General features: G+C 40.8%; 2 protein-coding genes and 1 long non-coding RNA gene across 6 annotated transcripts; 2 read left to right on the plus strand and 1 right to left on the minus strand.

Annotated features, from left to right (window-relative positions):
• Positions 1-14283: 14283 nt before the first annotated feature.
• LOC113835185 lies at positions 14284-30481 on the minus strand. Its single transcript, XR_003484499.2, has 3 exons — positions 29813-30481; positions 16457-16580; positions 14284-14503 (listed from the first exon to the last, which is right to left on the minus strand). It is a non-coding gene; the product is annotated as an uncharacterized LOC113835185 (long non-coding RNA).
• On the plus strand, positions 18818-26445 carry Bcl2a1 (BCL2 related protein A1). Its single transcript, XM_027410979.2, is given in 3 exon segments — positions 18818-19440; positions 26193-26276; positions 26278-26445. Coding segments are annotated over 3 exon segments (660 nt in total). The 5' UTR covers positions 18818-18933; the 3' UTR covers positions 26347-26445.
• Positions 30454-59090, plus strand: Mthfs (methenyltetrahydrofolate synthetase). 4 transcript variants are annotated; one of them, XM_027410977.1, is made up of 4 exons: positions 30469-30606; positions 33846-33916; positions 34643-34904; positions 58757-59090. In XM_027410977.1, the coding sequence occupies exons 3-4, from the start codon at positions 34697-34699 to the stop codon at positions 58987-58989; spliced, it is 441 nt and encodes a 146-aa protein (XP_027266778.1). In that variant the 5' UTR covers positions 30469-30606; positions 33846-33916; positions 34643-34696; the 3' UTR covers positions 58990-59090. The 4 variants fall into 4 exon arrangements, with proteins under 4 accessions (XP_027266776.1, XP_027266778.1, XP_027266779.1 ...); XM_027410978.2 differs by lacking the exon at positions 30469-30606 and adding an exon at positions 30740-30934; XM_027410975.2 differs by lacking the exon at positions 33846-33916 and having other exon boundaries at positions 30454-30606.
• The last annotated feature ends 12999 nt before the right edge of the window (positions 59091-72089 follow it).

A 72089-nucleotide genomic window follows, 5' to 3' on the forward strand; every position in this document is an offset into this window, starting at 1 on the left:
GGCTATCCCAGTCTACACAGAGTTTTAGTCCAGCCAGGGCTAAATAGTGAGATTCTTTTTAAAACAACCAAAACCAGAAAAACCTCATTACTACCTCCAAAACTGCTTTAAATTATCCACCAGGTGGTTTTTTGTTACTGTTATTATTTGCAGTGCTGGGGACTGAACCCAAGGCCACTTAATAGTAGGCAAATGTTCTGCAATAAAGATACACTCTTAGCTCCTGGGCTAGCTCTATCAAGCTGACCATGTGACTGATGTCTAGTAATTTTCCCAATACCCCCACCTGCATTTTGAGCTTTATTTTGGCACCTTAGAGGGTTTCACACATTTGGAGTAATTCACCATCTTTGGGAGACCATGGGTTATGGAAGAAGACACCAGCAAAGAAAACTGCTAGCTCAAACCTTCAAATAGCAACTCACTCAAATGTCAATTATATGTAGGAAATAACTACACAAATTAAGAACTCCCTCAAAGCTCTGTAGCTGGTTATCTTTGGGAAGTTTTAGCACCCTTGGAAATATATATTTTATTTGTGTACTATACCTGTGAGTTTTTTTATTTCTATTTTTTTTGGCCTACCTTCTTGGTCTTGTTCAGGTTATACTTCCAGAACGTTTAAGGAAACATCAGGGGTTGTTACACTCCTCACGTATGGTTATTGTATGACCACCAAAGGAGTCATGGAAAAAACATCAACAGTGACGGAGAAGAAACACAATTCTACCCAAGTTTAGTTTAGTGAATGAGTGAGATTACTGGGGTTATTTATAGGAGCACAGGTGAGGGGTTACTAACAGGAGTGTGGGTAATTCAGAAGCAAGTTCTATCACCAGAAAAACTATCCCAGCATGAGTGACAACTCAAAAAATCTATTCCTGAAGTTCTCCATTCATCTTGCAGGCATCTTGGCTTGTTCAAGTCTCTTCAGGCAACCGTTACTGTTTATATAACTTTCCTGGGAGCTTAGTGACTCATAGGTTTTCAGGAGTTTCCTGGGACTTGCGAGTTTCCTTTACTTCCACAGTCTTGTGAGTCTCCTTTCCAGGCAGGCAGGCTTCATTTTGGAGGATGCAGCTACACAGTACAAGTCACTCTATCCCTTCTCCATGTTTGCTTTTCAACTTCCTTCAAGACTTCAGGGTCATACAAATTTTTGTGACTCTCAATCAGTACCTAAAATATCTTTTCTTGGCTCCATCCCCATAGGACTTTTTCCCCATGACTCTTGCTCTTCTGTAGTCCCACTGAACAACACAAGCTGGCACCTTATGAAGGCCTGTTGACAGTAGTTGTAGACAGCTTTTCTAGATAGGCCCACCCAACCCAGAAGCACAAAGAACCCCAAATTCCAGGAGCAGTGATGAGATTGATCACCAATTTATTTGTTGTGATAAACAGATCTGTCAGATGGCTGTATTCATCTGTGTGAATTAAGAAAAAAATGTGAGTAGTATTTTATCTGTTTATTTTAGAGTAAGAATAGTTCTGGACTTTAATTCTGGTTTGTCTTCTTCATACCTCTATAATCTATCAAGTTCTGGATCATGTATTTCTCTTCTGTGATGGAGTCAGTAATAACTTTCACAAATGTTAAATTGATGGCATTTGCAGAGTTCTTGACTTAAGTCCTTATGTTGATTATAGACTTCAGTGACCACACTGCTTACTGTGCATTACAATAGCTCCTGCCCACAGCTAGTTGCTCATTCTGGTATGACCTCCTGGCATACAGACTTGCCTTTCTGTATCACTCAGCTCAGCAGTTGTGACCTAGCAGCAATGCAGTAGACAAACTTCCAGTTAGATAATGATGAATGAGTACCACTTACATTGGCACTTTCTCCACATTTAATTTCCAAGGCATTTATGACGTGATAGAAAAAGCTGAGTTACCCAGGCCCAAGTGTTACATAACTACTACAGCATTAGCAGGCTTGAAAGACATCATAATTAACAATATTTAAAACCAAGGACTAGAACTACAGTCAATTCATCAATGGTCAAGAAGAATGGGACCTGAGTAATATCTCTGACCCTGCAAGGTACCATGATATCTTGAACTGCTAATAAAATATCTAATTGATAACTGTTAAAACCTGTTTCTGGAGAAACCTGGTAACTGTCAAAACATGATTATGGAGAAAATGACCTTAATAATGATAATAATAATAATAATAATAATAATAATAATAATAATAATAGTAGTAGTAGTAGTAGTAGTAGTAGTAGTAGTAGTAGTAGTAAAATAATAAAAAAGATCTGATCTCATTAGGGAATCTTCCAAAGCATGGTCCTGAAATCTCAAACTATTAGCCACAGACTACCTCAACTTGGTATCACAGAACTGCAGTGTGCTGCCCTGTGACCCATACTTTAACCAGAACCAAACTTTAATCAACCAGGACTGCCCTTATTTGTATGACTCTGATTTGCACAGGCCTCATTGACACGGCCACAGTGCAGCTTACACTGACCTCCAAGACTAGCTAATTTGAACTGCATTTCTTTCCATGGGATGAACTACATGCCAGGAAACTACACACCAGAAAACTCACCCTAACTATAAATGTACTTTGCTCAAATGGAGACATTTCCCCAACACCTGCTTCACAGCCCACTGCCCTGTGCTATGGGTGATACCGTAGTCACTTTCCAGCCTGCTCCTCCACTGTCCTCTTGCAGTCTACTCAATAAATAATTATTCCTGTTCTGGACTACAGAGTCAATTTGTTAACTCTATATTCATACCTTCCCTACTACTGTGGTAGCAGAACACCCAGCCTGCTACAAAAATATTATAAAATTACCATCTAGCAGGAGTCCTTCTGATAATGAACAAGGGATACCATATTCTCTTCCCAAAAGAGTCAATCTTGTCAATGGTCTTGTCAATCACCCACACAGGAAAACACCCCTCAAGGGACTTTGAAAGAAAGCCTGCTTAAAATATAAATTGACGTAAGTATCTTTGGTCAACTTACCCCTATTGAAAGTGTCATACTTTACTCTGTAGTAAGGATTATCCACCTCCTGTACCATACTCTGTGTTTCTGATCAGAATTCTCTGTGATAACAAGGACCAGTGAGAAGAGGCTAAGCCAGGGTGAAGTTTTTCATGTGTCTTTTTTCTTAGAACACAAAAGGGAAGAAAAATCTGGTAAAACTTGGACTGGTCTTTCTGTCCTTTGTGACCCCATAGGTTTGTTTGCCTGCATGTGCCATATAGTGAGTCTGGCTTTAAGTGCAACCATCCTGGCAAGAGTATAGAGTTGTAAAGGTTGATCATATGATTAGAAAAGCAAGCCTCTTGATTAGACTGCCTATGTATTGGAGCTCATCCCCTCTTGTTCCTGGGAGAATAAGCCTGGAATTTTCTCAAGAGGCTTTTTTTTTAAAGCTTGGGTGATCAGCATAGCTCTTTAGAATTGTTAACTGACCCAGGTTATAACAGAAGAGTAGAGTAGATTAAAGAAAGATCTGTTTAGGGCTTCCTCAGCTGTAAACAATTCCCCATGTACAGTTCCTGTACTTGATGTGTAAGTGGTATCTAAGTTAGGGTCCAAACCATGACTCTGAATGCCACTATGGTGGTTCAAATGAGAATTGCTTCCATAAGCTCATGTATTGGAACACTTGGTCTGCAGTTGTTGGAACTGTTTGGGAAGGATTAGGAGGTGTGCCCTTATTGGAGGAGGTGCTGTTACTGGGAGCAAACTTTGAGGTTTCAAAAGATTTTGCCAGTGTGTGTGTGTGTGTGTGTGTGTGTGTGTGTGTGTGTGTGTGTGTGTGTGTGTGTGTGTGTCCTCCAACTTGTGGATTAAAGTGTGAGCTCTCAGCTACTGCTCCAGTGGCATTCCGACCTACCTGTTGCCATGCTTCCCGCCATGATGGTCATGGACTATAACCCTCTGAAGTTGTAAGCACCAAATTAAAGATTTTCTTTTATAAGCTGCCTTGGCCATGATGTTTTACCATAGGAATAGAAAAGTAACTAAGGCACTCCATGACGAATTAAAGACACAATTAGTAGTGAAAAGAAGAAAAGAAAGATTGATAAATTAACTCTCTTCTTTGCTTCAAGCCCACTGAACCACTTTACATGAATGTTGCCCTGAATGCTCTGCTGTAGTCCCACTCACCAACATAAGATGGCACCCTATGAAGGCCTATTGATGTTGGCTATGATAGTACATCAGGAAGAGGAGCAAAGAGGTTTATTGATTCTTCCATCAAGACCATCCTCAGGATACTATCATGAGGGTTAGTTTCAAACAAAGTCAAGATGTATCCATAGTCAGCAGTGCTGGTCAAGGTATTCCCTCCCTCCTGACCCCCATTGCCATTGAGTTTCAGTCTCCTGAAAAGTGATATGGTACATTTTAAGTCTCCTTCCAGAAAAAGTCCTTCTTCTGGCTTACTCAAGGGTCCTAGCTTGTTCCTTCTCCCAATATGAAATTCATCAATGTTATCAGCTATCTAATACCAAAGAGAGGACAAAAAGTGTCTCTTTACATTATTTCATGCCTGCCAGGATGGTTATAGAAGTAAGATGCTTTGTGTCTTGGAACCACTGTTTGGAGCCCCTATACTTCCTCCTTCCTCTATAGTTCCCATGTATGGTAGAATAGAATACACACAATGAAATGACAGATTTTACCACTCATCATTAATTCTTTTACCTCTAACCTAAGATCTGCAAGGGGAACTCAGCTCTAAGGATGGGAATTTGCCCTCGGTGGGAGGTTTGGTCAAATGTTTAAGACTTCTGCTTGATGTCTAACCTTCCCACTTAAAAATATTTATAAGAGCTAAAGTGACTTGAGAAATAGGAAGTTAGAAGAAAAGACTCTGGAAACTCCCCAAGAATTTCTGATCATGGAGACATATGGCTGTTAAAGCTATCTGCAACTAGGGTTGGTGCCTGAGATGTCAAGAATGACAAAGGAAGGGGGTTTCCTTTTGAGTTTACCTTTCACTAGATAGACGACCCCCAACTGTATCAGAAAGAAAAGGCTTTATATGTAACCGTACTTGCAAGAGTAAAAATATTCTAAATAAAACAAATTGTTTTCTTCCCTTTGGCTGTCAAACCATCAAAATAATGGTCCCCTATAAGTTGGAATTTCCTCTGGAATATCATGGCAGGAAGAAATGGCTGAGGCCCTGGTGCCTGTCCATGGGGAATGGTTTCCTATCAGACATATTTTCTCTCCCATTTTTCCAAGCTCAAGCTTTGGGCATCTGGTTGACAGGAAAGAAAGACAAATGTTCTAAATATCTTGGATGCAATGGAGAGTTATGCTTTTCATAAGGTAAGGAATACTATGGGAACAGACAGACAGGAAGTCCAATTTCATTTGGAGCTTGTTAAGTCCGAGATGCCTGTTATATATGTAAGTAGAAAAGCCAGGTAACAAACTGTCTATGAGTCTAGAGTCTGTGAGAAGGAAATACTAGAGAAATGGTGAGGATACCAGCCCCTAGAATTCAGCACATTTTGGACCAAACCTCACCATTCTACACCTGTTACACCTGCATTGCTAGAACTTTCTTTGTTGCCTCTCACTCCACCGTTGGCCAGCCACACCTTCCTGAGTACAGTTTTGATGAGTAGGTGGTTAGAAAGTGCTTTGAAGTATGAACACAAAGAAGTGACTGTGAGGAAATGGGGGCATAAGAATTAAATGATATAGAAAATTATTGTGACAAGTGTGAATATGTAGTAAAGCTATAGGAGGTTACAAATCAAGGGGAATTATTTTTAACATGAGATGAATTACAAAATAGTGATCTTGCTAATGAAGGCATCTCAGTAGTGAGGTAAAAATGTTCAGTTCAATAAATTATGGAAATTACCCAACAAGTCATGGGCAAAAAAAGAAAGGATCCAGTGTCTTCACTTTGTTGGCATAAGGATAAGCAGGAGATTCCAAGGGGAGTTCCACCTAGGCCATAAGGAATTGCAACTCCAGGTACAGTTCAGTTCTATCCAATAGAAGAAAGCAGGGGGGTCGGGATACAGGAAACTGGCAGCTTACTTACTGAAAACCCAACACACCACATCTCATCATGATGTTCCTTAGGGAGCAGTGTCTGTCTTTTTCAGGTTTGTTTCATCTTTCAAGGTTTTTCTCATTAGAGCCAATGCATATTCCCCCAATAGCATCAGTTTGAATCTGTTATATGATTCGAGCTGCTTAGTTAGAAGTAACAAAAGAATTTATTAGAAGTACTCTGAGATGTTCCACTACCTAAATATGGGATGAGACACTTTGAACAACTTCAAAGTAGGACCCATCGACATCTAGGGCTCTCCCCAGAAATATTTTCTCCTTTCTGCACATGAATTTTCTCCCATTTTTAGAGACTTTTAATTTATTTTTTTATTTGCCTGTATATGTATGTATTGCACTGTGTGTGCGTATGTGTGTGTGTGTGTGTGTGTGTGTGTGTGTGTGCCTTGTACCTGTGGAGGTCAGAAGAGGGTGCCATATCCCCTGGAGCTGAAGGATGGATGCAAGACCCCATGTGGGTAGGGGAACAAAAACAGGGTCCTGTGCAAGAATAGGAAAGTGCTCTTAACCACTGAGCTATCTCCCCAGCTCTGGACTTCTTTCACTTTTACCAGCTTTACAAAGTGAGAAACATAGCACTAACAGATCTTGATTACCAGTCCACTACTTATATGGTGAAGACTGAAGGATCCCTATTATATTTCTTAGTACACTTTCTGTTAGGACAGCAAAATTGATGTTGGACAACATGGAAAAAAATGTTACTTGACTCATGATTCTAGTAGCTAGAAAGTATAAAGCTGGCAGATGTTCTAGGAACAGTCCTCTGATTGTGTTATATATTCACAGAATTTCAGAAAGGATACTAGACATGTGCAAAAGGTATGTGAGTTCAGGGCAGGCATGTCTATTTCTAACTACATGATCCAACAGGAATCAACTCCTGCCAGATACAGCCCACTCTCTGAATATGTTGCCGACTGATGTCTTCAGGACTGCTATTGGAACCAGCCAAACAACCCGGGTCTGACCCTGAGTGGGGGAGTGTGGATGAGGGAAGGCTAGCTATCCAACAGCATTAAAGAAAACACAGAGGCATCTGATCATAACAGATGGCCAATCAGTTAATACTGAAAGCCCCCAGTGTATACATGGACCATCTTAAGTAACCATCCAAAGGTGGGGGCAATGGCAGAAGACATCTATTATCATGTATAAAGGGCTGATAGCGATTATTTCCCATAATCCTAAAGACACTCCTTTGCTGCAGTGGGTCTTCAGGCACTCCATCCCAGCATGTATTACGAGCCTTCAGGGTGGGTGTAGTATTTGCCTTAGTCTAAATCTACTGTTATTTAGATAGGACAACCTGCAGCTATTAGCTGATATCTTAAAGACAATAGAAATTGGGGTGGAATACCTTTCCAAATGTACATGCCCCGACTTGTATATAGCATGAATCCATTCCTGAAGTGGAGCCTGCCATGATCTAATTTGCTTGGGGATATCCGGTCACACTGAGAACTCCAATTTGCATTTGCATTGACTAAAATAAAATTAGCCTTGGGTCAGGAGGCTGAGTTAGCCATTAGTTGACAGAATGTAATCACAGTGCATCAACAGGCATCCAGGTGAGATAAAAGATACTGGAGGTAGGATAGATTTGGAGGGGTACAGGTCTTTCTGGTTTGGAAGTGCAGAAGCGGGGACTTCAGCAAGGAAAGAACATTAGCTAGCTTCCTGCTACTCAGCCTCTCTGAGCTCGGTTTTTACCAGACTTTGAATTTCAAGTCTTATTTATAAATAGAATGATAGAGATTTGTAGGGAGCCGTCCCTGCATTCTCCATTACAATGATGGTGCCTGCAGGCACTAAATGTAAATTATTGCACAGGCGCTGGGTAATTTTCCATTTCCTTGATCTCTGTCTATTCCGTGGCTCATATGGCCTGAGGAGCTGAAGCCAATCATAGGGTGACACGTCCCAGGCAGGGCTGCCAGCCTTTATTAGGGGACGGGATTCTTGGCTCGGGGTCTCCGCTCTGGTAAGCTTATGCTCTCCTCTCTCAAGATGCATTAAAGCTTTCCTGCAGAAGGATCCGAATGTCCTGTGTGATTCTTGCCGGCGAGAATATCGCGCGGGACAGAGATTTAGTTAACACTATCTTTAGCGGCAGTGACAGAGCTGGTGCCTGCAGGAAGGGAATTCCCTCCTGGGTTCGGCCTAAGCAGCAGTAGGAAAGCAGCAACTGCAGAGTTGCAATCGCTGGTTGAAATAATAGTAGATTAGGGTGTAGCCACTGTACCTAAGTTAAAACAACACCAATTACTTTCTATTAGCCTCTCAATGCTGCCATACTAGAGACCAAGCTCCCAGCCAATAAATCCTGAGAAACAACCCACATAAAAATCTTGAAGTGAGCCAGGCGTTGGTGGCGCACGCCTTTAATCCCAGCACTCGGGAGGCAGAGGCAGGCGGATCTCTGTGAGTTCGAGGCCATTCTGGTCTCCAGAGTGAGTGCCGGGATAGGCTGCAAAGCTACACAGAGAAACCCTGTCTCGAAAAATGAAAAAAAAAAATCTTGAAGTGAGATTCTCATTGGGTCATATCCTACATGTATGGTCTAGTCAAACAAATATAAACAGGGAATTGTGGGATTGCTATAGCAAATCTGGTATTTCCAGGATATAGGTGGCAGGAGGTTGGCTTAGGCTAGGAACTACTTAAGGAAAGAAACTCGTTTCTGAGGGCCAAGAACAGGCTATCATCTTCAAAATCATGAACCGAGAATTAACCTAGAATTTAGTAACTTTGATCCTTAGGCCAGTAAGCAGATCAAGTTTTAGAGTTATTATCTCAGCTCTTTCTTCCATCCTATAGATTTGTGAGTTTGGTCTATTGACTAGAGCCCAGAGCTCTTGGACATTGCAGTCATACTCAGTTGTTCTCTGTTTTGCTATTGTGATGTAGAGTCTGAGAATTCTGAAGTGTCAGATGTACACACAACACTTACAGTGTCAATCCTCCAGTAGGTTAACACCCAAGAATCTTTGAAAGTACAAACACCAGTTCCCTGTGGTTGCTTTCCATGCTTCCAATGCTCTTGAGGGACAACTTTCAGGTCAAAGCTATCCCAGGAGGTACAATCTCTAAGGAGGGTGAGGGTAAGAGAATCTGTGCAGCCCATTAATGCAGTTAAGTGCTGCCTCCTGAGGGCCCTGACATGAAAAAGGAACAATTCCTACTGTGAAGGCAGCACAAGCAAACATTAGACACTTTTCCAATACAGACTCAGTAACATGAAGAAAGGTGGATGAAATACTAATCGTGAAATATTAATGAAGATAAGAAAACAAATGAGTATGACTGCAATGTCCAAGCGCTATGGGCTCTAGTCAGTAGACCAAACTCACAATTCTATAGGATGGAAGAAAGACCTGAGATAAACATTATGAAGGCACAGAGAACCTATTTCAGAAAACTATAGAAAAAAATTTCCTAAATCTTAGATATCCAAAGGGCCATTTAGAAGATCAAATAGACATGGCCAGACTACTTATCCATAACATAGTATAGTTAACATCTCAAAAATGAAGAACAAAAGAATATTGAAAGCTATAAGCAGAAAACACCAATTCATTTACAAAGGCAGAAAATCTAAACAGTTATCAGCCATCCCCAAAGTCAGGAAATCATGGAATGGTGTATTTCAAGCCCTAAAAGTAAATTACTGCCAATTAGGAGTTTTACATCAAAAGACATATTTTTAAATAGAGAGAAAAAAATAAGGATTTCAAAACAAGCATACACTGAGGCAGTTCATAACCACCAACCTCATCTCTGCAGAAGATACGTAGAGGAATACTATAAAAGGAAGAGGAGGGAAGACAGGCTCAAATAAAGGGCACAGGAAACACATTTTATGGGAGAAATGCCTAAACACTGAAGAGCTGGGAAAGAGTTAATCATGTCCAGAACAGAAAATCAGAAATATAAATATTACAGAGAAAAATCAAACAATAAATAGCTAACAAAATTATCAGACTCAGAAAGTCTAGCTTAGTAATAACCTTAAATACAAAGGATTCAATACACCAATGAAAAGAAAAGACTGAGTTAAAAACAACAACAACAACAAACTAGATCCACCTTTCTGTTACCTCTAAGAAACACAACTTACTAGTGAAGACAACCACAGACTAGTAACCAAAGGATGGGAAACAACCAACTAAATGGAAATGAAAGAATCTGACCTAGCTATTCTTCTACCAAATGAAGTAGATTCAAATCAAAATTAGAAGGGACAAAGAAAACTACTTCATACTGAAAAATGGAACAATTATTAAGAAAATATGGCTCATAAAAAGAGTTTGGCAATGTTCCTTCTGTGTGTGGAACAATTTGAGGAGTATAGGTATTAGTTCTTCTTTGAAGTTCTGGTAGAATTCTGCACTGAAACCATCTGATGCTGGGCTTTTTTGGTTGGGAAACTTTTGATGACTGCTTCTATTTCATTAGGGATTATAGGTCTATTTAAATTGTTTAATCTGGTTTTGTTTTAATTTTGGTATGTGGCATCTATCCAGAAAATTGTCCATTTCTTTTAGATTTTTCCAATGTTGTAGAGTACAGGTTTTCAAAGTATGACCTAAGGATTCTCTGGATTTCCTCAGTATCTGTTGTTATGTCCCCTTTTCATTTCTGATTTTGTTAATTTGCATATTCCCTCTCTGGTTTTGGTTACTTTGGATAAAGGTTTGTCTATCTTGTTGATTTTTCTTGAAGAACCAGCTCTTTGTTTCATTGATTCTTGTATTGTTTTCTTGTTGCTATTATATTGATTTCAGCCCTCAATCTGATTATTTTCTGGTGTCTACTACTCCTGAGTGAATCTGCTTTTTTTTTTTTTTCTAGAGCTTTCAGGTGTGCTGTTAAGTTGCTAGTGTGAGAGTTTCCCACTGTCTTTATGTAGGCACTTAACTGCTATGAACTTTCCTCTTAGTACTGCTTTCTTTGTCTCCCATATGTTTGGGTAACTGATGGAAGCAGATGCAGAGATCCAGAGCTAAGCACTGGGCCGAGCTCCCAGAGTCCAGTTGAACCGAGGGAGAATCGATAACATGAGCAAAGGTGTCAAGACCAGTTTGGGGATACCCACAGGAAACAGCTGACCTGAGTTACTGGGAGCTCACTGAATCAGGACTGACAATGAGGGAACCTGCATAGAACCAAACTAGGCCGTCTGAGTGTGGGTGACAGTAATGTAGCTTGGGAAATCTGTGGGGCCACTGGCAGTGGGACCAGGATTTCTTCCTGGTGCTTGAACTGGCTTTTTGGAGCCCATTCTCTTTGGAGAGATACCGTGCTCAGTCTATTATATAGGTGGGCAGGGCCTTGGTCCTGCTTCAAAATAAGGTGTCAAAGTTCCTTGACTCCCCATGGGAAGTCTTACCCTCTCTGAGAAGTGGATGGGGGTTGAGGTAGGGGGGGAGGAAGAAGGAGGAAGAGAGGGAGTGGGAACTGGGATTGGTATAAAAAATTTAAAGAAAAAATAAATAAAATTAAAATATGGTAATGTGAAAATAAATGAATTAAATATTGGTGTCTCCAATTTCATAGAACAAAATTCAATGGACATAAATGGTCAGGTGGATCCCAATATACTAATATTGGGTAATTTTAATACCCAATCTCATTTCAAGAGAAGTCATCCAAACTAAAAGTAAAACAACAACAATAACAACAACAACAACAACAAAAACAACAACAAAATAATACAGAGTTAAATTATACTACAAAGTAAATGGACTTAACAGATATATACAGAACATTTCATCCAAGAAAAACACTATAAACATCCTTCTCAGGAGCCTATCAACCTTCTCTAACACAGAGCACATTCTAGACCACAAATCAAATCTTAGCAAATACAAAATTACCAAAACAATATCTTGTATCTTACCAGACCACAGTGCAAACAAGAAAAATCTATAATTAAGTAGCAAGGACAACTACAGATATAACAGAAATACACAGAAACTGAACAGCACATTCTTCTTTTTTTGTTTTTTTTGAGACAGAGTTTCTCTGTATTGTTTTGGAGACTGTTCTGGAACTTGCTCTGTAGACCAGGCTGGCCTTGAACTCACAGAGATCAGAAATGGATAAATTACCTACCAAAATCCAAACAAGAAGCTACAGAGAACTAAACAGAACCATAATTATGAATCAATTTCTCTGATGAATATTGATCCAAGTAGTCTCAATAAAATTCTTGCAAGCTGAAATGAAAAACATATTAAGAAAACCATATATGAAAACCAAGTTGGTTTCATACCAGGGATGCCTGAAAGTTTCAACATAAATAAGTGTAATCCAGAACATGAGTAGACTTTTAGATAGAAGCCACATAATCATATTAATCAATGGGGGAATTGGGGTCTTGGATAAAGTTCATCATCCCTTCATGATAAAACCCCAAAGAAACTAGGAACAGAAGAAACGATAATCTCAAGATCATAAAGGGAGTATACAACAAATATTAGTGTTATACTAACTGGGGGAAACTGGGAGCATTTCTTCTGAAATCTACAATGAAACAGGGATGCACATCCCTTACATTGTTATTAAATACAAATTCTTATCTAGAGCATTAAGACAAGAGAATTAGAGAAAGAGAAATCAAACAGAATGGAAAGAAGGTAGATTACTGCTATTTGAAGACAGCACAACCTTATATATAATAGACCCTAACAATTCCACAAGCAAACTATTAGATCTGAGAAACACTTTCAGCAGAGTAGCAGGATATAAAAATTAACACAATTTACTCTGATATAATGTAGTTTCATTTTCATTTGGTTTGAGGGATTTTAATTTCTTCAACTCACTGGGAATGAAGTCAGGGGGAAATCCCATTCATAATAGCTTTTAAAAAATAGTTGGGAATAAGCCTAATCATGAGATTAAAAGACCTATAATGAAAATTTAAGAAACTAAAGAAAGAAATTGAGGAAGACACTAGAAGATGGAACTACCTCTTGTTCTTTTGGATAGGCAGAATATTGGGCAGCTATGTTACTGAAAGCAATGTACATATTCAAAGCAACTCCTGTCAAAAACGACAATGGCATTCTTCACAGGACCAGAAAAGACAATCTTAAAGCTCATATGGAAGCACAAATCTCCAGGTAACTAATGTAATTCTTAGCAGAAAGAATAATGCAGGATATGTCACAATATCCAATCTCAAACTGTATTACATAGTTATTGTGACAAAAACAGCATTGTACTGTCACAAAACCAGATATGTAGATCAATGGACTTGAATAGATGACCTAGGGATAAAGCATTATAGCCACAGCCATCTGTCCAAAATATAAATAGGAGACAAAATAGCCTCCCTTACAAATGACTCCAGGCAAGTGATTTGCAATGTAAAAGGGTACAACTAGATCTCTATTTCTCACCCTCCACTAAATCAACTCAAAATGGGTCAAAGACATTAAAGTGAGATAAGAAACTTAGCAAATGTTAGAAGAAAATGTAAGTGAAACACCTGTAGATGCAGGCAAAGTCAAGTTCTTTTTGAAAAAGAACTCTAATACATAGGAAATAGTTGTAAGAATTGACAAATGAGAGATTGCATGAAATTAAAACAACTTTTGCACAGCAAAGGAAACAAAACTAGAATGATGAGACAATCTACACATAAAACAAGTCATTAATTTCTAAGACACAAAAGGAACTGCAAAAAAACAGAACATATAAAAACAAAGCACCTAAATCAGCAAATAGGCCCGTGAACTGAAGAGATTATTTTCAAATGAAGAAACACAAATGGACAATAAGTACTTGGAAAATCATCAAAAGTCATCAAGGAGACACAAAACTGTTGTGAAATTCCAATTCTACCCAGTAAGAATAGCTATGATCAAGGAAACAGATGCAGGAGAGGATGGGGGCGGGGTGAGGGGGAGGAAAATCATTATTCATTGCTGGTGAGACACCAAACCTGTGCAGTCACTGTGGAAATAAGTAGGGGGGGGCGGGGGGGGCTCCTCAAAAAATTAAAAATTGAATGACCACTTCAACCTCCTATGTTACTCTTATGTATATATTTAAAGGATGTTAAGTTAACATAGTACAGAAATACCTTACCTACACTTCTGCATTTATTTCTTCACTATTTATAGTTGCCTGAACTCTAGAACCAGCCTAGATGTCCATCAACGATAAGTGAACAAAGGATACATGATTCATATTCACAGTAGACTTTAAAAAAAGATTTATTTATTTATTGTGTATACAATGTTGTGTCTGCATATACCCCTACAGGTCAGAACAGGGCACCAGATCTCATTCCAGATGGTTGTGAGCCATTATGTGGTTGCTGGGAATTGAACTCAGGACCTCTGGAAGATCAGCTAGTGTTCTTAACCACTGAGCCATCTCTCCAGCCCCCACAGCAGAATTTTATGATCCTGTAAATAAAAATGAAATCGTGACATTTGTCAAGAAAGTAGGTGCAACTGAAATCATTAGGTGAAATAAATTGAGCTCAGAAAGTCTAATACCACACTTTCCTCTCAGAGGCAGACCTTACGTAAATCTGTTTTTCATGACACCAATTTCCCTAGGATCTGTTTTCCAGTTAGCAGTCCTAAAATAAATATAGATTTATCCATGCTGCTGTCCTATGTTAAACCTTTCAAATGTCCCTCTTACTTTTAGCTCACAATGCAGTACTCAAAGCTTATAAGCCAGTACTCAAGGTTACTGTGATCTGGAGTCCCCTCTGAACACATCATCCATACACTGGAGTCCACACTTTAGCTCACCACAAAGCATACTTGTGAAGCACAATTACACACTTGACAATGCTGCACTCTCCAACTGGGACATCTCATTTATCTATAAAAGCCAACTTTGATGCCAGTCTTCTCAGAAAAGACTGTCCCTGATTTTGTCTTTTGTAGTATTTTGTACTTCGACATTCTACAGTTAGATTTTTTTTTCTTTTTTTTTCTTCTTTCTTTTTTTGGTTCACACTCTGAGAACTCTGAGAACTGCGTTAATGACTCCAGTATTCAAATGCCTGGACACCAGCTCAGGACCTGGCATGTGGCAAGTATGCAGTAGAGAGCAATTGGCTTGGTGCATAGCTGTCAATTCTCTGTACTTTGCTCTTTGGTGAATGTTTAGGCCTTGACACTTGTAGAAAATTGCCCTCGAGAGACCCAGTTTCACTTGCTGTCACCAAGTACTTCTGCTTCTTTGCCTATGTGTGTTCTTTGTTATTCCATTCTGGGCAGTGGAAATCCCAAGGCCCTCTGCCACAATGACTTAAAGGTCCTATTTAAATAGGCCTTCACCTCGTACTTCCCCTGAGATGATATTTGTTAGAAAAGAACATTTTTCTTTTGCTTTGCTGAGCAAAACGTAACAGAAAAGCTAATATAGTTTTGGGTACACGTGCCAGCCAGCAGGGCTGGAAGTTCCACCAGGACACAACCTGAGCAGAGGGGCACCAACTGCAAGGACACAGACTGCAGCTAAAATAGCAGTAGGTTCAGATGTAGCTGCTAAGACGACAGTAAAACAGCAGAGGTTTCCTGACTATCTCCTTAAGAATAACCTCTCCCCTGGTTTCCTATTCCTTGGTTCACTTCCCCCATCCTTCCCCCTTTCATTTCCTTTTGCCTCTATATCCTTAGATAACATTCTACGCCACTAGCCAGGTCACATGGCACTTCTCTGCTTCCTTAGGTATCAATCCCACTACTGAGCTGACAACTAGTTGGGTCTCTCCGGAACCATCTTGAGCCTTCCTCCTGAACATAAGAAGAAACTTAGGGGAACTCTCACTTTCATTTGTGCTCATAGGATAGCCTGGAGTTCCCTAAACTCCAGTTCACTGGCTTCCCATTCCCCAGCTTCTCATCCCTGTATAATGCTGCCATTTTGGACACACACCCTCTTTTTGATCTCTTGGTTCTTGGTCCCCTCTCTTGGCCCTCTCTTGTCTTTGCTCCCTCTTCTCTTCCTCTCATGCTCCTCCTCTCCCCATGGCCCAGTTCAGTCTACTGGTCATGTTTAGGCTACTACTTTCTCTCCCTGCTCTGGACTCTTCCAGATGCCTCCGGCTGTACTCTCCCTCATATCTACAATGAAAAACTTTTCCTCAACCATATCTTGGAGAGGTCATGTCCTCATTTTATATAAGTGAAGACCATCATTCTCAACAGAGAATTTGTCTTGGCCAGGGCTTCAGAATAGGGAAGTAGCTAAATTCAGAGGAGTGAAAGAGCCAAGCAGAGTGAGAACTTCCCCATGCCACCTCTGAGGGAGGCAGCAAAAAGCCCAGCAAATTTTCAGGTTCCTCCTTAAGAGAAAAGAGAAGTTGCCCTTAGTAGTTTCTTTTGAAAGTTACTTACCTTGTTCTGTAGCTTGCATCAACCTGGATACTCATCAGCTGGGATGGTCTTGGAGTTATGTCCTCTTGTTTCCTATCACATAATTACTTCTTGGTCAACTGTTTTGAGTCATTTCAGCCAAGTCCTAGACATTAAGGAACAAATACCAGTCAACCCTATTGGGTTCTGACAAACGTTAGGCTCATGAGAAACACAGACAGACAGAAAGATAGACAGATGGACGGACAGACAGACAGACACACACCAGATTACTATTTTAAACCTTGAGTATTATTATAAGCATAGACAATTGGACATAGCAGTACTTTTGCAAGTGTGAACACTAATAATCAAAACATTGACAGCAAAACCTTTGTACAAAAGGATGAAATTCTTAATTCATTATTAAGATGACACATATTCTTCCTGTTCTCATGGCAGTCACTAGTAGTTCATTCAGTCCTGCCTGGGCTACCAAGCTTCTCCAATAGAAGCTTCTGGGTAAAATAAACATGAAGAAAGGCTTATTCAGGCCATAGATGTGTTTCTTTCATATTTGTGTCACTGGGGGTTGAACCCAGGCAAGCAAGCTAACCAGCTGCCCTGCCACTATGATAAATCCCAGGCTCTAAGCCAAAGGCTTTTAAAATATGGAAATATTGGCAAACCTTTTTCATCATCTATCTCCCCAATCAGCCTTCCCCACTTAATTCACAATGGATAAAATTCAGAACTTCAGAATTATTGCATGACCTCAGACTACAACCAATTTAGTTTGTAGTATGGTAAATATCTCTATACTTGAACCTTCTAGAATGACCTCTTCTAATCATTCCTTTCAACAGATCCTTGGACTATGTATGGAATGCCATATTTATCCTGAACTGAAAACTCTTTGTAGGCTGGAAAGATTCTTTTAAAACCTAGTACAAAACTGTCCTGGTACATTGTTCCTTAGTCAACATTTATGGAGTAATATAATAAATGCGTGGTTTTCAGTTTCCACCACTGGTTGGCTCTTCAGTTCAAAGCTGTCAGACAAGCATGGCTGATGGGGGATGTCCTTCTGTATATATGTTTCTCTTATTGGTTGATGAATAAAACACTGGGTTGGTCAGGCAGGAAGTATAGGTGGGGCTGGGAGATGCGGAGAATTCTGAGAGAGGCAGACAGAGAGGCCAGGAGTTGCCATGTAGTGGAGGAAGGAATAACAGGTCTGGACCCTTCTCCAGTAAGCCAAGACCCCATGGAAATACACAGATTTATAGAAATGGGTTAATAATTAAGACAGAGCTAGTCAATAAGAAGCCCTAGCCATCGGCCAACAGTTTAGTAATTAATATAAGTCTTTGTGTGCTTATTTGAGGCTGAAGCGGCTGTGCAACCTGGTGGGACAAGAAAAACAAAAAACAAAAAACAAAAAAACAGCAGCAACACATGGCTCCTCATCTCCTTGCATTCGTCAGCTGTCTTCATTGTTGTACATTTATGTGAAGAGACTTATGCTCTAACTCAAAGTCTGCAACTTTGCTTCAGCCACTGATTTCACCATCTCCACTAAGCTTCTCTCAGAATTGCTAACAAAGCTCAAAAAATGAGAGAGAGATTTGTTCTTAACTTCTGAAGTTCTGTACTCACTGGGTCGGGAGATGGCTGAGAAGCCAAATCATCACTAGTTCATAAAAGAATGAGGTGCAGCACCACAAAGCACCTATGTCTCACCAGGCATGGTGACAGGCACAGGGCCATCTCTTTTAGTTTCACCTCAACCCTCTAAAGTCAGTCTAGACGGCTTCCTTTTACAAAGTTCAGACCATATCCCAGTAAACAGGAAGAAGACTTGTCTACAACTGAGATCAAGCATTGTGACTCTAAGGTCATTGCTCCTTCTAAATTCTCCCATGATTTCTGGCCCAGGTACAGGATAATATATATGATTTAAGAATATGTATTAAGGACAAGAAAGGTGGCTCAGAAGTTAAGAGCACTTGCTGCTGTTTCAGGGGATCTCAGGTTCAGATCCCAGCACCCATACCAGGCTGCCTGGAACTCCATTTCTAAGGGCTCCAGCGCCCTCTTCTGGCTTCCGTAGGCACTGCATACACATGCTGCATACACATACACTCAGACACAGGCATAAAACAAAATAGATACATACTTTAAGAAGAATCTGTACTGAGTTGGGCTTAAAGCCAGATTGTTTCCTATCAGAAATTACAAATAGGAGAAGGAGCTGACTTTTTCCCCTCTCAACCTACATCTACATCTCAAGTGTAGTATTGTCAGTGCAACTTTAAATGGGCCTCTAGCTCCCAGGAACTTACAGGGATCTGATTTCTCCACATCCTCTCATTAAAGACACTTAAACTGAATCATAAGAGGAAGAGGAAGTGGTGTTTCTCTGAAACATTTTCCTCCTTCACAGTGTGTGAACTTTTGCTTTCACACATAGCCCACACAGTGAGCTACGTAAAGAGAAATTCCAGCAGCCTCCAGATATGATTACCCCTTCGTTGTCAAGCCATCTTTGGCTTAGTTGCCTCTTTGACTGGACTTGGCAGCTCCAGTCTGCTCTGCCAAGGACAATGACTGACTGTGAGTTCATGTACATCCACTCGCTGGCTGAGGACTATCTTCAGTATGTCCTGAAGGTACCTACTTTTGAATCTGCTCCAAGCAAAACATCCAGGGTGCTACAAAGAGTTGCTTCCTCAGTTCAAAAAGAAGTCGAAAAGAATCTGAAACTATACTTGGATGATTTTGATGTGAGATCCATCGACACTGCCAGAACAATATTCAATCAAGTGATGGAAAAAGAATTTGAAGATGGCATCATTAACTGGGGGAGGATTGTGACTGTATTTGCCTTTGGGGGTGTTCTCCTCAAAAAACTTGCACAAGAGCAGATTGGCTTGGATGTGGGTGCTTACAAGCAAGTTTCCAATTTTGTGGCTGAATTCATAATGAATAACACAGCAGAGTGGATACGTCAGAATGGAGGCTGGGTATGTGTGATGGCATTCCTTTTACATTTATCATAATCCTTACTAATGAAAAAACTAACTAAAAGATTTCAGTCTGTTTGTATATCTTATTTTGGATGCTTTAATTAAAAGTAAGCCAAGCAGAAATCTCCTGGGTCATTTCCAGTGGACCCTACAACTTTTTAGTTGGTAAACATTTGGGTCTCCAGCTTTTATTCTTGCTTCGTGGACTACAGTCGTGAGGTTTGGGGCTGAGAGCAGCAGCTTTTGACTGCATCTTCAGAATCGGCAGGCAAGAATCTGCCTTTTGCTAGGATTCTCATGACAATGGAGAATTAGTACAGAAAGAGCTGGTATTAGATCTTGTCATTTGTACTTGGCTGTGTTGTAGTCAGCTGCACAGTTTGGTATACTGATTATTTACTCATTGACTTTTCCCATTTTGCAATATACAAATTATGGACTATTACAGTTTTATGCTAAAAATAAGGTACTGCCTCACTGGAAGGAACCCTTTTTTAAAGCATATAAAAATTTGCTTTTTTTTTTGTCTAACAGTATCTCAAAAAGCCAGGACTGTATGGAGAGTTTTTGGAGATCACTTTATCAAGAAGCCTTTGCCAGCTAGATTTAGATGCTCCACTTTGTGTCCCCAAACACTTAATACTAAGTTGAAAAACATTTCTATCCCCATGTAGTCTCTCTCCCATCCCCAGCTTTTATTTCTCTCAAGCAATGTCCACTGTTATTATTGTATATACAAAGCATGTTTATTGAATAAACCCAAAGAAAGTACTTGTAGCACCACCACCTGCATTTAGAGAAGAGACCTCACCATGTTGCCCAGGCTGGCCTCCAATTCCCAGAGTATAGTCATTCCACCACCTGGGACTCACTGGGACTCACCACCTGTCTACTCATCTGGGATTCTGCATGGACACCATCACGCTTAGCTAGCAGGACTCCCCCCAGTCCCCACCAGATCTCTGTTACCAGGGACCAAACCTAGAGTCTAACACAACTGAGCACATGTTTTATTACTGCACTGTACCCTTAGCCTCAAGGTAGTCTTTCTGAAAAATATTTTACAAATTAGTATCTGGGCTAGACATGGCAGTGTACATCTGTCATCACAGAACTCAGGAACAAAAGACAAGGGGACCAAAAGCTCAGGGTCATCTTTGACTACATAGTAAGCCAGTAGAAGGCCAGATCTGGTCATATGAAGGCCTGCTTAATCTCCCCATCCCAAATAGTACATGAACTTATTCTGTAACTACTTTTTTTTTCAACCCAGGGTACTTAAAATATCATTTTAAAAGAATACTGTAGGGACTCGGGAAGTAGATCGATTGTGGAATTCCTGTGTTCCATGAATAAGGCTCCTAATTCAATCCCTAGCACCATAAGTAGATAAAAATTAATATGTTCTGCTGAATATACATGCTGTCAAAGAGCTGGTCTCTTCTGGCCAATGTATTTGGGTTATTTCCAGAAATGTTTCTTTGAATATACCGGTATGTATCTTCTCCTGTGTGCAGGTGTTTTCTAGGATGGATATTTGGTCATAGAGTTATTCACTCATGGTGTGTATCCATTTTGAAATTACTAGATTTTTCTGCCCCATAGTGGTTCTATCAAATTATAATCCTGTCAACAGCATGTGAGAATACCCAATGTTTCCTGGGTACAAGGAGGTCCTAGTAATCTATTACAATTTCTCTACTTCGTTACACTAAATGCACACACTTTAGTTATCTTATATTAAATAATTTTGCCCTTGGTTATTAGTACAGTTAACGTTTTCTTCATGCTGAGCTCAAGTTCAAGTTCATTGACTAATTCTTACTAAAAGAATTGCCTGCTTATTCTTTTGCCCAGTTTTCAATTGTTTTATATACAAATGAATTCTTTGAACAACCTGAATGTGAATTATTTTTCTATGTGGCAGATTTCTTTTAGTATGTTGATTATCCTCTAAGACTGTATATGTCTTCAATAATCACATGTGTTTAAAAAATTTATGCAATTGACTTTATTGAACACAGACATTGTTCCATTTCTATTTTTTTCAAAGTCTGCTTGCTCAGTGCTATGTCTTACTATAAAGCAGTCCTCATTTTCAATTGCTTCAACTATCTGTAACTTGGCTTGATTTAGGTCTAGGTGAAACATGTCAAATGTTTGGCTATGTTTCTTCTGGTTGGCTGTGGGACGGAAACTGTCTGATGCACTGTGCATATGTTAAGTGAAGGCAAGTGTCTTCTAGTGCAGAGGCCACAAATGACCCTGTAGAGATAGTCTTACAAGCTCTATAGGTTTACTCTATGTGCCCGTGGTCTATCACAGTTTGTGGAAGACACATGTTACTGAAATATGTAATTTCTTCAGAACATATTGTGTGAATTCTTAGAATGCAAAATGAATGAAGGGTATAGAATTGTCTCTTAGAATGTCTATAGATGCATTCCCCTGGGAATCATAAGAGATATTAGCATGTATACAGTAGGGAAAACTTATCTTGATGGACATATAAAGGTACATCTTATGCAACACACACACACCTCCATAAAGCTCCTATGTGGGTTCTCAGGTCTTTTCTTTTATACCTGGCAGCCTATGCTACAGACATGTTAGAAGTGCTCTTTAAGATCATTTAAAGCAATCTCAATACTGTACCCCAGACAACAAAAATCACTTATTCTGATAATGGCAAAAGGTGCTATAGTGATCCAGTAGACACAGGCATGGAAAACTGATTGCTTTTTTTTTTCATTGTGTCATTGATAAATATGCTCTAATGAATGAATTTACTTTGTAGAAAATGCACTTGTCTATATTAGCAGCTAGGGGTCCCAGTAAGAAGGAGAGATGGTTATTTTATAATTTTTCCCTTTTTACTTTTCTAAAAGAGAAACCTCTAAACTGATCATAAAACATTCAACCTATGGTCTTGTTACATTTGAAATATGCCTGAAACTTTATGAGGAGTTTTGGACCAAGATATGATACAGAAGTACAGCATAGATATTAGGAGCACCAGCTCCAATTCAAACAGTGCTTGGTTTATTTCAGGACTCAGTGCTTACCATCTATGTGACCAGAACAACTTACATTACTTCTCTATATTTCATTTCCTTGTCTCTAAAACTAGGCTACATTGCAGCCTATATGCTGGGTCTGGTATAAGGACCATGAGTTTTTTATACACAAAGCATCCAGAGTAACTTCTACAAATGCGCACTCAGTACAGATTTCAAGACTATTATTGTTACTAATAAACACTAATATTAATTCTAATAATAGTAATGCTGCATAGCTTCCATTTAACAAATCTATGTATATTTAGACTTCAAAAGTTGTATGGCCCACTTCAGTTAGATATTAATCACTCTGGACCTCAGGTGAACTAAAGGGAAAAACCCAAGACCGATGCATTAGTAATGGGATGCATAATCTCATTCCTTTTTTAAAAAATCAGTTTGAACTTTTCCTCCTTCCCTCCCCCTCCCTTTCCTCCCTCTTCTTAACCTCTGTCCCATATTCCCTTGTCATCTCTGTTTTTCTTCATCTTCTACATTTACTATTATTTTCTCCATTTCCCTCTGCCAGTTTGAAATGCACAGTTGAACTTAAAATGCCTGGTAGAAGATTTAATGTGATTTTCTATTAGCGATCATGAATGTCTGGGAGGAAAAGACAGTTCCTAGAGCCACTAGAATGCGTTTTAGTAGCTGGTGTCTATAGTTTCAGCTACACAGAGGCAAAGGCTCGAGGAACATTGCGTGAGCACAGGAGAAGTTCAAGGCCACTGTGGGTTATACAGCAAGACCCTTTTTGAAAAACAAAGAACGTACTTAAGATGAAACTCAATGTCTCACCCCTTGGGAACAATACTTTTGTTTGACTAAGGTGACTTTCCTACTTCCATGCTCTTAAATGAGCACTTTTCTATGTGCAGGCTTGTGGAATAAAGAAGAACACTTGGTCATTAGCCCCACAGAGGGGGACTATACCAATACATGCATCACTGTATCCTTCATGCTTAGCATAGGGCCCATCACACAGAAGGTACCTGACACATAACTATAGATCTCAGGAACTGGATCTGAAATCTGAGGACTGAACTTGGAATTTTCCTGCTTATTAGAGGCGTGACTTAGGTTAAGTTACCTAGGAAGGACTCCAGGGATTCAGATTTCCTATGTAATATGTATAACAACATAATATAACATAATGTACTAATAGTTACATCATAACACAATATGTATAATGTATAATAATATAGCATAAACATAATAAAAAATGAAGACAATAATACCTATAGGCAAAGACCCAGGAAGCTTTCTCGTAAAAGCACTTTGTGAATATGTAAATAGAATTATGCAAGTATGGGGGTGACATGGGAAATTCCAAGAAATTTAAATACATAGTTTTAAAAACTACTCTAAGTAAAAAAGAAATCCCTTTAGAAGTGGGGATACCCCGAAATGGCCCCTTCCAACTAACCAGAATAGTAAGCATTAAGTGAAGTAAGCTAAGTAAGTACACGCTCCACCATCAAGCTATAGCCCCAGATCACCAAAACAGGTCTTGACTGAATGACTGAACAGACAATCTCTAGAGGAGTGACTGTGGTATCCACTTATATCTTTAAAATAATTCAGAGGTTTTAATTTTATTTGGGTTATTGGTACAGTATGTGTCAGTCTTTGTAATGCTATCATAGAATATCACACAGTAAATGATAACAAAAGGAAGTTGTTTAGGGAGTCTGAGAGTACCAGCATCCAAGGGCACTAGCACTGAAGGGCACCAGCATTGAAGGGCTGCATCTGGTAAGAGCCTTCTTGCTGCAAGAAGTTAGGAATGAAGGCAGAAGTGGAGGAAGGGAAAGGAGGGAGAAAAGATGGCTAGAGGGCTGAAGACATCTTTTGATAACAAATCCACTCCTTGGATAATAGTCTTGATGTTGTCATGGGGGTGGGGGCGGCACTTCCATAGCCAAACTACCTCTTAAAGATTCCTTATCAAAAATAGCAATTAAGACTCAACATGAGTTTTGGAAGGTATAAACAAATCATGGCAGCTTGGTGTATCATTTTATGCTTTATGCTTTCTCAGAGCCAGAGTAGCCCAATTTAGCAAATTTTCACTACTCCCAGGAATAATCAGACATGGGCATTTCTTGTTTATTACTACATTACCAATGTGACAATGAATCCTTACTTGTATATTTACTTTTATATAATGGCCTTGTGATTTAAACTGCATCACTAAAGGAAATAGTTTTGAAAGAAATCTGTTTGGAAAATATTTTATAGGTATCAAAACTATGATTTTATTGAAATGTAAAATTATTTAATTGCTGGTAACTTAAAAGTGTTTCCCTATATATTGTTAGTGATGTAAGTCTCAGTGAACTTTTCTTTTTAACTATTAAGGCTCGATTGTTTTTCTCTTACATTTGAATAAACTCTATCCCAATAAATATATTTTCCTAGTTTGCAGTTCTTTTAATTTTAGTTTTTTATAGATTTATGACTATTTTATATCTTCACTTAGCTTTTTCTTTTACTTTCTTTACCTTAGAAGTTGAAAATATGTAACAAGTTACCATGTTAACTGCCCAGAAATGATCAGTTTTTCTATTAATAAAAGATCATTTCAGAGGCTATCACTGTGCCTGTCTGTTATAAGCTTCTGGCAGTTCTTGGAAGCAGAACAAGAAATGTCTAAATACCAAGACTGGGAAATACCAAGACTGGGAAGTATGTGTGAATGTAAGGTTAGGAAAAGAGGAAACAGGGAAATGAGCAATGTCTTTTTGTCTTTTGGAGCATGACATCATGTGCTTCACAGCTGACTCTACACACCACATGCAGACACGTTCCACTCACTGGTGGCTGCCTGTCTTGCTGATGGTCCCACAACTATTAATTTTAAGATCTGAAGAGATTTCCAGAGTCCTCTGATTCTCAAGAAGATACACCTGATTCACTTTTCTGGATTAATGCTATTATGGCACAAACATTTGGTGACTGGAGCTTATAAGATGTAGAGCAAATGTTTACTAGATGTACATAAAAAACATCAGGGGTGGTGGTACAGACAGTGTGCAAGTACAGTCTGGGGATATAGATCAGTTGGTAGGGTGGTTGCTTAGCTTGTGTAAGATCCTGGGTTCCATCCCCAGCACTGCCTGAACCATGCATGATGGGGTATTGCTATAACCCCACGGCTAGGAGATAAAGATAGAAGATTCAAAAGTTCAAGGGTACCTCTTGGGACTAGAAAATAAAATGAGTATGAATGAACAAATAAAATAAATAAAATAAACATTTTGAACAATTTTATACTCTTTTTGTGCTTGTTTTGAAATATATGGAGTGAAAGGGAGTGTAATGTTTATAGCCCAGCCCAAGTCCACGAAAAGAATTAGCTGCTCTTAGTGCATGCCACCATACTTCCTGCCATGATGATGATGGACTACGCCTCTGAAACTGTAAATTAAGAGCTACCCTGGTCATGGTGTCTCTTCACAGAAACATAAGATTGACAAAGACACTTCTTAATATATGGCTGCAAAAAACCAAAAACAAAACGCTTGAAACTAACAAACATATTTGGCTCCGACTGCATTTCTATTGGAGGGTGTTTCTAAAGGAGTATAGCTTTGGAGTAGAGAACAATGCTGAGAATGAAATGACTACACATACTGAGAGTAGAGAGGTTATCCCACTGATTCTTAAATCTTCACTTTGTTCTCATAGGAAGATGGCTTCATGAAGAAGTTTGAACCTAAATCTGGCTGGGTGACTTTTCTGGAAACGATAGGGCAGATCTGGGAAATGCTCTTTTCTCCTCAAGCAACACTACTGGCCAGAGAGGACCCTGGCTCCTTCGACAATGGTGACCATCACTTAGTACTTCCATTTGCAAACAACTCAGCTGACAGGACTTAACTTTCCAGAGTTGCAGATGTTTTGTTCCATCTTTAATAAATAAACTACCGACATTTGTTTCTGTGTTTCATGCTTTAAGTTTTTGAGTTTGCCTGGAACTTCATAATACTCAGCACAGGAACAATGTCAGTGGCTATGCCATCGGGTTGTAATTGAAGTTTCAGGTGTCAGCCCATCAGAAGGAAATCCTCTGATGGGCCAATCTTGTTTAGGCAAGGCAGTGGGACTGCAGACCCTGGAATGTCTTTTGCTTCTGCTGTGCCTTTACATATTTGCTACATCTCTCATTCTCTGGGATCTAGCATGGTGTGAGTGGACATGGGGAGATCTCCACTGCCTGTAATATAGTGTGCTTATCTCTTGGAAACATCCTGTTCTACTAGGCATTTTTACCTGTGGATTGTCAAAAAGATGACCCCTCTCCAATCTGTACTGTCTAATTTGATAATAATGATAGTTTGTACAGAATTTTGGTTAATAAAAATAAGTGCGAGGCTATGTTTCACAGCCAAAGTCAGTTTTACCTAAGGAGCTGCATGGATTGTATAGCTCAAGTTAAGGATTAACTATTGAGCCCAGCTAGTTGGAGGAAATATATCAGCTGGGGTGGGCTTTGAGGTTTCAAAAACCCATGCCAACTCAAGAATCTCTCTCTCTGCTTACAGATCTCTGCTTACAGATAGAAAAGTTTAGCCACTGACTCTGTGTATTTCTGTTAAAGCCCTATGCTGCTGGAGGTAGAAAATCTTCTATAAGGGTGTGCCTGTTATCCAAAGTTATGCTGTGTCACTAGGCTAAACCATATGGGGGTTAAAATCTGCTTCCTAACTCTTTTCTGAAACCAACACTTTCTCTATCCTCAGGGTCCTTGGCTGCTTACAGTTCCTCACTGATGCTCTCTTCTCAACCTTTCCTCTCTGGCCTTTCATTTGAGCTCCATGGATAGAACATTCAGAGATGCAGTGTTGGGGTCAGAAATGATACCCTAAAAGGAAGGCCTCAAATCATTTTTCCCTCTGACCTTCTCTTGTCTTCTTTTCTCTCACTCCACCCACCCAGTTTTCTCTCAAGGCAAAACCCAAAAAGTAGAATTCACTTTCCCCAAGTCAAGTCATAATCAATAGTCAGATCTGCCTTTCTAGCAGCCAGGAAGGGAGGGATCACTTCTCTTTCTGCTCTTACAGCAGGAAACTGGAGGGTTTGAACAAAAACAGTTAAATGAATATCAAGCCATTTAAAAACTTTGTGTGTGTGTGTGTGTGTGTGTGTGTGTGTGTGTGTGTGTGTGTGTGTGTGTGTGAAAAACTGTCTTTTGTTAGGTCATGTTCCAATTTTTAGATCAAATTTGATGGCAAAATAGAAATCCTCTATTTTGGTCTAGGTCGCTTTCATAAGATTTCCCTTGAGTCTAGTAATAGATCCAATAAAGAGAGAGGTGCATCTGCCCCCAACACCAGGCACATATTTATAAGAGATCTCAGTTATCAATACTACCTCTGTGGTATGATTCCTAACTGAGGAAATAAAGACACTAAGGACCTTAACACCAGGTCCTTCTGTTTCCACATCCTGAGGGCTAGGATTACAGATACGGTCATCTCCACATTCAGTTTGTGTGGTGTGGTGCTGGAGGTCCAACCCCCAGGTTTTGTGCATGCAAGGCAAGCCCTCTAGCAATGGTGATTCATCCTAAACAGCATGGCCTTTTATTTCATTATCACCTTTAAACTGGAGAAGCAAAAAGGAATAAGCAAGAAGACCAGGTAGGAAGTTACTTAAATCCTATTGAGGTGAGTCAGAACAGGATACCATCTTTCAACTCTGCTGCCCACAGTGATGTGCTTGTTAGAAATGTTCCAAAGCACCTCAAAACAGTGCCACCAGATGGGGACTAAGTGTTCAGACTCATTAGACTGTGGGTGGGGGAATTTCACATTCAAACAATGAAACAGTGCTTGTTTTAAGACACAGTCTCCCTGTACAGTTTAGGGTGACCCTGACACCATAATCCTTCTGTTTCAGCCTTCCTAACACTGAGATTAGAGGTATGTGCTACCACTTTCAAGATATGCTATGTGAGGTCTCTTTGGTTTCATTTTATTTTGAGTCAGGGTTTTCCTACGTACCTACGTAGCTCAGAATGGCCTAGAACCTTCAAGGTTTAGATATTAGCCTGTAAGGCCTTTAACCATCTGTTTTCTACATAAACACTTGTTCTCTTCTTTTGCTTCAGCTACCCTAGTGTCAAGTACAATGCCTTCTCCTAGTATCTGACACCTTTATGTTATTGAGTCTGCCTGTGATTTTATTTCCAATGGAAATAATGGCTCCAGAGGGTTGGAAACATTGGGGATACCAGTGATTCTGTCCTGGAACCTTACCTGTTCGAGGACACGCAGAGACTTCTGAAAATTCACAATCCTAAAGAGCTTTACACCTCATTTTGCACTAATTCATAGATACAAATACATCCTTGATAAAATGTACACATGGAACTAAAGTATTTTCGTCAAAGACTGGGATTAAGTAAATCCCATGCCAAACTAGACAAAGCTATCATTATTTTTGCAGCACTGGTGATCAAACCACAGGCCTTGTGCATGCTAGGCAGGCACTTCCCCCCTCAGTTATGCTGTCAGACTACCTATTTATTGCTGATATGAACCACATAGAATAGCCATGGATATCCAGAAAAAGCCTGCCTCTAGAACTCAACAGCAGCAATTTATCAACAGTAACATATACAATTAATTTATTTTTTTTTGTGTGTGGCATAAGTGAGAAAATCTAGGACCACATACATGCTAAGTTTTACATCTCTTCTTGAAGATTAATACTTGTTGTAAACAGTGATTTATGGTAGTGGTTTTCAAACCTTAATATGGATAGAAATCACCGGAAACCGTTTGGACTCCGGGGATGGCTCAGGATTCTCCATACTTAACATGCTTTCAGGGGACACTGATGCACAGAGTACATTCATGTTCAAGTGCTGGTAAACGGACATTACGTGGCCACACTGACCTGATTTGCTAGGTCTATGAGCATAATGATGAGATCACAGATGTAAGTGAATTCAGCGCTTGTTTTACTGTCCATGATACGAATTCTATTCATCTTTGTTCTCCCTTTTCTACCTTCCTTTGTCTTCAGGCACTTAGACCTCAAATGAACTATATACCTTTTGACATGGGTGCTGGAGATCTGAACTCGGCTCCTCATGCTTGTGTAGCAAGCATTTTATCAAGTAAACCATCTCCCCGGCCCTGAAAAGTTAACTCTTAAAAATCAATCCTTAGCTACTGAGTGGCAACATGGGGGTGGTGGTGATATATATATCTTAAGATTATACATACATACATGTATGTATGTATGTATGTATGTATGTATGTATAATCTTAAAAGTCAGTCCTCAGCTATCTACTTACTTTATTCTTTGCTCTCCACTCAGTCAAACGTCCTGTTAGAGAAAGGCATTATCTGTCTCTGAACAGCAGCTTCCAACAGCAGCAAAGACAGCTAAACTCTTCGATTGTAATGAACAGGGGGATTGAATCCTGAATTCTCCAGGGATGGGGCATCCATCTCCAGAAAAGGACTGCCATAGAGGCCCTACAAGTTTATCAGTGATGAGCCACAACTGACTGGAAAAGGGAGAGGAAGGCACTTTCTGGTAAAGAAGAATATTTGATCCGTTGACTAGGAGGAGCCAAGTGTCCACCGGCCATGATGTACGCGCATCTGGTATGCTTTGCCCTTCTTCTGAGGCCTCTTCAGCCCCGTACTCCACAACGTTAAAGCTAGATGAGTACTGAGTCCGCGAGTATGGTTGACAGCCTTTGTTAAACAGTCTGCAGAAGCATGGCTACCTCCGTAGGCTGTGAGGGAGGGTTAAATGTGCTGGGGCATGTGCACAATCCCCAGCAAACCAGCCGGAAAAGCCAAAGATGGACACAGCACGCTGTCATTTGCTGCCACAAGACGGGGGGCCGGCTCTGACTCCTAAATGGCCTGTGCGCCAATGCTAGTCCACAGAGGCCACGCCCCCTCCCTCCCCACGGCGTCCGAGGGCGATGGGCGTGGCCGGGGCGGTACTTGCCACGTGATGGCGGCGGTGGCAGCAAGCAGCGCCAAGCGGAGCCTGCGGGCCGAGCTGAAGCAGCGTTTGCGGGCCTTGAGCGCGGAGGAACGGCTGCGGCAGTCTCACCTCCTCACGCAGAAGGTGCGAGAAGGCTGCGGGGAGTTAAACTCCTGCAAGCTTGGGCTCGGCTCGCGTGTCTGCGCAGGCGCACCTCTTCCCCTTGCGTGCGCGTCCTCGGCAGGCTCTGTGGGTAGCCCGGAGCTCCCCAGGGGGTTGGACTGCAGCACGTTTGTTCATTCAAGCCGAGTTATTTTGTTATGGCGAGGAAAGACATTGCTGCGAGCTTTAGTAGATGTGGAGAATGTGGAACCACGCCCGCACTTTCCTGTTTAAGTTTAATCCATTCACTTGTGTTTAACACCCAGCAGTAAGCCATTTTGCTGTGTATTGGGTTATGGAGATGACAAAGGTAATTGCTTCTAAAGGCTCAGACGATCTAGCAGAGATAGCAGGCGAATGGAAAATTTAGGGCTGGGGATATGGCTCAGTGATCCAACTGTTCAAAGATGTGCTGTCTTTTATTTGTCCATACTTAGAACATACACTGAATTTGGGTCTGCTTTTCTACTTTCAAATTGCGTCTTCCTTTATTTTTGGCAAAACTAGAATCTGCGTTTACCTATAGGTAGATTAATTTTTACATTGTGAGTTAACTGCACCCGCACAGTCACCCTTTGGGTTTCTGCTTCTGAGTTTAGGGTCGTTTATCTGGAACTCGTTGCCTTCTTTTGCCTTCTTTCTTGTACTTTTTCGTCTCAGATGTTTTTTAAAAGGAAAATGCCTATGTGATTGTCAGCCTTTATTTAGTTTTAGCTCACGTGTATGATTGTTTTGCCTGCATGTATGTGCGTGCCTTTTAAGGTCAGAGGTGGGTGCCAGACCCTTTGGAACTAGAGTTAGGGTTGGTTGTAAGTCCCAGTGTAGGCGCTAGAAACTGAGCCCAGGTTGTCTGCAAAGCACATTAAGTGCTCTTTAACTGCTGAACCATCTCTCTAGACCTGACTTTAATACATGTTAAAATGTTTTCAACTCCCATTTGACCAATCAATCGATTTCAAGTTTTTAATTATTTTTTTCTCATTTTGCTCAACACCTATGACTTCAAATGGAGACACTGATTTTTTTTTTTAAATTTATGTATTACATCTTGTGGCTTAGTTACTGTTCTACTGCTGTAAAGAAACAACAGAACCAAGAAAACTTATAAAAAGAAGCATTTCATTTAGGGCTTGCTTACAGTTTCAGAGGGCTAGCCTGTAATCACCCTGGTGGGAAGCATGGAGGCAGTCAGGCAGGCATGGTGCTGGGGAAGTAGCTCAGAGCTTACATCTTATCCACAAGATGGAGGGAGGATGGAGAGGCAGAGACACAGACATAGAGAGACTGGGTCTGCTATGTATGGGCTGTGGGATTTTGAAACCTCAAAGCCCACTCTGGGGTCTCTGTGATCATAGGGGCCTGCAGAGTATCAGCAGCTCAACAGGACTCAGTAGCTGGTGTTGGTTCAAACTTCTAGAGTCTGACACAGGACAGATTATTTTAGACATATTTAAGCACAGTACGTTTTGGGAAAAAAATTTTCCTGGTGATAATTAATTCAGTCCTGTGTGTACAACAAAGCTTAAGACATGGTTACATTGAAAACTCTTTCCAAAGTACGTGTGTACTCTCCCATAAAGATGGATTCTATAGATTGACTATATGTTAAATGTCTGGGGGAAGATCTGGTGTGGTGTTGGTCATACAGTTAGTGCAAAGGTCCCCAGGATATTAACCACCTTTGCTCCCTTTTGTAAAGTACATGTGACATCTCCCATAAAGATAGGCTCTGCTGACTGAGAAGCAATGCTCAAGAATGGGTCCAGGGAGGATGCTGAGACAAATGTAACAATATGGGAGAACCATGTGTAGTCTAGCCATACAGATAGTCACTAGGCTACTAACCAAATCCATTCCCAGCCTTCTGGGCAGAAAACAGATGATACTCTCTTCCTTTGAAGAGACAACCCTTAGTGTTTAACATTCCTGGCTCCCCTAGTACTTATCTGAGATCACAAGGACTCCGTGTCCTCTACAGCCCATCCTGAGTGACACACCTTCTACATGAAGGTACACACCTCCTAATCCTTCCTCTAAATAGTTCATCATCTGAGAACAACACATTCAAATGTATTAGCCTATAATGTCCATTCTCCTTCACACCACCAGATCTTGAATTCTAGTTTTCCTTTGGATCTGTCAGGAATTCTTGTTAATTAGATAGTAAAAAGTCTAGATTGATCTTCTGTGTTTCTTAACTTTTTTTTTTCCCTAATTTGTCTCCCCACTCAGGATTTCCTCCTACATTGTTTTCATTTTGTTAATCATGGTTTTAGTTTCCAATAATTATTTATGTCTCTTCCTGCTTCCTTTCCATAGCAGTCTATTGATGTTTTATTGTTTTCAGTTTATGTGAGAAAACTAATTAGAGTTTAAAAATAATCTCCATTCTTTGTATTATCTGTTTTGTGCTGAATTATTTTTTTCCTCCCATTTGTCATTTTAAAAATCTTTCTGTTTTGTATTTTGGCTTTTCAGAATGGTTGAAAATCATTTATTGGCTATGCATATTTATGTCCTTTGGGAATTTGGGCATCACCTGAGGACATTGTACGTGGCAGTGAAGGCTTCCACCACTCAATGAAACCCCTGGCCCTTCTTGTCTGTACATATTAACTAATGAAAGTGTGTTAGCTACAAGATTCCCTCTGATTTTGTAGACACTGGTTGGAGTTCTAAGAGGAGAATGGGTTCTGTCTACTTCCTCTATCCATGTTTTAATGCTGCTTTGTCTATAAATACTGTCTCTCCCTCCCTCTGTCTTACATGACTTAGCCAAATTTCTGCCTTATTGTCTTCATTATTATGATGGGTTTCCTTTTTTCCTCCCTTCTTAACAAATATCATGTAAATGGGCTTGAAGGAAGGCAGGCACATGCATATGCATAGTCTCACGATGAATTTTAGCTGTGACTTCCTGCTTATTCAGCTCTTGGTTTTCTATACTCTGCTTTAAAGAGATTAAGAGAAAGAAGTGATGTCAAAGCCTTAGGCCTGCTCCAAATCTGGGTTTCCCCCTTTCCATTTGCTTCGTTTATGCCCCTAACAGCTTTTCAGCTTTTCAGACTCCAGGGGTTGACTTTCTTCCTTAGCCTGGGTCTGATAAGCTTTGTTTATTTTCTCTCTTCCCTTTGTATTAAATGTAACTTGGCTTTCTTTACCTGTATCTTTTCTGCCAGTCATATTTGTAAGCTGCCTTTGTATTATCCTTTTCTTCTTAGCCTGGAGGACAGGGGAGAACAGAAAAGGAATGGAGAAAAAAAGGGAGTTAAGGGCCAACTTCTGAGTCTGGGTAAGTTCGTAGGGTTATAAACAAAACTTAGCCCTTTGCCTGATGAGTGACTCCACTAAATAAAGGATTCTTACACCAAGAGCCCTTTGGCCCTGTTTCAATGAACTTTGTGAACACCCAGTTGAATGGAATAGTGTTGGTAGAGCTAAGAGACTGTCATAGGGTATGTTCTCTATGGGAGCTTGTGGACTGATTCAGAATCCTTCATTTCGGACATGTAAGCAGTGATTGACTCATGACTTACCTCATACACACTGAAGTGCTGAGTTGTGTCTCACTCTAAATGAGGTAAAGGTTCTGCAGACATCAGGAAGGTTAGGTCTTGGTTGGCCTTAAATGGGTAAAATTGATAGGAGAAATAACTCAACAATCCAAGGACTGGAAAATTGATGAGGTCCAAGTTTCCAAGAGAAAATAACCCAAAAATCCTCGAGTAAGTTTCTGATATTTACTGGGAACTGGGACCACATCTGGAATTCTGAAGCTTTTCCATTTTATGCATTTTTAATGAGTTTTCATAAGGCAGTAGTCCTACCAGAGAGGTAAAGGGATCATTGAATTTGCAAATCTTGAGTCTTGAAATGAAAGCCAAGTATCAGGACATACCATTAAGTCACTGTATCACTTGGAGAACATTATGACAGAAGGAAAAAATTGCTAAGAGGAGTTTCTAGTTTATGAAAAATATAGTCTTAAAAATTATAATTGCCATCATTTCCCACTTAGGTGATTGCTCACAGTCAGTATCAAAATTCCAAAAGAATTTCCATCTTTTTGAGCATGCAAGATGAAATTGAGACAGAAGAGATCATCAAGGACATTTTCAAACAAGGCAAAATCTGCTTCATCCCTCGGTACCGGTTCCAGAGCAATCACATGGACATGGTGAGATTAGCATCACCTGAAGAGATCTCTTTACTTCCCAAAACATCCTGGAATATTCATCAGCCCGCTGAGGGAGATGCTCGAGAGGAGGCCTTATCCACTGGTAAGGCATCATTTCTCACATCAGAACACTTACCTAGGTGCATCCTATTTCATCTGATTTTGGATGCTAAGTGTGGTCAGGCCTGGCTAGTTTGGGAGAATTAATTAGTGTCTTTGAATGTTTAGGTAATTTCACCAGATATTTTCCTCCCCACTCCCCACCCCCTGTGTGTATGTGTGTGTAAGACAGGGTCTCACTATGTAGCCAGGCTGGCTTCCAACTCTCAAACTCCTGCCTCTCCAGTGCTGAGCTCCTGGGCATACACTACCTCTCTGGCTTCTACCAAATATTTTCATCTATTTTATGTCAGGTCTATTGTATGTATAGGAAGATAAGGCCCTGTGCCTGAAAGGACTCACACTGTAGCTGGGAAGACAGAAATTTTATACTAATAAAGTATCCCAACTTGTACTATACATCAAATGTAAGTATCAAATAAAAAGATATTGAATATTGAAAACAATCAAGTTCAGGGATTGGTCTTGAAAATGTGCATTCCCAATACTGGCTTATTCATTTCCATCCTCTGCTCTTTATTCATTGCCATGTTTGTGGTCTCAGTGGCTTTTGCTCCCATGATACTTGTAACCCGAGTTGCAGTGGGATGGAGTTTGATACTGTAGATTCTCTCAGTTGTGGTATGAGACAGAGATCCCTGATGTTGTTGGAGGAAGTGTCTGAGCAGGCAGGCTTGTTGTTTGTTACCTCCTAACATCACAGTCTCGGTGTGCAGTTTCACTTGCATCAGCAGTTTTGAATGCAGCAAGTTCGGTGCTAAAGCATCAATCAAGCTTCACAGGGTCTGAGATGAGCTGATTGGAGCTCAGATTGTCTTTGCTGCAGCCTTTGTGGTCTACTCATCTTCCTGGTTGGCTTATGTTATCTCAGTTTAGAAGGCAGTAAGCTTCTGTACCCTCGGTTGCAATTACAAGTTCCCAAGCAAAAATTTCACATAAGGCATTCTTGTTTCACATAATAACCCAGCTGGTAAATGAAATAGAGGGGCTATATCTTTACTGGATTTAAGGTGAGACCTGCCTAGACAATTCGATCAGCTGGGAGTCCTTCCATTGAGAATTTATAGTCTGATTCAACCTTAGTCAATTTGGCTTAAGTACAAGTGGGATAATACTGGTACAGATACTGAAGACTGCACAGAACAACTGGTCTTAAATATCTCTGGATTAGTGTCACATTTTCAGTCATTAAAGAGGCCCCATCAAGGGCAAGGTCTTTGAATATACTCCTCTGGGTTGAACAGGTCAGTACTTTGGGGGAGGCAGGATTTGTTCATTGAGAGTAATTCACATTTATTTGTCCCATTTTCCTCTTTACTAGGACTGTGTGCTACCTGGAAAATTATGGTGAAGACTGTGGGCATGGGTTTCATCAAGGTCTTTGACCAAGTCTTTGTGTGTGTGTGTGTGTTTGTGTGTGTGTGTGTGTGTGTGTGTGTGTGTGTGTACACATATATATGTATATTATGTGTGATATATATTTAATGAGAATTTTATTATAGAGCACTTGCAAATTAAAAAAAAAACACCACAAAGTCATGATATCTTTAACAGTAGACCAAAGAAATTTGAATTGTGTCACAAAAAATTTGAAAATGTTCTATCTTATTTTATTTTATTTTTTTGAGATGGTGTGGTGATATGAAAGAAAATGGCTCCTAAAGGTAGTGGCAATATTAGGAGGTGTGGCTTTGTTGGAGTGGGTGTGGCCTTTTTGGAGGAAGTGTGTCACTGTGGAGGTGGGCTTTGAGGTCTCATATATGCTCAAGCCACACCCATGTCTCAGACCACTTTCTGTTGCCTGTGCAAGATGTAGAACTCTCAGCTGCCTCTCCAGCACCACGTCTGCCTGTATGCTGCCATGTCCCACCATGATGATAATGGACCTCTGAAAGTATAATGTTTTTCCTTTATAAGAGTTGCTGTGGTCATGGTGTCTCTTCACAGCAATAAAACCCCAACTAAGACAGAAGTTATTTCATTGTGTAGCCCAGACTGGCCTTGAATTCATAATCCACAAGCCACCTGCTTCAGCCTTCAAGGATTATAGACCTACTTAGCCATCTGTCTGGTAAATATTTATTAAGCACCTAGTCCAATGGTTGTCACCCTTCCTAATGCTGTGACAGTTCCTCATGTTGTGTTGACCCAAACTATAGAATTATTGTCATTGCTACTTCATAACTGTAGCTTTAACAACTGTAACTGATATGCCAACCCTGTGAAAGGGTTGTTTGACCCCACACGCTGAGAACCACTGAATGTCTATGAGAAGTGTGGTAGAGACCTGGTTCTCTACCATAGTAGTGGCATTAACTGGCCTGTTGTTGTCTCAGAGGCAGGTTTTGTCTTAGCTCCTCCTCTTTGAGCTGTCCCTGATCCGCTTTGTGTTAAACAGCAAGATGTCCCAGCATTCCTTAATTCTACATTTCTAAATTTTTTCTTTTTATTGTATTTCTGTTTGTAGCTAGCTTGTGCCCATAAAATTACCCTTGTCTCTTTAACCACCCAATTATCAAGTACTACCAGGGTTTTCATTGTAATATATTTGTGTGCAGTGCATGTGTGTGGTATGTGTATATGTGTGTGGTATGTGTACATGTGTAGGAGTAGAAGCCAAAGGAGGGTGTTGCATGTCCTGCTCTGTTACTTGCTTATTGCTTTGACAGGGTCTGTCACTGAGCCTGGACCTAGGCTGGTATCTAGCAAGCCCTAATTGATCCTCCTGTTTCTTCTCCCATTTCATCATGGTGAGTTACAAACCTGGCTTTTTACATTGGTGCTAGGGTTTGAAAGTAGGTCCTCATATTTATGCAGCAAGTATTCTTCGCCACTCAGACATTTCCCCAGCCCCTCTTTGTAAAACTTTTACCACCTGCTTCTGAGCACAGCCATCTTTTGTCTCTAGTTTTTGACTCTTTACAGATATTCCCCTAGAATGAATTTCAAACTGGTTTCCTCATCATAATAATTTCTCTCAGATGCCTTTTTACACACCTTCCCCACTGGTTAGGTCTTTTTCTGTACCCTGTAATGATCTCTATCTCTGGCTGACAGTACTTCCTGCTGATCTGTTGTGGCCAAAATCAGGGACATTGGATAACAATGTGGCCAAAGTCCAGGCCACTGTTTGAGCTAGTCTGTCCCCATGTTCCCTGTTCCTCCCCAGTGCAGTGTGGTTCTTTTCTGTCGCCCACAGTGCTCTTCTGAGGGACAGCATTTCATAACAGTTGACAGTGAGAGATTCGTGACTACTCTCTAGTCTTACTCCTTTCTAACTGTGTGACCTCAGTCCCCATCAAGTTTCAGGCATGTCACCCAGACATGGAGCTCATGAAGCCTACCCATGGGCTGTTGTGGAGCTTCATGAGGTAATGTCTGAAAGGTAGTAGGTGCATAGTAGGTGCTCAGTGAAGGTGCCCTTGCTGCTGTGGCTGCTGTTTTGCTGGGGTCGAGTTGTCATGTGTGTGGGGCTCTGTTAAAATGAAGCTTGCTGTATTCCAGGCTAGAATGTGTCATGCGTTTCTTCAGGAGAGAATATTACAGGCCAGTGCCTGAGGTCACTGGCTCTCAAGTGGCAGTCTGGGTTCAGTTCCTTACCATTTGGGCAAATTACTTAATATCTGAAAGCACCCGAGAGTTGGGAATAATAAAGTTGTTTTGTAAGGGGGTAGAGTAGGATGATTTACAATTAAATGCTACACAGTGTTTTGTCATGAGGAGTCAGCAAAATGCAGCCATCATCAAGTGCTGAGTGATTTCCCTGGCTCTCTCAACACCCTGATCTTTATCTTCTGGGATTCTTCAATCCTTGGCACTTACCATGAATCCTCATGTTTTATTAATTCTTCTTGGGAGTATATTTCTTTTTGTGCTAGTAGACTTAGTCTCTTTAGAAGCCAAGATCTTGATCTTGGTCTAAGATACTGTACCTTTGGTACCTACTATCATGTGGTTTATAGTGTGTATAGCCATCCTGGCAGGAATGAAGACAGGTCTAGGGAGAGATGCAAATGCAGGTGCCCCTTCCTTCACCTATCAGATTACCGAAACAGTGGACCTCCCAAATGGGAATTTCCCCAGAAATCACATGCCAAGAGATGGAAAAAGCTGAAGCCTGCTGCCAGCCAAAGAAGGAACTTGTTCCCTACATTTCACACAGTTCTGACAACTTTCCAGACTGCCTTGCAGGAAAGACTGGAGCTGGAACGGTGATGGGGCAATGACCCCACATTGTGTGGAACTGCTTATTTATACACAATTCTTGCCTGTTATTTAAATATAAACTCTGGGGCTGGTGAGATGGCCCAATGGACAAAGGTTGCTTGTCACTAAGCCGAGGACTTGAATTTGATCTCAGAACCCACATGGAAGGAGAGAACTGACTCCTACAACTTGATTCTGACTTCTTACATGTTCTGTAGCATTTGTTGCCCTCTCTCATAACTAACTGAGTAACTAACTAAATAAGTAATTGATATAAGAAAATAAAGTGTAAATGTCATGGCAGGACCTGAAGAAGGATTGGGCCGGGCAGCATTCATTGAACCTCTTTGTTTTTCTTCTCAGTGAGGCCATATTGGATTAATCGTCTTTCTCTGCTTTTTATTATTGTCTACTTAATTGACCCGTTGAGGGCAGTAACTGAGCCTAACTTGTTCTAGGTGCCAGGGTCTGTGCTCTGACCCTAACACTAACAACTCTAGCAACATGTTGATTCATACTGGACATTTCTCAAAGTGAATCCAGTATTTATTATAAATTCAAAGAGTACTCATATAAATTAATAGATGATCAGTCCTTTATAGCCATGAAAGAAAACCTGAATTTAAAAAGTTACAAAGAATGCATAGGAATTGTTTTACAGATACTATGATTGAGCTAAGAGAAACATGGAATGCTCTGTGGCTGCTGATGCTGGCCTACCTGCAGTGGAGGCTGAGTGGGGATGGATACCTTGTGTATTTGTCGTGTTAAAGGTTTGTTGAACACAACACATCTGCTGTGTTAAAGATTGGTAAGAAACAGAAACTTCAGTTTTGTTACTGGAATGTTTAGGGTCAAAAGCCTGGATTCTAGAAGGTCCAACAAGTCAGACTTGGCCACCCACCCCCAATTCCTCCATTAAAGAAGCAAGTGATAGTGAAAAGCTGAAAAGAGTTCCTCCTCTGACTGGCTTTAGCCTTTCCCTCCTTGTAGCATGATGTTACTAGAGAAATTCCAGTTCCCTGGGTACCAGTGTTTCAATTGTCTGATAGCAACAGGGATGACCACAAGTGTCCCTCTTGAGAACATCAAGATGGTCACAGCTTGTTTGTGTCAAGGTGCCCTGCTCCACTGGCTTCTATCTGTACCCCAGGGGTACACTGAGATAATTGCTAGGCCCCAGATCAGATGACTGTCTGATAAGACATCTGCCATATTTCCTCTTTTGTTTGTAGTCCAAACAAATGTGTTAGTTGTTAGACTGAAAGCCTGGGGTGGCCCCTAGGCCCAAGGACCAGGCCAGACTATCACAACTACAGGATTCTCAGCCAACCGGTGGAAACTCGGGGACACTGCTGCACAGATGACTGTCATCCGCTCAGGGGAACGTTTGGTTTTGGTATAGTTTTTACTAAACAAAAAAGTTAGTTGCTAAAGATCCCACATGGTTTGGTATTTCAGTGTGGTTTGTAGCAGCTCTTCTCATACAGGAAGTGTGCTTGCAAGCCTTTAAGCATTTTGCTAATCCTGAGATTCGAAAGAGAAAAACCAGTTCCACAATTTTGAGGCAACTTTGAGGCAAGCTTTATTTAAGTACTGACCAGGATGTACTCAGATCAGGACCACTCCCTGGAATCCCAGACACATTGTAGGGCCTTTGTAAGGACAAATCCATTCAGCCACTGTATTTCCCATAGGGCTTTGTACAACTCCCAGCATTCTAGGAAGTTACCTGGTCTTTGGGCGGTTGGGGCTTGCAGATTAATTTTGAGTTTTACAGTGTCTCCTTTACACAACAGAAATGTTATTCATTGATTTTATTCAAAATTTTGAAATAGATTGTTTTAGCTGAAAATAAATCAGATAGTTGTCATTTTCATATGTGCTTTTATTCATTTATCTGTTGCGATGGTGGTTGGGGTGGCTTCCTTCTCTGGATCCTAGAGAACATTTCCTTCAGATTTAGACATTCTAGAAAGCAGAAACTGTCCCTGTATAGTCTTCCCTGTATTCCAGTGAGTTAGCTGTAGCCCAGAGAGGTCAAGTGACTTTTTAGAGGACCCATAGGCAGGTAAGGAGAGTGGGAGGCTACCCAATTCTCTAGTTTTCCAGGCTAGTGCATCTCCGTTTTAGAGTGAAGTCTGCCCAGGCAGGTCTAGAGTTCACTATGTAGCTGAGGGTGGCTTTGAATTTATGTTCGTCCTGCCTCTACCACCCAAGTGCTTGGACTACAGTCATCTGCTACCATGCCTAGTTTGTACAGTGCTGGAAAGCCAACTGGGGCTTCTTACACACTAAGTAAGCACTTTACCAATTGAGCTGAATCCCCAGCCCAACCCCTGCCCAATTCAGTGCCCCTTGAACTACTTTTCCATGATACTGTTCATCAAGATTGCTATGCTGCCTGTGTTTTCCTTGTCTCTGATGCTGGTCCTCCTGAACCATTGTACAGGGAACAGGTACACTGGAGATTGCATTCAATGGGACATTGTGTTTTCCCTGAGGAACAACTTATACAGAGTCCCATGTATCTAAGTCCATACTGCTCATGAATTAATCCTTTTTGTAGTCATTTTGTACTCAACTAAGCACAGACAAACCAGCTTGGGCTTTTAATTTGAATGGTAAGTGCACTCATGTTAGGTTTCCCTGGATCTGTTCCAGACGTTCTATTTTATATTTTGTAGCCAGCGACTGTAAAATACATCCTGGTTTTCCCAAGTGGTAATTGACTTCTGGTTTAACTCCCAATGCATTGAGATTAGAAGATCTTTCCCTTAGGGATTGTGGCCAGTTCTTGCCAACTGGGTTAGCCTGCTGAATTCAGGTGCAGTGATTCATTGACTGTGCTTTTGAACACTTGCTTATTGCTAAAGGACCAAGCCAGCTGACTTAGAACTCTCTATAGAGCCTGAAGCTGTCAGAATACCTTTCCTATTCTTTTCTTATTGCCTGAGATTGAGACATTAAAATTACTATTAGGTTTAAGTTTCTGTACACATTCCATTCTTAGAAACCCCAGAATTTTAAAAAGAAGTTTGAATTATAAGTAAATGAATTGATAAAGTTAGTTATAATATATTGTAGCATTTTTCTAGGAAATTACGTTAGAGTTTTTTCTTTTAACCGAAAAATCAGGGTAAAAGGAGATGTTTTTAAGTAAACCTTGTCAGTGAATGAAAGTTTGCCTTCACCTCTGATGACCTTATCAGACACTGAATTCTTTTTCATGGGGTACTGAAGCCTACTCTGTCTGCCTTTCTTTAAATGTTCCTGCAAATGGCACCTTACCTTAGCCACATAGCATTACTCTACCTGTGGGATTTGTTTTCGTTGCCTAGAAAATACTTCTAGATTCTGTGGCAAGGAAGAAGAGATGTTTAATATTTTCCCTCTCCTTTGTTTTGGGGAGAGTCTCTGCCTTCATTCATCTGCTTACCTCGACTGAATGCCACCTTCTTTCTCTGACTGCTGGAGGCTTTCATCTTTCATTTGTGGGGAGCAGGAAATAGAGTCTATATAACCTACCCTAATCTTGAACTTACTATATTGTCCATGTTGCCTTTATACTTACAGTCTTGAACATTAGCTTACAGAGCTGAGACTGGCTACGAACCACTCTTCCCAGGTCCTGCTCAAATCCTAACCATTGTTGTGGCCTTAACCTTATGGAGTTCTGATCAGTTGTTTCTAACGAGAAAGCACTTGGATTTCAGGTGTATACAACTATTCCTTGTTTATGCTATACTGGGGGATCAAACTCAGGTCTTGTCTTCATGAATACCAGGCAAACACTCTTCCAACTGGGCTGCCAGCTTGATATTTTTTATGAAAGAATATTAGTTGTTGTCATGAAGTACTAACTATAGATGGTGTTTATTGAATGATCTCTTCTGGTAGAGTCACAGCTGGGTTTTATTCCTAACATGGTATAATAGGCAAGCAACTAGTGATGCCCAACTCAATGGTTCTGATCCTTCCTAACTCTTCACCCCTTTAATACAGTTCCTCGTGTGGTGGTTTCCCCCAACCATAAGTTATTTTTGTTGCCACTTCACAAATATAATTTTTCTATTGTTATGAACCATAATATAAATGTCTGACATGTAAAATATCTGATATATGACCCCTGTGAAAGCATCATATATGACCCCAGTGTGAGAACCACAAGCCTAACTCTAGAGAACATTGAAACATCTGCTTTGTTCAGTTGATTTATTTTCTTAACTTCTTGCTGTGGTCAGCATGCTGAGGGGTTAAGGATGTAGAAGGCCAAGTGCCCAGTGGTTAGGTAGGGTGGGGAGTATCAGCATTGGTAAGGGTGATTGGTTAAGGAAGAAAGGACTGGTCAGGGATTAGCTGAGTGAAACACAGGCCTTCAACATTCAGAGCCAGGGCCAGGGACTGTAAGAAATTTCTCTGTGGACAGCGATGTGGAGGGCACAGAGGTGATGCTCAACTCTTCTTTCCCTCCCCAGGGATCTTCCTTTTTTTCCCTCTTCTCTCTCTTACTATCTCTGTTGTCTCTATGTTTTCTTTAACTCCTTGCTTTTTCCCTTCATCTCCTTATTATCTGTGTCTTACCTACTCTTTTTATAAATCATTCAAGCAATCAATATTTTTGTCTTTGTTATTACCTTGATATTAGTCTGTAATTATTTCTTGATTACTTATTTATTTATTTTCATTCCTCCCTATATATTAATACAAAGGTAATAATAGTTAATATTTTGATATAAAATATTTTTGGGCTCATTGTTATCTGATATATCTCAATAGTATTAGGTATTTCATTGACCCAAACAATACTTAGCATTAGTAAATGTCCTAAATATTTTCATATCTAGTCCCCTTGAGTAAGAGAATATTGGCACAGATACTTTTGAACTTTTGGAATTTATTAAAAGTTTGTTTGTAGGTTAATATATTTGATTGCTGCGGTCTGGTTAGTAATGGCATGTGATTGTTGACATTGGCCTCTCAGTTAAGGATGAAGAGAGTGTGAGCTACCATTTTCTTGGCAATTCTTTCCTTCTTGTGAAAAGGCTTCTGATGATCCAGCTATCATATCTGTAGTGAGCAAAAAGGAAAACAGCTGATGGCAAGGGTTGAATGTTAGCTGCCCCCACTGCAAGAAGCTTTTCTGGAAATCCTTACATCTCATTGGCTTTAACTATAACAAACCTAAATATAAGGGAATCCAGGATGTTTCCTTTATTTATTTATTTTTATACAGATTATAGGATGGCATTGTGTCAGTAGACAACAGTTCCTATCAGCCAGAGTTCTGTAGACTTGCAAAAAACCCGTGTGTTCTGTCTAAGGGACAAAGTAAGCTCTATGGCTGTATATTCAGGAGAACGTCATTCCTGGGTTTATAAATGACATCACCTAAACTGGCAGCAGCCAGAGGAGGAAGAAGACACAGGCCTGTTGTGGCTCCACCTGAGGGTTTCTTCTCAGAAATCTCTACTCCAGTGAAGCCAGTATTCTTGACTTCATTACACATAAGACTTATAGGATGAGCAGTTTGAAACAGAGTTGGGGCTTATTAGAAAGGTCTTAAATGTACATTTAAGCACTAATATTGAGAGAATAGGGTGGAGAGAGAGAAGGGGAAGGGAGGCATATACAAACAGACTCACTTAGGAAAAAGATAACACACACCCAAGTGTAGGCATGGACGTTCCAGTGGAGAGTTGCCCTTAATGTCTTAGGATAGCTGTGTAAGCATTCTGGTGGCTTTTAAAGTTACATCAGTTTCAGGTAGCTCTAGCTCCAAATGGTCCAGCTCCCTCTGCTGGCCTACACAGGCATCTGCACTCACGTGCACATACCCACACACAATTAAAGATTGTAAAATAAATCTTCAAAGAGTTTAGAGAGTAAGTAAAGATGTTTTGGTATATTTGTCCAAACTTTTATCCTCTGTCAGAAACTTTTTTTTCTTTTGTAAATAAAATAGTTTCTGTGGTACAATGAACAGGATTACTGGCTGATAAGATAAAAGAATAAGTAGGTCCAAAGAATCAACAGAATTTTTAGCATAGTACTTTCCATGTGTCTATGTCCCCTTAACCTTGTTTCTGCACATTTTCTTTAGTGTATTGTTAAATGTATTTTAACCAGTTTATACTTGTTGCTATTTTATGTGGATTTTTTCCTTTTTATATAATGGATATATGCACATTCAGTGAGAGGAAGCGAGAGGGAGATAAAGTGGTGTGTGTGTGTGTGTGTGTGTGTGTGTGTGTGTGTGTGTGTTACTTTTTCGATTGATAGCCCTGGCTAGGCTGGAACTCATTCTCATTATTCACCCCCCCTGCCCCAGTGCTGTAATTACACATGTGTATCACAGCTGGTTAGTCTTATATTTTAAAGTGATTATAACACTGTTGTATAGCAAATCATAGCATCATAGACTCTAATTTTCAAATAGAGATCAGGAGTCTCTGAAAGAATTTCAAAAATCATTACAATCATAATTTTTTTCTCAAGTTTGGTGAAAACAAACATTGAAGCTTTGATAGCATAAGAAATGTCTATCCTTGCTGAACCGTTTTCAAAGCGAGATGTGCGAACTATAGTTTTCACAACTATTTCTTAGATGAATTGTGTACTCTTCTCTAAGTCCAGCAGATGTCAGTGTTTCACAGATGGATTAGTCGGAAGCAGTGCCTTTTTCACAGTCTCCACTTTTCTATGTCCCATAGTCATTTAATAGTGTAGTGGGAATCACTGAAGTGGGAGTCAGCTGGAGCCCATCCAAGGCAATCTTCTACCTTTCATAAGGGAATGGGCCTCTGTGGGAAACGATTCATCAAAGTCACAAAGGTCAACAGTGAAGCCAAGCCAAGTGTTTTTGTTTCTAAGACTTACTATCCTCAGAAATTGATTAAAAATAGGTACCAAAATCATGGAAAACAAAAATGTATAATCCAGAATGAAAGCCCCACTTTTCAGGGAAAAGAGACAAATGCTGTTCCATTTGTGTGGGTGTATAGACAGCAGTTCAGTTGGGATGAATAAGATGCTAGATTCTTAAACTGTATAATTAGGTGGAACCATCTGAAAGCAGCTGGCTGAATATGGAATTACTGGATGTGAAAGTGACCTTTGAAAACCATTTTGCTTTTTATCTGATCCGTGTGACGCCAGTGTTGGTACTTGTCTAATTACCCGTAGAGTAACTGCCATATTCTCTCTGCACATAGCCTTATCCATTGCATTGAACCAAAATAATACAAACCATTTAGTTCTACCTGTGTTGAAAAACACTATTGAGGGATCTATTATCTTTTACGTAAATGCATGGGATAACAGAAAAACTATGGTATTTTCCTTCTGTGTTATGACTAGAGACAAGCCAGAGCAAATAAGGGAACACTTAGACAAAGTCATAGAAAGGATGATATCTATTTTAAGGAAATACCTCAACTTCAATCAGCTCACAACATCTTTTCAAAATATGTTAAGGAATGTAAGCCATGTAATTACTAGGCTCTGGAAAGTTCTTCTTCATGTGATGAGTATCTGCTATACCCATGCTGACTCCTGTAAGCTTCTAAGGTCTTGAAAATATCTTTAAAGGAGTCAGTTGTCTGGTGGGCTACATGGAGTACAAGTTACTGGGGTCTGATTACAAACCAGGGATTAGCCAGTGAAGACCTTCTCGAGCCTTCCTTCAGAGTACTTGGGGAATGTGGGAATGCTGTGCAGGTTAATACTACATTTTCATTAGGAGTAAATTTGCTTATGTAGGGATATGTTAATGTAGCATTTTTAAATGCCAGGAATGATTTTAGACTGTTTCTGTGTAGTCTTCAAGATGCTTCTCACTTGCCTCTGGCCTTCTCCACCTTGCAGTGGAATTTATTTTCCTTGGAGATTCAATTTGCCCTCCCATGGCCACTCGTGTTCCCCTGGTTTTCCTGTCAAGATTCCCATCTGCTTCACTGGTTCTCTCCATGGATCTTAGTGGGTTTCTTTCCTAGGCACTGGAGGCACTTTTCCACATGGTCTGTATTTACGCCCCTGCTGGCTTGTTTTCCAGAGGTGACCATCACTGTCCCTGGACACATGCCAAGTTCTCCAAATCTATGCTTTTCTTATTTCATTTTGATACCACAGGCTATGGCTGTCCCTCATCCAGATCCCTGAAAGTTCTATTCTCGTAGCACCTACTTCCTTAATGCCGTTTTCCTGGACTTAGCCACTTTGCCAGTGGGATACTATTATCTGCGTTCTCTTTATTGCCTTGGCACTTACATTGCTCCATCCCTATTACAGTTTAGGTGTTTCCTTACATTCAGCTTCTTGGGTGTGTTTTTAGCTGAGCAAGTTGTTAGTCCTTATTGGTATATATACCTTTCCCATGCTCTTTGTAGTTCCTTGGGCATGGCTGACTTTGTTTTTATCGAGTTAATAATGGCTATTTATTGACTTGATTCCATTGAATTTCTGATAGAACATAAGCTTTGGGAAAATTTTTTTCCTGCTTCCCCCTTCCTGTCAAGTTAGTTTTAGGGTACTTTAAGGGTTTCAGGAGCTGGGCTTTGGTGTCACATGCCTTTAATCTCAGCACTCGGGAGGCAGAGGCAGGCAGATCTCTGTGAGTTTGAGGCCAGCCTGGTCTACAGAGTGAGTTCCAGGACAGCTTACAAAACAATACAGAGAAACCCTGTCTTTCTCGGGGGGGGGGTGTCAAGATAAAGTTTTTTACCCACCAGAAAAAGAAGCAGATAACAAGGCTAGCTGGAGTGAAAAAAATCACCACAATTCAGACCCAGGTGATACTGGTTCATAGTCTTATCTACTTTAACTTAGGTTTTGTAGCAGTAGAAGTTGTTTTGGTGGCACAAGACCCACATCAGGTGAGCTATAAGGCTTCCTATACTGTAAGTCTGGTTACATTGCTGAGCCAGAGAGACTTCTGGGCTTTCAAGTGTCTGTTAAACATTTGGGTAGAACAAGTGATGGAAGCCAGTGAGCAGTTTCTATTTTGCTAAAGTCTTGAGGCTGAGGAAATGGGCAGCACTATTGCTGATTAGGATAATGACTTCGTGAGTTGATCATGTACAAAGTAAGATAGATAGCAAGAAGTCCAAAGGCACTCTTACCCCCAACCTGGAAGAGATGCTTTTCATTACTCTAGAGCAGTGGTTCTCAACCTTCCTAATGCTGCGAGCCTTTAGTACAGTTCCTCATGTTCTGGTGACCCCCCAACCATAAAATTATTTTGTTGCTACTTCACAACTATTTTTGTTACTGTTATGAATTATACTGTAAATATTTGTGTTTCCAGTGGTCTTAAGTGAATCCTGTGACATAGTCATTTGATTCCCAAAGGGATTGAGACTCACAGGTTGAGAAACACTGCTTTAGACTAAGACACATTTTAATTAACTCATTAATGATGCTGGTAGCTTCCATATGCCAGGGAAACACTCTCCCAGCCGGACCCCTAGCCCTTCTCTTCTTTCTTGTGCTACCTCTCCTATTGTATTTGTTTCTCTTTATTATTGTAAAGAAGCTTAGAGTATAAAATCCACACCTTTGCCCTTCTGACACACTCCATTCAGCAGTGTTAAGTTCATTTGAGTCGTGCAACGGATCTCTGCCCGGCGATGGTGGTACACACCTTTAATCCCAGTACTCTGGAAGCAGAGGCAGAAAGATCTCTGTGAGTTTGAGGTCAGCTTGGCCTTCAGACTGAGAGAGAGAGAGTTCCAGGGCAGCAAGAACTACACAGAGAAACCCTGTCTCAAAAGACCAAAAATCAAAAACCAAAAAAATTCATTTAGGGACCTGAAACTGCCCACTGAAAGATGACACACACACCAGATGACCCTCCTCTAGGCCTAGGGAACCATGGTTCTTTCCATTTCTGAGTTTGACTTCTTTAGATACATGTAAGAGGGGTTGTACAGTATTTTTTCTTTCTGTGGTTCTCTTATTTATTTCTTGATTGTGTCATACAGAGAAAGAGTTCTAAGAGTCATTAGCTTAGATTGAAGAGTTTCTCTCTTCCTCTTTTTTTTTAAAAGAAAATCACATGACCAGAGGTTACTCAGATTAGAGAAAAAGCATAGGAAAACCATTCACTCATTTCTTCCCATTTCTATTGTCCGTTTCGGCCCATCTGACTATGAATGTCAGCGAATATCTCCCAAACTTAGTGTCAAAATAACACTTAGGAACACTGTTTGGATTAGAGAATACTACTTCTTTACATTATTTTGCACAGTGAAAACAATTTAATCTCTCCTTCCATATTTGTTTTAGTCAATATCTTCTAAGATAGAATGAACTGAAGTTTACTTTTCTCTGCCCTTAAGCCCTAAGTGAGATGTCCAAATCAAGGGCTAGCAAGCTTTCCTGCCAAGGAGCAGATAGTAAATATTTGGGGCTTAGTGGCTGGTACTGCATCTGTTTCAGGGACTGACTCTTTATTTCAATGGCAAAATAAAGTATGGCTGGGTTCCAATGAAACTTTATAGCCGTATTTGGCTTGTAGGTTGTGGGTTGCAAGCCTATGTAGTTAAAAATTGGGGGTGCAGAGATGGCTCAGTAGGTAAGAGTGTTTGCTACAAAAGCATGAGGACTGAGTTTAAGCTGCCAGAACCTGAGCAAAAAGCCAGGCCTATTATCCCAGTACTGTGGGAAGGTGGATACCAGAGGATTTCTGGTACTTATCTCTTCCTCCAGAGAAGAAACCATAGAGTGATAGAACATGGGATGTCCTCCTCTGGCCTTCATGTTCCTATATGGGTATACACCTACACCTACACACACACACACACACACACACACATACACACACACCACACATGCATGTACCGTACGCACACAGAATTGGTTCCCCTGTTCCCACTTTGGTTCTTGGTAACTAATTTGGTATTTTTTTCATATATGGTTATGATTGTTGTTCATAGGGATAACAGTGATGGTCATGATGTCTAATAAAATAATATCAGATAATTGCTACCTGTTCCCCATTATCTTAATATTGGAGGCATATTTTCTAGATGAGGTGTTGGTCAAGATATAATTTTTTTAAGTGCTTAAGAAAATAGCTAACATGACTTCAAAGTATGTTTACTGGTGAAGGGTAGAAATATTTTAGAGTACACACACACACACACACACACACACACACACACACACACACACACACAGTCTTACTAAAAAAAAAAAGCTGTGCCCATTTTTTGCATTAATTTTGCCTGTGAAAAGGCATCTAACTACCCCATATGTAGCACTAATAACAACCAAAGTGAGGGTTCCACCCTAGTCCAATGTGGTAAACCATTGAGCTTGTTTATTAGGCTTGTTTCTAAGAACATGGCTGAGGGGGTTACTTACAGGAGAGTGGGTGGCTCCCAAACAGCTACATTACTGCAAAGTCCCACTCCATCAAGTAGGATGAAGTCATGAAAGTTGTACCATGGATTCCCACTTAATCTTCCTCTTTTTATATACTGTAGTGTCTCTCAAGAGCACTCATAGCTGGTTTGTGGGAACAAGTAATGGCTGGTCGTCCTGTGGTGGTGCTTCACCTTTTTCTATTGGTGGGGGGGCGGGTAGGAGGGAGGGTGGTGGTTATCCATAGCTCTGCTACCATTACCATAGACCTAGCTTTCATTATGTTTTTGTTCTTACTTTGTTAACATGGCTATGTTTTCTGTACTCTTTACTCCATTATAGCACTGGGACAGTAATTTATGTCTAGATAAAACAAAAATGAATTTGCAGTGTTTGATCATAAAGATGAGACATAAAGTAGAAACTAAAATAATCCAAGTCTCCATGCCCTGAAGTAACCACGGATAATAACCATGTTTAAATCTGTTTGTTAGCTTCCACTAGACTTACAGTCTTTTTCATTTTCCACTCTAATATGTGGGCATATTAGAAACCAGAGGATGCTGAAGTGCTAAAATTCAGTATCCCCATGAAGCACCCACATTGCTGCCCAGCAGCCCATCTAGCTGCCATTCTGCTGATACCAGAGACATCCTCTCCCTCCTACCTCTTGCAGGTCTGTGAATGGCCAGTGTTCCCTAGCAGTTACTACCTAAGCACTATCAGCCCCCTAACTGTCCCCTTTATTGAACGTCTCCCCTTTTCCCAGTTTGTGTGTCATCTGTCCACACTGTGGCCCAAGCCTGACTATACTGTATTCAGTGATACTGAGCCTGCTTCCATGGTGGATTTAATAGAACAGTCTTTGTTTGCTTTACCCTCCAGCAGAAGCTCCCATTCTCCCCATCATTGGAGTCTCAGTGTCACTGGCTATATGACTTGGTCAGATTATATCTTGGTTTTCCCATTTGGAAAAAGCAGAGCATAATGTGTTTTGTGGGGTTTGTGGGCCGGTGATGTGAGTTGGATAGCACAGCTGGAAAGTGAGCATCAAGGATTAATGTGTTTGTTCTTGCTCTTCTTAGAGACAGACACTTCCCAGAGGATCCTCTATAGAGGGAAAGCTGGTTTATAACCAGAATGCTTTCCCATCGTGTCTGTGCAGGCTCACATGGTTCATGCTCTGCCCCTGGCTGTAGCATCTCTTGTGGATGGCTCCTGCCTGCACATTTCTAGCTGACACCAGATGGCAGTGGAGAGTTAGGTTTGCTCTTGGAAAGGGTTTGGGCTGATAAAAAAAAAAAAAAAGTAAATAACTTAAGAAAGAAAAAACTTTCAGAGCCCACAGAGAGTAGGCATTTTCATATCCAGAAGTATAAAAGAAGCCTGCATTTATTGAATATCTTACTGGGTTTTGACATATTTCCTTCATGTATTTACTTAGCATCTCTGTAAAGTTGGTAGAATCTGTCCCATCTTAAGATACTGGGTTTTAAGGAGAGCTTCAGTTACGTAGAAGTTTCTTAGATTTGCATGGTTGTTGTGGAATCCAAACCCAGTGGCCCATCTGGAAGCCAGTACATTTGACTGATGGCTAAACTGTCTTCTAGGCTCTTGCCTTCACAAAGAAGGTTGACATTTAAGAGTAGAATTTTACATTTCTAGTTCTGTGTGCCATGTGATAAAAATTCACAAGGAGTAGTGTGGAAATGTAGGGTCCCCTTTTTATCCAGGACTTTCCTTCCTTGTGTTCCACAACTTTTCATCTCAGAGGCAGCCACTTCTCTGTGTATCCTTCCTGAGATGGACTCACAGGAATGCCCAGATACCATAGAGAAAAGGGTGACTGTCTTCACAGGCCACCTTAGTTGGACTTTGCTAGGGTGAGGGCTGCTGTGGGGAAATACTCAGCAGTTGGTACCTTATGAACTTCATGTTTCTTCTGTGTTTCCGCTTTGCCCAGAAGAGTCTAATTTCCTGTCTCCTTTGACTGTAGAGGAAGGTTAGGGCACAGAGAGGATCAAGGTTTATGTGAGAGAAGTGATTTGACAGAAGCACAGAAATTCTTCCCATCAAGGCTACATGTAAGGGACAAATGTACAAAAATGGGAGAAGGTAGGCACTTTGGAAATGACCCATAAAGGATAATGACTTTAATGGCCCAGGGATTTTGAGCTGGGTAGCTGTCCTAGCTCTCTGGCCTGCTACACCTAGGAATGTTTTCTTTCTTAAGAAATAGCCTCCATTTCTATCACTATCCAAATGTCCATGGTCTAATTCTTTGTTCAGAGACAAATAGATTTGAAAACCTCAGTGGGTGCCTTCTGAATTCTAATCAGTTCTGTGACTACTTCTTTCATTTAAACTCATAGTGTTCCTGGGGTCAAGTCAAGCCTCACACTTATAATATCCTTAGTTTTGAATGCAAGGCATAGATAGGCTTTTTATGCTGTGATGCACTGGTCAGCAGAGTACCCTCTTATACCCAGGAATACAACATACCTGGTGTTGTGTGCTTGGCCCAGTGCTCTGGTGATAAATGTCGATTCTGTATTTTGATGCACATTGGTGCCCATGTCAAAGCAAAGATTTTATAACAATGATGAAATGAATAGTCAGGGGTCAGCCTGTCTTCAGATGTGTATGATTCTATACTGAGATTCCCAGTGGCCAAAACATGTTGGGACAGACTGAAAATGCATTTATGATGTAATTATTTTTTAAATTACTGGTTTCTGTTAAGCAATTTAGTGGATTAATTCTTCATGGGTTTCCAGTTTTTTTTTTCTGAAATTTTTAGTGTGTGTGTGTGTGTGTGTGTGTGTGTGTGTGTGTGTGTGTGTGTGTGTGTTGTGGAGTTAGAGGACAACTTTAGGGGAGTCATTTCTCTCTTTCTGCTGTGTGACTTGTTGGCAAGCACCTTTAGCCACTGAACCATCTTGCTGGCCCAGAAAAAAATATTTTTTCAAAACCATTTATACATGTAATCAGAAGTTGACTATGTCTTATTGTAACACATAAATTGGTTTGGTTTATTGCCTTTTGTGTTCTGCATTGTTTCTCTGTGAGGAGTAAGCATAGTGCATCAGTCTGCTCTAACACAACTGTGATGGGTTCAAAGGGCAGATTTCTGAGTCTATCACAAGAGCTATCATCATGAGTTACTGGCCCTGTGTTTTGTTTTGTGATTTCAGGTTTTTTTTTGTGCTGTGGAAACATGTGTGATGGACATGTCTGAGTCTCTGCAGTCAGCCATGGGCCTAAGTAGGCATTCAGTTGTTGATTAAGTTGACATTTGATATTAATAGTTCAGGGAAGCTTTACATCATAATATGCTTATTCACTCAAGGGTTTAGATGAAGGTGGTTTTGATTGATGTTTCATAGTTAAATACAAGGTAGTGCTGGGATCCCAACCTGGCAGCCTGTCCAAAAGCCTGCACAGTCCATCTCTCAGTAAAATGTTGTAAAAAATGTTGTATAAAATGTTGTAAAATGTTGTAAAAAAAAAGCTTCACCTATGTTAAGAATTCTGCAAAGCTTTCTAGGGTTTATGTGGTTGTGGAGAGTTGGAATGCTGCAGGTGTGTAACTAAATTATCATGAGCTATCTATAGCACACCAGTAGCTATTCATTGCCCAGCTCTGTGTTATATCCAGCATCCTTGTGATTTCCAGGGGAAACCCTTTTGTGATGTACTCACAAACCACTAATTACCACCAACCCAAAGGCTAAGAATGCCACCAGATGCTACCTGAAGCTTATAACCACGATTCCCTTGCTTTGCTGTCTCTGGCCTGTCTGATGCTCCTACCATGTATTTGAAGAGTGTCTTGATTTATGACTTTTTGTTCTGTAAGGATAACAATTTCACAAAACTGTTACCACTCTGGGTCTTGGTATTTGGAATAACCTGAATCCATGTTCCTGGCCCATGATCACTAATATTTGGCTTTAGAATAATTTATCCCTTATTCCTTTTGAGGTGAAAGCTGTGTTTTTACACTGACCATGGCCTCTAAAGTAGTTGGCCTGTGGCTGTGTTTCTTGCACTTCTTTGCTCAGCCACACTTGTACCTGTTAGCAATGGAAGCAGTGTAGGTCCTGATTCTTGCCCCTCCTGTGATGGCTTCTTGTTTGAAATGAATGACTGAAGAGCTCTTTGAGCTCTCTGAATTGCTTTCCATGTGTGAAGTGAAGAGCAGTCTGCCCCCTCCTGCCTGCCTGAAGATGCAGCACTTTTACTCACCCCTTGATTCCTAATGCTGGGCACTGGTGGATACTTATTTACCCATTTTAGTAAATAAACATAGCCAGTTATCCATGTGTATATTGCCTATGGCTGCTTTCACAGTACAAAACTGACCTGCGGCCCACAGTATCTCATAGCCTAAATTATTTATTACATGGTCCTTTACAGAAAACAAAACTCAACAAACCAACTCTGGTTCTTTACCTGCACTTTCCTTGTTTTCTTGTTCCCTCTTTGGCTGAGATCTGGGGAAGAAAGAGTACAAGAATCGGTTCTAAGGGAAGATGGGTGTAAGTAGGTATGCTTGATTTCACTGAGAGTTCCCAAGGAACTCCATCCCTTTCTCCGCCAGCCTGTTCAAGAAATGGTGCCTCATATTTCTTAATTCACAAGAGAAAGTCTCATAATAAGTGTGATTATCATAGGCGGTACTTAACTGTAGAGTTCATAAGCTTTATCTAATTTAATGTTTGTGACCAGCAGGGGACCAAGCAGATTTGCAGGTGGTAATGTTGAAACACAGAGTGGAAGGTGACTCGCCCTTGAACCCACAGCTAGGAAGGAGCATGGTCCTTGCACCTTACCAGCTACCTTCAAAGAAGGCTGCTGTTTCAGAGCAGTACCAAATAATGGGAAAAAAGAAAAGTTTGCAAACAAACACAGGGTATAAGGCTGGGGCAAAGGTAAGCTTTACAGTTTTGAATGCAAGAAAGCTATGAAACTACACCTCTCCCAAGAAGGATAAACAAACAATAAACTATGACTGTGTTGAAGGATTTAGTGATCCCAGAGACCTCTTCCTGAAGTTCCTGTTGGAATCCTGATGAGTGGAGCTCTTTGGCTGTCCTGGTTACATTCTGCTGCAGTGGGACTTGTGAAGCGAGAGCACACAGGGTTAAGCAAAAGCAGGATTGTGGACTGTGCTGATACCATTGTCCTCTGTTAATGAGACTTTGGTGATTGTAAACAGGGCCATGCCAGAGCTGCAGGAAGAGTATGTGTGAAGAAGGAAGGCTCTTCTGTTTTTCCTACTGAATTTTGACTTTGTGGTACAATAGTGTGTGCCTAGGGTCATGCTCTAGTGTGTATGGCATGGAAAACTTGTTGAGCCCCTACCTGATTTTCTTATCCCCATAATTTCTTCATCATTGGGAAAGGGGGCATCCAGAAGTAGTGTTATGGTGTGTGAATATCCCCAGAGGGGTGTGTGTGTACCCGTGTGTGTGTGTGGAGGAAGAGGAGAGAAGGGAATAAAGGTCGGTGGCAAGGCACAGGAAGAACTTCAACAACATATAGATGAAGTCAAGTGAGGAACACACTATGTATCCAGAAAAACACTCAGATTCATGAGATAGCAGAAGTGGGAGCATACCAGGGGCCACAGCCCACAAATGGGAGAAGAGTGTTGGGTGGGGGTAATCCTATGGGCAGGGACACACAGCCAAAGTCCCAAGTAGAATGCCAGGACCCCTGAAGGGCATTTTCAGATCCCTGAGCTACTCAACACTCCAAAGGCCATTCTCACTTCTGCTTAACAGCTCTAGCATTCACGTCAAACTAGCAGGCATCTGAAGGTAAATTTACTCATTTTGTCCCATAATGTTACTTCTTTAATACAAATATATGTACTTAGAGTTATTAAAGTGGGGATGTCATGCCAGGATTGATCTGTTTGAAGATAATGTACTCATCTTTCAGGGTCTTTGTGCTCTGGAAGTCTATTAAAATCCAAGCATGAAGGATGGCTTGGGAAAAATTATGGCCTGCAAGGAAATTTGCTGCCCAGAGTAATCGACAAAGACATATACACTCAGCTCTATGAGGTAGACCCCAGGGAGAGCAGCAGACCGAGCACAGGGAGGAGCAGGGTAGTGGCAGCAAGCTTGACTCCAGCCTGAGGGCTGAGGATGGCTTTCCTTGCCTGTTTCCTTTCTCCATTCTCTTCTTCCACCAGCGTAAATGTGGCAGCTCCAAAATTCTGCCTTCTCTCCTTAGGAGTTGGCACTGGTGGATGTCCTAGCTGTTCTGTTGCTTTCCCTTTTTGTTGCTTGGCTTTTATACTTTTTATTATGTTATCTAGTATGCCACATGGAATGTAACCTCTTAAATTATAGTTAGAGTGCATTTGTGTTGACTGTAAGCACAGTGTCATATCACAGACCTCTAGGACTTTTCCATCTTGTATGACTAAAATGCTGAATGTTATGTTTATCAAAAGCATCTTCCCCGGGCCCCTGGCAGATGGTATTCTCCTTTATAAAAGTTTTACTATTCTAGATGCCTGTAAGTGGAATCATATAGTGCATATGTTTATATGATTTTTTCATTTTCCATAGTATCCTCACAGTTCATCCATGTCCACTATTACAAAATTTTATTCCATTTTCTGGCAGATTAATATGTTACCATATGTGTGTACCATGGGTTTTGTTTTTGTTTGTTTATTTTGATCAATTGCTACTGTGTTGAACATTTAGGGTATTCTACCTTTTGGCTTGTATACAATTTTACAATGAAGTGTGTAAAGTTCCTCTAAGATCTTCGTTTAATTTTTGTGGATAATCCAGGGGAGTAGGACTGCTAGATTTTTATGGTAGTTCTAGTTTTAATTTTGTGACCAATCTGCATGTTATTGTCCTAGCATTTTGTACGTCTATGGCTAGTGCTGGAGAGAACTGGGTCTGTCCTTTTACTCTACCCCTCTCTTCCTTCTCTGGGAAACAAAACTGTGCCTGCCCTTTCTTCAGCACACTTCTGCTCATACCCTTCTTTTGGTTTCCAGAATATAACCTGACTCTTGACATGTTCTTAAAGATGCATGACAAGTCAAAATACCCTATAACCTGGTCTTGTCACCCATCTAGATTTACTTACTTTCTGCTGGAGTCTCTAGAGCTCCTCTCTCTGTTTTTGGGGACAATTGATAGAGATGTTGTCTTGGCCTTGGCCTGAATTTTTATTTTAATTGAACTGCCATCTCTTGAAGGCAGGGACTCTGTCCCCTCTGAGGACTTTGCAAAATACAGTTCTCACCATGGAGAGGCAGAAATCATAGAAAATGCATGTGTGTTACAGGTTTAGAAGACAGGAACCTTAAGTCAGTTGTGCTGGAAACATAAAGAGGACCTAGGAGGTAAGGTCCAAGTGTACAGGACACTGTTCAATCCTATAGAGATGAATGAATGGGACAGGGGAGAGAGAAAAGGTCAGTGACATCACCATCTTAGCAAGCAGGGCTTGGAATAGACAGGCAGGCTTGGAGGGTTGGATCTGACTGCACCTGAGCTGTTGAGTGTCCTGTTCAGTGGGTTGTTGGCAGGCAGGGTGGTCAGGTACATGCTAGGAACAGGAAGTGGAGTTCACCTCATAGGAAGTCAGCAGCTGCTTGAAGCAGGGGCCAGTCTAGCTGGCAGTCTGAGCAACACTACTTCTAGCACCCTGTGCTGCAGAGTCCTTGACTTCCAACCATCATATGCCTTGCCAGCAGTGTTGTCTGAGTGGTTAGCCCACAGCTAAGCTGAAAGTCTGAGCTTGCTCTTGCCTGTCAATGGGAGGGAAAGGAAGATGGGTAGGCTGCTCAGTACTCTTAAGAGCTATGGAAATAGCTCTGTCCTTTCTGCTTTTCCCTTAACCTCTCACACCTTTCCATCTGTCATTATCCAGGCTACTGCCTCCCAAACCAGACACTGTGTAGAATGAGGTGCATGCTAGAATTAATGGAAGTTCTGAGGCTCTGCCCATGGAGAACCCTCTAGCTGGTGTGGATGGGGCTAGCAATCTGCCATTGTATAGAGGCCCACCAAGAACTGCTGCAGGATAGATGCAGGACTAACTAAGTCACTGGAGAATTATTTCCTTCTTTGCCCAACTTGATTTTTTCATAATTTCACAAAGATCATGTCTTTCTTTAGAAATCATAAAAAGATTATTGTTATAAGAACTAAAACACAGATGCTATCCTGAAGTGATCTTACAATAAACATTGATACTCCATATACATTCCTATTTCCACAGGTGGACTTGACCTCATCTTCTTGCCAGGCCTTGGGTTTGACAAAGATGGCAACCGGCTAGGGCGGGGCAAGGGCTACTATGACACCTACTTGAAGCGCTGTGTGCAGCACCAGGAAGTGAAGCCCTACACCTTGGCTTTGGCTTTCAAAGAGCAGATCTGCCCCCAGGTCCCAGTGGATGAGCATGACATGAAGGTAGATGAAGTCCTTTATGAAGACTGCCCAGCATCTTAAGTCATATGATGACAGCCATCCTCACTGTTTTGTACCAGTGTGAAGAAAGTATGCGGATTTCCCCCTTGTCAAAAATAAATCAAATGGTACATTAAAGTGAATATGGATTGTGTTTCTTTAGTGTAAATAGAAAATATCTAACATAAAACCATCTTCAGAAATCAATAGAAGTGTGAGTACCAGGATATTAATTCAAACGGAGGCAGAAGCTGTATGGTTTTCAGCTTAGCTTCCTGGTGTTAAGTTGACCTTTCTGCCTTGCAGTTTAACTTAAATATTTATGAGTATTAGAGAAACATAGAAATTGGGGATGACGACTCCATTCCCTAATGTCTGGCTATAGACCTGATTGCTCTGGCATATGGAGACTCAGCTGTTATTAATTGGTTTGGCAGTACTTGATATGGATAAAATATTTCCCAAGAACAATATACCACCTAGTCATGGCTTAATTTACTCACCTCGAAGTTTAATGTGCGATACTTTGTAGCTCCATGAGGGGAACCTTTGGTGGTTTACATACTTTGATTCAGTTGATTGGTCTCTGGCCCTTCGGACTTTAAGATCTGATATACGTTAGGAATCATTTCTGTTGATTCGTGGATTCCATTTGGAAATGGAGGCTGCCATGGGCTGGACATTGCCAGATGGCCTCACAGCCAGAGAGAGGTAATTTTGTTGCGGGGAAGATTTGGTTATCACAAGATACTCAGGGGTCTTCCTGGCCGAGATTGCTTGCTTAGGTCCCACCCGCAGCCTGTCACCCGTCCCTGCTGGCATTGCCTCTAGGATGCCTTCTACATCTGTTCTCTCCATCCTCTCATCTTGCTGCTTTTTTCCTCAGCCCGCAGTATTTCTCAGCTGAAGTAGGCAGCTTCATGCTCACCTTCTTTTGCCTCCAGTTTATTTCAGGAATGATCTGATAAGATGTGAACCGAAGGTGGGCTCTCCCAATTGGAGTATTTTGGAGGTTTTGTAACGATTAGATGCCTTCTGCTGTGGAAGAAACCTCTTGTAAGTGCCCCCCTACCCTTCTTCTATCATCTTCCCCCCCCTTCCTATGTCATCTTTCTGCGCCTGCTGTGAGTATCACAGGCTGTTCCTGCCCTCTGCCCTGGGCAGGCCTGTTTTCCTGTATCTCAGTGCTGTCGTCTTTCGTCCTGGGAACTGCTGTGCATCTTTAGGGCTCTGCTTCTGCATTGTTTCTTCCAGGTTTTCCTTGGCTCCTCCACTGCCAGTTTAATTTCCTCTTCTTCCCCTTGCTGTGGCCATTACTCTGTCTGTCACATTGGCCTACATAGCAGTTATTGGTGTCCATGTCTGTCCCCTTTATGAAGCTGTAAGTTCAAAGGAGCTTCTTGTATTCAGTACATAACTGATGTATATTGGTAACATTTTAAAAGAGTAAACAGAATGCATGTGCATTTATTTCACTTAAAACAGATCTACTCTTTTACATAATATGTAGTTTACATAATATATAGCTTGATATTTTATGCACAAAAGCAAAAAAAATAATTTAAAATGCCAAATTGGCTAACAGTGGATCTGTACAATTTAGGATATACAATGAGAAATGAGAGAGAAGAGGAATTCTTACAAGCTGTGGTGGCATTATTATACTGGCTAATCTTGTTCTGTGTTACTTCAGCCGCAAGGTTAAGTCAATGTTAATATAGCTGACATGACTGGGAAATAGTTAAATCATAAAATTACGGAGCTGCTGCAGGTCTGGAAAGCTTTGCTTTCTTAACCCAACCAATGTTCTTAATCTTGTACCAAAAGAGCCAGGTGTAGTTAGAGAAATGACTGGTTAGAAATTGCTGGGTACCCAAGATTCAGAAAAGTAAAAAAAAACAAAAAACAAAAAAACCAAAAAACCACAACATCTCTCCCTGTAATGATTAATCTTGTTAACTTGTCAGGATTTATAATGGAAACACATCCCTGGGTGTGTTTCTGAGGGTGTTCCCAGAAAGGTTTAACTAGACAGTGGAGACTTACCCAAAATGTGGTGACTCTGTTTCATGGGGTGGAGTCCTAGACTGAGTGACAAGGAGACAATGAGCTCAGCACTGATGTTCATTGCTCTTTGCTTCCGGACTGTGGGTGCTCCAGATTCCATGATGGGCTGTATATTGCAAAATAAACACTTCCCTAAGTTGCTTCTTAGCAAGTATTTTGTTAATAATGAGCACAGTAACTAATACACACCCCTAAAATGACAGCCATTCCTGTGTGACCAATCGTGCACCATGGTATTCCTGCTGAAGGTATTGGAAGGAAGAAACTCACCACCCCTGATGATGTAGAGTATGATGACACTGTAGCTGTGATGAGGACATCTATGACCTGGGGAGTGAGCACCACAGTGCAGGGCATCAGGTGTTATGATCTGAATCTGAAATGCCCCCACAGGCTCATGTTTTGAACAGTTGTCCCCAGTGATGCTATTGTTTTGCAGGAAGTAGGGCCTTAGGAAACAGATCCAAGCCGGTAGAAGTCGGCACTGGAAATAGATTTGCCCTGGTTCCTCTCTGGAAGCTTTCTGCTTCCTAATCCACTATGATGAAACTCTCACTGCTGTGAATGACACTTATCTAGCAAGCCTTCCCCGCCTTCATGAACTGAAACCCTCTGAAACTGTGAGCCCAACCAATTCATTCTCCTCTTGGTTTGTTTTTGACAGATGCCTGTTACAGCACAGCAAAAGTAATGAGTACATGCTGTAAGAATGAAGAGGGTCTCAGGAGAGGGTTGTTATCTAGGTAGAGGGACCAGTAACCAGATACTAACTGAAACCCTCTAACCAGAGGGGAACCGGGGCGGATCTCCAACTTCTGCTGGCTAGGCTTCACCTCTTAAGGCTCCACTTAGTCTTGAAGAGTTGAAAACACCAGAACCACAAATAGATGTATGATATATTTTATATATAATTATGCTTAATAGGACTAAAACTAAACTATATGAAGTTCTAGCCCATAAGTGGCTAGGAATAATTCACACTTAATCCCAATGTCCTTAATACTTAACACTTAATACAAGAACTGATTGAATATATTGAGACATGTGTGGCTTCATGCAGAAGTTCACTTCCTGGCCCCAGATATTAAAATATTTGTGTAGATATGGGGGTGGAGGAGGCATGGGGGGCGTATAAGTGTTTCTTGTAGAGATTTCTGAAATTCAGTTACAGTGTATTTGCATGGGTATATGTTTAATTTTCCACTAGCCTATAGCTCCTCAAAGTATGTTCTCTAACAAATTCATGATCATTTCAAGCCCTAGTATAGAGCCCAGCACAAATTAATAGTGAATAATTCCTGATGAGGGAATGAACCTGCTTCAATGCTGCCCTGCCTCTGCTGTGCGTGTGCTGGATTTCATTGTTGAGATTCTGTTTACTCAACACTGCCACAGAATTTGGGTTATTCCAGAACACGTGTTCTAGTCATTCGGGGGCTGCTTTGGCTAGTATGTATCTGTGAGTTACATTGTCTGTGTTCTTTTCCTTGTTGGCAATTAACTTCTTTGCATATTTTCTGGTCATCTTCCTATGCCTGGAAGGTTTTAGACCTTCTGCCCCGTAAGAGTGATCGTCATCCCCGTGGGCATCTATTCCATACACATAAATGTTTCTTTTCATGCTTAAAAGTAAATGTTCTTCTAAATAATAAAAATGCACACCATAAAACATGTATACCAAAAGGGTAATACTGAAGTAGAGTGTATAAAATTTATCTTATGTTTTTAAAGGGGATAGTAATATGATAAAATTGTGTTTTAAAATTCATTTTACCATATCTTTTAAAAATATTATTTTATCAACTCTGAGAATTTCATACAATGAATATATTTTGATGATACTCATTCCTCCAACTCCTCTCAGAGTTACCCTACCTCCCTACCCACACAATTTCACATTCTCTTCTTTTATTTAAACCCTATTGGTTCCAGTTTGTATTATTCAGTTACTCTTAGGTATGGGGCCTGCCCTGTAGTGTGGTCTGCCTACCAAGGGTAACACCATAAACAAAAAATGACTTTCTCTCAGCAGCTACCAGAGGTCAATAGCTTCTCAGCTAGGAGTGAGACCTTATGGCTCTCTCCCACCATCCCCCTGCCCTGTACCCCCATACTGCAATTTTATCCATCTTGAGCTTGCACAAGTTTTGTGCATGCTGTCACGATCATTTTGAGTTCACATGTGTAACTTCCTTGGTGTGGCAGAAAAACACTGTTTTCTTGAAGTTGCATACTGTCTCTGGTTCTTACAATTTTCTGTTCCCTCTGCCTCAAAGATTCCTGAGCCTTAGGGAGAGGGGTGTTATAAACATATTGTTTAAATCTGAACACTTAGCAGTCTCTTATTCTTTGTACATTGACCAGTTGTGGATGTGTGTGTTAGTTTCCATCTGTTGCAAGAAGTTGCTCCTCTGGTGAGGACTGACAGGTGGACTGATCTATGAGTAAAGCAATAAGTCACCAGGAGTTATTTTCATACTATGTCCATCTAGTGGGAAAATAGTGCTAGGTTCTTCCCTAGGGCCTATGATCTATCTAGCCACAGGGTCTTGGCCCTGAGAATGAATAGCAGTGCCAAGAATGGGTTCCATCTCATAGAATATGTCTGACATATCTTATTTTAGGAGATTTTTCTTTTAGGTTTAAGTTTTTGTTCTTAGAGAATTTCATACAATGCATTGTTATCAAAATCGCCCCAATTCCTCTTCCTAATCCTCCCAAATCCACCCTCATCTGCTACCCTCCCCCACATTCATGTCCTCTTATTTATTTGTTTGTTTATTTTTAAATAACCCATGGCTCCTATTTGTGCTGCCCATATACTCCTAGGTGTGGGATCATCCACCAGAGTGTCATTGACCTACCAGAAACCACATCCCTGAAAATACACATACAAGTAACATTACATAGACTCAAAATGTTATATTTAGGAATATGTATATAATACAAATACATATATGTATGTCATGCCAATGATGAAAAAAGAGCCCGAGAATTTGAAGGAGGGCAGGAAGGATTATATGGGAGGACTTGTAGGGAAGAAAGGGAAAGGAGAAATATTGAATTAAATATCAAAAAACAAAACAAAACAGAAAACTGACTCTCTTTCCTCTAGAAGCCACCAACTGTCCATAGAGCCTCAATTGGGGTGGAGGCTCAAGAATCCCTTCCCTCTCCATGCTAGAACATTGACTGGCTTGATCTTGTGCAGCTGACCACAGCTGCTGAGGCCATGAGTGCAGCCGCCCTGGCATGTCCAGAAGACACTGTTCTGGTTCTCTCTGGCTTCTGCCTCTTCAATCTTTCTTTCCTCTCTTCCGCAATGGTCCCTGGACCTTGGGGAGAAGGTGTGATGTGAGAACAGATGGCTGAGCTGTTCTTGTCACTCATTCTCTCTACTGTGACCAGTTGTGAGTTACTGCATTAACCACCATATACTGCACCAACTTCTTTGATGTCTGGTGTGGTGTGGTGTAGTGTGTGTGTGTGTGTGTGTGTGTGTGTGTGTGTGTGTATGTATCATATATGTACATGTGCCTGCAGAGTCCAGAATAGGGTATTGGTTCCCTTGGAATTGGCTTTACAGATGGTTGTGAGCTGCTAGACTTAAGTTGCTGTTATTGAATTTGGATCCTCTGGAAGAGCAGAAAAGGCTCTTAAATTGCTGAACCATCTCCCTGGTTTTGAAGTTTTAAGACAGACTACATACTGCTGGGCTGGAACGTTGCATAATAGACCTGTCGGCCACAGATTTCTTCTTAGTCTTCCTGCCTCAGCCTTCCAAGTGTTGGGATTACAGATGTACACCATAGCAATTTTCTTAAACTATGGGAGTCATGTAACTGAGTTTGGGGATCTCTCTCTCTCTCTCTCTCTCTCTCTCTCTCTCTCTCTCTCACACACACACACACACACACACACACACACTGGTATAGGTTAACGTTTTTTGAATGTGGGAGGACTGAAAATTAATTCAAAATCAAATGTAGTTTGATCCAAGCATTTTCTGGCAGCGCTTGCCCATGTTGTATCATAGGACTTCATCACAAACCTTGGTTCCAAATATACAATGTTCACTTTGCACTACACATGCCATCATGCCAGTTAGTGCCAAAGAATGCTGTCTGCAAAACCTGAGCTTGGAGAGCAATGTATGTTTTGAATTCTAGTGGTTTTACTATACATACAGTTTTCTGCTGCCATAGAAGCATAGTAGTAATTATGGAAAACAAAGCATCTAATATTCCTCAGCATGTAAGCATCAGCAAGCTAGTATATCTTTGGGTTGTATTAGGTTAGAATATTTGATTTTAAAAATTACTGTATTTGAGTTGCACTAACATTTCCATTCTAGTTACCAATTATGTGAATTCCTTTTCACTGAACTCTGGAGAGGATCTGGCATTCTTACATTAATCAGAAGATGTTGCCTATCTTCTCTTTTAACAGAGTCTCACTATGCAGACCATGCTGGCCTTGAACTCACAAGGGTTCCACCTGTTTCTGCCTACTGTGATTAAAGGTGACCCATCTACATTGTTGGTAAGTAAGTTCGTAGTTTATTGAATTTTTTTAAAAAGTTGTTAAACCAAGTTGGAAAGATATGCTTCCAATTTTACTTGTGTAGATATGAAACTATATGGAGATCACACAGAGTTTACAGTTCAATTACACAATATAAAGTCATGGCAAATAAGGATTTTCAGTATACCCTATTGCTGTTACTCCCTCTCTTTTTCCCTTCTCTCCTCCCCCTCCCTCCCTTATTTCCTTGCCTCACTTCTCCCCTCCCTTCTTTCCTCTCCTTTCCTTCTACCTACCAGGAATCAAGCTCAGAGCCACATATGCTAGGCAAACATTCTGCCTGAGAACCACGTCCTCAATCACAAGTCCTCTTTTGCAAGTAGTTCCCGTTTCTGTCATTGATGGAAGATGGACATTTATGTGGAAGGTTCAAATTATACATATTCATAGTTTGAAAATATTTGCTTAGGTAGCAGTTTACCAGTTGCCATTATAGTCTAGAAAGGTCAGAAAAATTTTCAACATATCACAAAGAGTTGTAAATACTTTATGTATTTTAAACTGTGATTTTACAGCTACATCAGTGAAGCTTGCCTCATGTGAGTCATTTCTCACCTGTAAATTATGTGTTAGTCCTTCATGTGGAGGCCGTTATCCATGTCAAGGAGTCCAAAGAAGCCATTCTATCAGGGATTGGATACTTTCAGGGTATTTTTGAGAAATATCTATTTTATCTCTTGTGTATGTGTATTTTGTTCATATGGGTTTACTTGCATATGTATGTAAATGTATGTGGAGGCCAGAGTTCAGCTTCAGATGTTTGTTGTTCCTCAGGAACCATAAATCTTCTTTATTGAGACAGGGTCTCTCACTGGCTGGGAGCTCACAAGGCTGGTTGACCAGTAAGCTCCAGGTATCTGCCTCTCTCTGCCTTCCCAGTCCTGGGGTTATAGGGAGACTCCTCTTGTGCAGCAGCCACTTTACAGACTGAGCTGACCCCCAGCTCTAACCTATCTCTGCTTTCCAAGAGGAAGCATTTGTTCTTTTACTCAACCTCCCACCCTATACAATTTATTCTTCCATTGAGGTCTTCAGCTCATCAACAGTGTTTTCTCTGCATCATCCTGAGATGCTTCCTGACAAAAGGATGCCATTGGCTCTTTCATTGCTTTGTCACTATTTCATTCCTATTTCTTTGGCATGAAGAATCTGTGCTTTTTGAAGGGCATGCTACTTTTTATCTTTTTCTGTTCCATGAGAAAACTTCTAAAAAATATAAATATTTGCCATTGTATTCAGTGATCATTGTTTCACAGCCCTTACATTCGGCACCTCAGGCTGTGATACACTGCTGAATAGGTGAGTTTGCCTTCACACGTCTTCCTTTTTAGCTTTTCCAGTCGTGATGGCTTCACAGTTGTTGCTGTGGACGTGAGATGTGAAAGCCCCCATGAACCAGAGGGGCAGGAATCCTCTGTTGGGAAAAATCTTTGTGATCATTTCAAGTTCTTCAGCTGTCTTCTTGGCAAATCATTAAGTTTTTCCTTGTGAAGCTTGTGAACAGCTTGTACTAGAAACAGAAGCATCAGCAATTGTTGCTCATCTGTGCCCGTGTGATTGATGACTTCTCTTTGGTCTGCTGTTGTCTCGGAGGAATCTTTTAAAGGCACTGTCTATTTTGGGAAGGTTGGTCTAGCAGAGACTACACCGTATAGTGGGTAAGTCCTTGTTTTGGAGGATCCAAGTAAAAGCTATTATGTCTTAATGGACTGAAAGTGGCTAAATGCTCCTCCCACATCTGTGTCTTTCGAGCACAGACCCTACATAGTACCAGACATAACCTTCAAAAAGGCAGAGTGAGTGGCTGATGTCTAAGCTTTTATGAAAACTCAATTACATCTCTGTGACTTCTACTTAAGAGACAAAGGGCTTTAAAAACACTGTCCCCTAGGAAACAATAGGTCCTTTTTTGTGGGATTTGGTTCTTTCCCTTTCCTGTCTGACTGAGACTTCCTATCTGAAGTCTATCAAAGGAGTCTCAGGACTAGAGTAGAAAAACTGGAATATTTTCTTTTTTGTTGTGATTCTTTTTTTTAAAGATTTTATTTATTTATTATGTATACAATATTCTACTTGCACATTTGCCTGCATGTCAGAAGAGGGAAGAGGGCACCAGATTTCATTGATTTCATTACAGATGGTTGCGAGCCACCATGTGGTTGCTGGGAATTGAACTCATGACCTCTGGAAGAGCAGCCAGTGCTCTTAATCTCTGAGCCATCTCTCCAGCCCCCTGGAATATTTTTTTTAATGACATCTTCTCCCTCGTCCTACCACAAGTCACAGCTACTTTCTGTTTTAACATTTTGGTTTATTATGATAACAGACTACTTGATATAAATGAACTAAATGTGCTTATGTGTCAGTGATATGCTTCCAAAGCAAATGATGCTTCAATAGTGAATGAAAATGCAAGGACTATACTGTAAATGGTAACTTCTTGGTTGATCACAGAGAAATACTTTCTTCAGAATACAATTCAAGGATCCGTTTCTTTTCCCCCAAGCCTAGAGATAAAGACTACCACATTGTTCTAAAGGTCTAGGGTGATAACACCCATGGATGCTGACTGTATAGAATAGATGCACTGTTGTGGTTCCTAAATATTTGCTATTTTTCAAATCTAGGATAAGATGAGATAAACCCCATTTCCTGTAGATACACATAATATAAGAACCAGTGGAATGTGGAGATTACTTATCAGTATGACCGTCTCCTCTAGGCTTTCTTCCAGGCCTGCAAGCATTACATCCATAAAACATGCTCTGCTTGCTTCACAGTATTTATTGTTTTTCTGTTGCCTACAGAATAACACCCAAACTCTGGCTCTCATACACAAAGGGCATTTCCAACCAGGTTGCAATTTTCCCAACCCCAACTCCAGACCAGTAATGCCAGTTATATTCACATTTAATATGCTTTATAAGAACTGTGAGAACTCATTTTCCTATAACAGAATATGGATAGAACAGAACAGAATTGTTCAAAGAGGCACCAAAATATTGCAGAAAGTGGACAGTGACTTTATTGGTCTGAGGTTCATATGGGAATCGTTGAAAATGTGAATGCTGGTCCATCTGCCTTAAGGTGTGACCTGAAATTCTGCATTTTTCACAAGATGCTGTTGCATGTTTGCTCTGCCTCTGAGTAGCCAGATTCTAAGCCATACACACCAGTGTGGTTGCTCTAATCCCAAGTGGCTATTTAAATTTAAGTAAAATTTAATTTTAAGAAATCTTTAATTTAAAAACCACCTTCCTTGGTCCCATTAACCATATCATAGCTGTGATTATGGCCCACTCTTGAATAGCCTGGGGATAGGATATTTCACCCAAGTAGGTTGTTCTTCCAGGGAGCATGTTTTCTAGAATACATTTTTCAGGTAGCTTTTTGTAGATTGCCTGTTAAGACTGTAGGGAAAGGTACTGGAAATATCCATTTTTAACAACTATCCTCTGGGCATTCTTATACAAGTTAAAGTTAGCAGAACATTTCCACAAGGATCCCAGATGTGATCTCTAAGCTAGAATGTCAGTGATATACCCAGCAATACCACTCTTGGGTATATACCCAAAGGATGCACAATAACAATAACACCACAAGGACATTTGCTCAACTATATTCAAAACAGCCTTATTTGTTAATAGCTAGAACATGGAAACAACCTAGATGCCACTCAATGAAGAGTGGATAAAGAAAATGTGGTACATTTACACAATGGAATACTACTTGGTAGTATGAAAAAGAATGACATCTTGAAATTTGCAGGCAAATGGATAGAATTGGAAAAAAAAAACATTCTGAGTAAGGTAACCCAGACACAGAAAGACAAACATGGTATGTACTCACTTATAAGTAGATATTAGACATAAAGCAAAGGATAACCAGCTTACAGTTGACAACCCCAGAAAAGCCAGGAAACAGGGAGGACCCTAAGAGAGACCATACATGGATCCCCCCAGGAAAGGGAAATAGACAATATCTCCGGAGTAAATTGGAAGCATGGGGGGAATGGGGAGGGGAGATGAGAACATGAGGGATCAGAAAGGTAGAGTTGGGGGAAGAACCGAGGGAGAGAAAGGAAAGAGATACCTTGATAGAGGGAGTCATTATGGGGTTATCGAGAAACCTGGCACTAGGGAAATTCCCAGGTATCTACAAAGATGACCCCAACTAAGACCCTAAGCATTAGAGGAGAGGGTACCTCAGATGCCCTTCCCCTATAATCAGATTGATAACTACCTTTATGGAAGCAGGTGCAGAGATCCACAGCTAAGCACTGGGACAAACTTCTGGAGTCCAGTTGTAGAGAGGGAGGAGTGATGTATCAGCAAAGGGGTCAAGACCATGATGGGGAAACCCACACAAACAGCTGACCTAAGCAAATGAGAGCTCACTGACTCCAGACTGACAGCTGGGGAACCTGCATAGGACAGAACTAGGCCCTCTGAATGTGAGTGACAGTTGGGTGGCTTGGGCAGTTTGTGGGACCACTGGCAGTGGAACCAGTATTTATTCCTAGCACATGAACTGGCTTTTGGAGCCCATCCCCTATGGAGGGAGACCTTGCTCAGCTTAGATACAGTGGGGAGGGCCTTGGTCCTGCCTCAAGTGATATGACAGACTCTGTTGATTCTCCATGGGATGTCTTACCCTTTCTGAGGAGTGGATGAGGGGTGGGGTGGTGAGAAGGTTTGGGGAGTGGGAGGATGAGGAGAGGGAACTGAGAGTGATATGTAAAATAACATTGTTTTAAAAATAAAAAAAATAAACGTCACCTTCTATCATGGAAAAAAAAGAAGGTCAGAGATGGACAGAGAGTGGTCCTGTGTTAACGATAAATCTTTCCCCCAAAAGCTGCCTGAGCCCCACCGCCACGTGTGAGCTTTACGCCAGCTGCCCGCCTGAGGTAGGCCCAAATAAATACACAGAAACTTGTATTAGGTTCAAAGCTGCTTGGCCAATTACTAGGATTCCTCAACTGTTAGCTCAGTCTTAATTATCATAAACCTATATATTTTATAAGACTTATCTTATCAGACACCTTATTGGCGTCCCTCCTTGTGGGTGGATCACATTGTGCTGCTGGAGGAGCAAGGGGAAAAAGGGACACTTCCTGTTTCTCTTTGCTCAAATATGAGTCTCCTTGCTATGTCACTTCCGGCCTGGATCACCACTTCTCTACTACATTTCCCAGAATCCTCTTTGACTTCTAGTCCCTCTAACTTGCTGTCTCATTGGCCAAACAGTATTTTATTTAACAATCAATAAGAAACATACACAGTACATTCCCCATCAGTCCTGCTTAAAAACTCCCCTGGCAACCATAAAAATCAAAGCTAGTTGCTTACAGGTGCAGAGGGTTTTGTTGGTGGAGCTGGCCTGTGACAACAGAGCTATGTAGGACGGAGGAGGTCTAAGCCATCAGGCAACAGCATTCTGCTGCCGAGCAGTTGATTCTGGTGTATTCTCTGCTCCAGCATGCCTCTGGTCCTCTAGTTGCTTGTGTGAGGATCAGAGTTTGTATCTAGTTTCAAGGATAAATCTCATTTCTGGAAGGAACAACTAAGAACTCCATTCTTCTTAAAACCTCGGGGAACCTCTTTTCTTTCCCAGTGACATATTATGGAGTGAACTTACCTGTGATGGTTCTAATGAAAATGCTCCCATAGGTTCATTAGGAGATGTGGCCTTGCTGGAGTAGGTGTGGCCTTTTTGGAGGAAGTCGGTCACTGGGGGTGAGCGCTGAGGTTTCACATGCTTCAAGCTAGTCCCAGTGTCACTCTCTCTTACGCTGCCTGCTGATCCAGATGGAGAACTCTCAGCTCCTCTCCAGCACCATCTGCCTGTATGCCACCATGCTTCCCGCCATGATGATAACAGACTAGACCTCTGAACCTGAAAGTAGCCCCAATTGAATATTTTCATATGTAAGAGTTGCTGTGGTCCTGGTGTTTCTTCTACCTCTTTTTTTTTTAAATTCCATTTTCTTTAAAAAGAACATTCAAAAGTTAAGCTCCATTTTGATCAGATCATCCTCAGCTATCTCAGTTTTTGTTTGTTTCTGTGCCCCTCTCCCTTAGCAGCTCATCACTGGGAGTGGGTTTCAGTGTAGTGTTTGATTTTCCTCTCTTGTGGCTTTTCTCCTGGTTCTTAAATTCTAATAGGAAAGGGGCAAAGCTGGCTTAACTCATTGCTGCTGTCACCTGGCCATTGGAGCTTTCTATATACCACATGCCCAGCTGGTTTGCATAGAGCTGCTATGGAAGTTTTGGGGGGAGCTCTGCAGAGACTGCATCCTGCACCACCCTCTAGTTGAGCTCTTACAGCTTTGATGGGTGTCTACCCTGTACCTGCCCCACCCCCAGTCAATCTGGCAGTCCTCTCTCGGCCAAGCTTCCTTAATGATGGCTTTGTATGGTCTCCACATGAGGTGACCATTTAGCTAAATAGATTACTAGCTGCATGTTTGTTCCACCATGCTGCAAGTG

Source organism: Cricetulus griseus, chromosome 4, assembly GCF_003668045.3.
Source record: "Cricetulus griseus strain 17A/GY chromosome 4, alternate assembly CriGri-PICRH-1.0, whole genome shotgun sequence".
Classification (NCBI taxonomy): domain Eukaryota; kingdom Metazoa; phylum Chordata; class Mammalia; order Rodentia; family Cricetidae; genus Cricetulus; species Cricetulus griseus.

What these genes read in the sequence shown, in the direction of transcription:
- Mthfs (XM_027410975.2), top strand. Translation starts at nt 30,490, where the DNA reads ATGGCGGCGGTGGCAGCAAGCAGCGCCAAGCGGAGCCTGCGGGCCGAG. An exon ending in CTCACCTCCTCACGCAGAAG is followed by an intron (nt 30,607 to 34,642) that starts GTGCGAGAAGGC and finishes TTTCCCACTTAG; the next exon opens with GTGATTGCTCACAGTCAGTA. An exon ending in AGAGGAGGCCTTATCCACTG is followed by an intron (nt 34,905 to 58,756) that starts GTAAGGCATCAT and finishes CTATTTCCACAG; the next exon opens with GTGGACTTGACCTCATCTTC.